Source organism: Hyla sarda, chromosome 3 (assembly GCF_029499605.1).
Source record: "Hyla sarda isolate aHylSar1 chromosome 3, aHylSar1.hap1, whole genome shotgun sequence".
NCBI classification, from domain to species: Eukaryota; Metazoa; Chordata; class Amphibia; order Anura; family Hylidae; genus Hyla; species Hyla sarda.
Window position 1 is genome coordinate 369,791,232 of NC_079191.1, and position 72,089 is coordinate 369,863,320.

The following is a 72,089-nucleotide window of genomic DNA, read 5'->3' on the forward strand; positions in this document are numbered from 1 at the left end:
TGAGGACGGGGGGAGGGGGGTGTAATGATGAGGAGAAGGAGGACGGGGGAGGGGGGTGTAATGATGATGATGATGAGGAGGAGGAGGACGGGAGGTGGACTTTCACTATACACAGTGCCTTCCTCTTACAAACTAGTACACCAGATATCCAGATGTTGCTAAACTACAACTCCCAGCAAGCCCAGACAGCCAATGGCTGCTTTGGCGTGCTGAGAGTTGTAGTTTTGCAATAGCTGAATGGCTGTCCAGGCATACTGGAGGAACACTGGAGCAGTCGCACATAGCAACTAATCAGATTCCAGCTTTCATTTAAAAAAAAGGTCTTTGAAAATGAAAGCTGAAATGTGATTGGTTGCTATGGGCGACTGCTCTATTGTTCCTCTGCAAAAGGTTGGATAAATCTCCCTTATTATTCTTGCCATGAAAAAGTAACAGGAACCTCCTGTAGGAATGGAGACAAGCATTTCATTTACATGGGACTGTATATTGTTGGCATAGGAGTGATGTAATTTACATGGGACTGTATATTGGTGGCATAGGAGTGATGTCATTTACATGGGACTGTATATTGTTGGTATAGGAGTGATGTAATTTACATGGGACTGTATATTGGTGGCATAGGAGTGATGTCATTTACATGGGACTGTATATTGTTGGTATAGGAGTGATGTAATTTACATGGGACTGTATATTGGTGGTATAGGAGTGATGTAATTTACATGGGACTGCACATTGTTGGTATAGGAGTGATGTCATTTACATGGGACTGTATATTGGTGGTATAGGAGTGATGTCATTTACATGGGACTGTATATTGTTGGCATAGGAGTGATGTAATTTACATGGGACTGTATATTGGTGGCATAGGAGTGATGTCATTTACATGGGACTGTATATTGTTGGCATAGGAGTGATGTAATTTACATGGGACTGTATATTGGTGGCATAGGAGTGATGTCATTTACATGGGACTGTATATTGTTGGTATAGGAGTGATGTAATTTACATGGGACTGTATATTGGTGGTATAGGAGTGATGTAATTTACATGGGACTGCACATTGTTGGTATAGGAGTGATGTCATTTACATGGGACTGTATATTGGTGGTATAGGAGTGATGTCATTTACATGGGACTGTATATTGTTGGTATAGGAGTGATGTCATTTACATGGGACTGTATACTGGTGGTATAGGAGTGATGTCATTTACATGGGACTGTATATTGGTGGTATAGGAGTGATGTCATTTACATGGGACTGTATATTGTTGGTATAGGAGTGATGTAATTTACATGGGACTGTATATTGGTGATATAGGAGTGATGTAATTTACACGGGACTGTATATTGGTGGTATAGAATTGATTTCATTTACATGGGACTGTATATTGGTGGTATAGGAGTGATGTCATTTACATGGGACTGTATATTGGTGGTATAGGAGTGATGTCATTTACATGGGACTGTATATTGGTGGTATAGAAGTTATGTAATTTACATGGGACTGTATGTTGGTGGTATAGGAGTGATGCTATTTACATGGGACTGTATATTGGTGGTATAGGAGTGATGTTATTTACATGGGACTGTATATAGTTGGTATAGGAGTGATGTCATTTACATGGGACTGTATATTGGTGGTATAGGAGTGATGTCATTTACATGAGACTGTATATTGGTGGTATAGGAGTGATGTTATTTACATGGGACTGTATATTGGTGGTATAGGAGTGGTGTCATTTACATGGGACTGTATATTGGTGGTATAGGAGTGATGTCATTTACATGGGACTGTACATTGGTGGTATGGGAGTCATGTTATTTACATGGGGCTGTATATTGGTTGTATAGGAGTGATGTTATTTACTTGGGACTGTATGGTGGTGATAGGGGAGGGATGTTATTTACATGGGACTGTATGTTGGTGGTAGAGAAGTGATGTTATTTACATGGGACAGGACTTTGGGGTGTGGGGGGGGAGTTCAGGAGAGCATGAAGAGGAATTACAAATCTAGGGGGAAAGAGGGTGGAACAAAGGAATAGGGAGGAAGATTTATATTATATTCAGTGTACAGCGTATAGCAGGGTTATATTTAGAGGCTACAGTGTGTGGTAGTATTTTACCTGTATTATATTCAGGGGGTACAGTGTGTGGCAATAATATATTTAGAGGGTGCAGTGTGTGGCAGTAATATATTTAGAGGGTGCAGTGTGTGGCAGTATTATTTTTAGGGGGTACAATGGTTAGCAGTATTATATTCAGGGAGCACAGTGGTTGGCAGAAATCTAATGATTACTGTCTTCATACAGAGGATAAGGATCTGCTGACAAATTAAGGAACCAATGATGTCCGGGTGTCAGACTCTGTAGAGAAGATGTAGCTGGAAGAAGTCCTGACGTCTGGACCGGATGAGGAAGAAAAGGAAAGACGTCACTCAGGTCACTGATATTGTGTGTTCTCCTGACTGTCCTATCAGAGTTGTAGTCAGTTGCATGTTCTGCAGTGATGATGGCTGTACTCCAATCTGTGGCTCTCCAGCTGTTGCAAAACTACAACTCCCATAAATCCTGACACAATGGGAGTTGCAGCTTTCCAACATCTGGAGAGCCACTTGAACAAAGGGGATTGGTGGAGGTCCCATCAGTCGGACCCCCACCATAAAAATGGACTGCTTATTTTAAAATGCCCGGGCCTATTTTTGGTCCCAGTCCGTCCCTGTCTGTAAGTCACCTTTTTCTCCTGACTCTGTCCCATCTGTGCTGTAGTCACTGATATCTTTGTGCGGCTGAGGCCGAGTAAGGGGGTCGTCAGGGATTGAGAAAGCAGGTCGTCGGGGGGGGAGGGGGGTATGGGTAGGGGGGGCCAGGACAATTTATCACATTGGGGCCCTGTGGTTTCTAGCTACACCCCTGGATATATTTATACATAGTTATTAGGTCTCCCCTAAGCCTTCTTTTTCTAAATTAAATAACCCTAATACTGATAATCTTTCTGGGAATTGTAGTCCTCCCATTGCCCGTATTACCCTGGTTGCCCATCTTTGAACCCTCTCCAGCTCCACTATATCTTTCTTGTACACTGGTGCCCAGAACAGTACACAGTATTCTATGTTTGGTCTGACTAGTGATTTGTACAGCGGTAGAATTATTTCCTTGTCATGGGCATCTATGCCCGTATTGATGCACCCCATAATTTTATTTGCCTTGGCAGCAGCTGCCGGACACTGGTCACTACAGCTAAATTTACTGCTAACTAAGACTCCCAAGTCCTTTTCCACGTCAGTCGTCCCAAGTGTTCTCCCATTTAATACATAATCCCAGCCAGGATTTTTCTTCCCCATGTGCATAACCTTAAAACCTTATGAGTGTTAAACCTCATCTGCCACTTCCCAGCCCAAACCTCCAACCTTTCCAGATCCATTTGTAACAGTTCACTGTCCTCTATTGTGTTTACCTCAGACCTGGATATGGACGTTGTTTGAAATGCCCCAGAAATGGTCTGTGGTCATTCTGGTCCTCTGCCATCCAGGACTGGGCATTGAGGACGACTCCATTAAAGAGAGGGAGTTTGTGGTGGCCCAGTATGGGATGGTGTGTCCCCGTACTTCTCCCGCCCTGTCAGGCAGAGTGTCATGTCTGTCTTGGTCTGTGTTCAGACATGGCTATTGAATTTAGTTGTGATTTAACAGTGACATGTTCCCCGGTCAGTGAATAGTTAAAGCCTTTGGCTTTCTATCCAATAGCTCTTAGGGTGTGTCTACATAAGATCAGCTCAGTCTAGCTTCTGAGCGGGTGATTACATACTTACATATTGACTTCCTTTCCTTTCATGCTTGACATGCTGCTATGGAGTTTTTGGTGAAACACTCCTTGTTTGAGCTTTTAATCTACTATCTCTGTTTTAGCATGCACCTTGCATTTATCTTTGATATGTTCTGGGCTTTTACCCATGGTTAGATAGCATGCTCTTAGTAGATTTTAATCCGTGTTTGTATAGTCGATTTTAGGATTTGTATGTCCTTTCTGCTATGTATCTGTTCACACTGTGTTTTCTCTTGTATCTGTTTTCTGTGTTACTATAACTAGATATCCCTGTTACCGGTCCATGGGGACTCTGGGAGATTGATCCTGTGTCTACTGGAGGTTTTTCTGAGGAATTGCGATTATTCCTGTCTTGTGTTCAGTGTGAACAGTGTTCTATAATTATTTTCTGTTTTGGGTTCAGTGTGAACAGTGTTCTATAATTATATCCTGTTTTATCTGTGAGCTGTAACTAGGTATCCCTGTTACTGGTCCATGGGGACTATGGGAGATTCATTCCTTTGTTTACTGGAGGTTTAGGGATTGTGATTATTTCGGTTTAGCGATAGATTCCATTTTACCTTTGTGTGGGGGACTCAGAGGGTATTGTTATTCCTAGGAGGTTTTCTAGGGGATTATGCTATATTCCTGTCTGTTCCTGGAGTTTATTTAGACTCATTTGTTTTCCTGTCTTGTGTTCAGTGTGAACAATGTTCTATTATTTGGAGTCTTCGTTGACTCATCCGTTTCCTTGTCTGGTGATTTGAACTCTATATGTTTATTAGTTCTTGATTTCAGATCCTTGGAGTTTTTGTACATGCATTGATCATAGAATACATGATCATGTTTTCCTCTGTGGGTTACCATTGGTCTATAGTGTCCTCTGTGCTGCTCACTGATCTGTGTCCTCTGAACTTAATCTGTTTTGTGTTTGTTATCTGAGTCCAGTTATTATATGTTCTATGTTCCGGTTTTGTTTCTGGCTTGTGACCGACTGTTCATTAGTATGTGTTTTTAGGCCACTGCACTTTAGCTCTGGGAGCGACCGGCACCCAGTTGTCGATCCACCGTTTAGGATGGATGGGCAAGTAGGCAGGGAGAGCGGTTTTAGGGTCAGTTTAGGGCTCACTCTCCCTGTCTCCTGGTCAGTCCCTGACATAGAGTCTCTCCATGTCCCATATTCCCCTCTATGTGTTATCCCCTATGTACATAAGTTGTGTTATAAAGTGTACTGTTTCTTTTAATAGCTGTTACCATGTGGTTGTTACCCAGGAGGCACTAGTGACCAGGTGACCCCCCCAAGTGACCTATGGGCTCCTTGCACAGCCCCCTTATAAAACCATCGGAGGGGCTGCAATCTCTCTCTTAGCTCATTGCTATTCCTGCTGAGGTCCAGTGCAGTCGTCTCAGAGTATGTGTCCAGAGCATTGGAGGCCTCAAGCCTAAAGTCTGCAGCCACAAGTCAGCTCAAAGTAAGCTCAAAGTCATCTTCATGTCAATTGTCAAGTCAGTCATGTCAAGTCTTCTATATAGTCACCGTGGACTGCACTAAAGTGTCTCTACATACTGAAAGTCCCAGCAAGCCTGCGAGGTCCCCGTGTCACTGGTCACCTCCTTGGGATATTGGCTGTACTGCATAGACTGAGTCATGTGTCTACCCTCAGTAAAGCTATCGTTGTCCGTAACTTGGCATCGGTGTCTTCATTGCCCCCATGCTTAGCCTAGGACCAGTGGTATTACCTTCAGGTGGATAAGGCTAAACCACGCCCTGGCATCACGACAAGAAGGGGTTGATAACCATTCCCCTAGGGTTATAACAGCTACCCTGCATTGTACCCCGCTGACACCACAACTTCATGAATAGAGAATGTCGTAACTACTCTATCAGTAAAAATACATCCAATGTCCACAGCTTAAATTAGGCTGGTCTAAAGAAATAATCTAGGACGAAACTGTCTCTCGCTGGTATCAGCCATAATCCAGCAGATTCTTCTCTGTTGCCTAAATTATCCTGCAATAAGGAACACGTCACACAATGGAATTCCAGACATTAGGTTTTATAGAAGAGCAAATAATAGCAATAAAAAGAGAAGTAAAAGATGAATGCAGGAGAATACAAGTTATGTTTTATTGATAAACACAATCACAGTTTCTTTATTAGGTCCCTTCCCCAATAATTTCCCATAGTAGACAAGCCCACTAGGGGTTATAGTATGAAATTGCATAATTAACAATTCCATTATATGTTCTAATTAGAAAACCTGGTGTTTAACAGGTGGAGACTTTCAGTACTAATCTGCAGGACTACAGAGGATAACCCAGAGATAGAGATGCCACCTGGTCGGTATTTTACCGGTACAGCTGGTATTTTGGCCACCCTGCCGGTATTTTTATATTCAAAATACCGGCCATGCAATGGGCGGTATTTATCCAACCAATCCTCCAACTTGTGGATTGTTGCACCATATGCTATACCAGTGTTCCCCAACCAGAGCACCTCCAGCTGTTGCAAAACTACAACTCCCAGCATGTTGAACTATATAGAAGTATATAGAATAGGTCAGTGTTTCCCAACCAGAGCGCCTCCAACTGTTGTAAAACTACAACTCCCAGCATGCCCGGACAGCCGTTGGCTGTCCGGGCATGCTGGGAGTTCCAGTTTTGCAACAGCTGGAGGCACCCCTGGTTGGGAAACACTGACGTGTACTGTATACTACTATATAGTGCAACATGCTGGGAGTTGTAATTTTTGTTTGGGGCAGCTGCTGACGTACAGGCTGTACCAGGGCATGCTGGGAGTTGTAGTTAGTAATTCCCATATTTACTAAAAAAAAAAAAAAAACTATTAAAAAGTCACATCAAAACAAAAAAATGGTACTGTTAAAAACTACAGATCGGGGTGCAAAAAAATGAGCCCTCATAGAGGCCCATCTAAGGAAAAATAAAAACGTTATGGGGGTCAGAATAGGACAAAATTTATCCCCACATATGTGTATCCTGTGATGTTACGCATCTATAATTAATCATGCAAATTAGCGTGGCCGGTATTGTTTTGCAAGAAAGATGGTAACCCTACCAAGGGAAGACCCTCATCTATTTTCAGCTTGCACTCTCGGCCAAATGAACACTACAGTAATTCTCCTGTAATTATAAATACCAGGGCATCACCTATGGGATCAGTAGATCGTACCTAGAAGCATTCCCCCTGGCAAATGTCCTGGGCACCATGGGGGGGGGATTTATTAAAACCTGTCCAGAGGAAAAGTTGCCCAGTTGCCCACAGCAACCAATCAGATCGCTTCTTTCATTTTTAACAAGGCCTCTGAAAAATGAAAGAAGTGATCTGATTGGTTGCTATGGGCAACTCAGCAACTCTTCCTCTGCACAGGTTTTGATATATCTCCCCCTATGTATACACATGAAATCTTCTGAGTTCTGCAGAATTTAAGGGCAGAATATTTGGAATCTGTAATGAATAAATCATGTCCCCTTTACTTTGTTCTCTAGAAATCAGTGAGTGTTACCGGCAGAAAAATGTCCCAAGTGGCTCCAGCCCTTCCTTCCAGGCACTTCCTTCCTTATTCACTGCTGTAGCATATAAAGCTTGGTACAAACGTGTGAGTGACACGAATCTTACAAGCTGGGCTGCCCACTACCACTCTGCTGCCAGCGTCCTGTGCCCACACCACCCTGATGCATCTGTACCACCTCGCCTGCAGTGCCCTCATGCTGGTGCAGCTGGCCCTCCAGGAGGAACTCGTATCGGAGTTTGTTTGCTCAGACAATATCTGTTATTCTGTTTCCTGGATGAGCAGGCGCTTTGCTAAGTCGAGAGCAACCTGCAAAGACAAAAATGGGGACCTAATGACTGTGAAGAACTCAGTGCAGAGAGATGTCATCAATGAGTTCATGACCAAGGTGAAGAAAGAAGACACCAGGGTGTGGATAGGGCTGGAGCATACAGATGACTGTACAGACCTGCTGCAGCCCCTGAGGGGCTTTAGGTGGGTGACAGGTGACAATCACACTGACTATACCAACTGGAGGAATGGTGAGCAGAAGTGTGATGCCTCCCCCCTCTGTGTGACTGTGCATAAAGATGGCACCTGGGAAGAGACCAGTTGTGACTACAAGGCTGATGGCTACCTGTGTGAGATAAGTCATTCTTTATCCTGTTTTCCTCTTGCCTTACCTTATTCCTACACTATCACCTATTACCACTTTGCCCTTGGAATGGGCAACATTAATAGTCCTGGGTTCCCACCTGGCACCAATGTACAGATCTCCACAGACCCAGACATTACCAACCTATCTTGTGTAGATAAAAGTGATGGGACTGTGGCTTGGAGCAGGGAGACCCCCGGTGCCTGGAGCTGTCTGATTGAGAATGGGGGCTGTGAGCAGGACTGTGTAGAAGTATCAGGGACTGCAGAGTGTAAGTGTCCTCCAGAGTCAGAGCTTAAAGCTGACCTCAGGGGCTGCACCAAACCCTGTGACCCCAGTCCCTGCAGCCAACAATGTGTCCCAGATCCGAGTCCACTAGGGTTCTTCTGTATGTGTTCTGAAGGCTATACACTAGCAGCTGATGGCAAAACATGTGAAGATATTGATGACTGTGCAGCCAACCCCAATATCTGTGAGCACCACTGCACTAACACAATTGGAGGCTTTGTCTGTGAATGTAAACTAGGATTTGAAATGGTAAATAAGTGTGACCCTGAATATAACTGTGTGACAGAATGTCAGGATATCGACGAGTGTCAACTTACTTTATGTGAACATAAATGTGAAAATTATCCAGGAGGGCACAGATGTGTCTGTGATGAAGGATTTGTCATTGATCAGAATAACGTGACGAAATGCAAACAAATCTGCAACAAATCTGTCTGCCAGGCTGAATGTTCTGTCTGCACGGCTAACTGTTCACAGGCACACAAGTATTGCAGGTGCCCCCAAGGCTACATATTACACCAAAATGATGATGGTAAAGATGTCTGTATCGACATAGATGAGTGTGCTGATTCTCCTTGTGATGGGTTATCATGTATCAATACGCATGGCTCTTACACCTGTACCTACCTGGAGGGCCACACGACACAAGCAACAGAAGCACCTCCAGATATACCTATGGAAACACCACCGACCAGCAGACCAGCAGATCTCTACAGTCAACAGACTACTATAATGTGGGGTATCTGCTTTGGAATACTATCTATGTTCGTTGTCCTGATAGCAATGTTGTGTCACAGGATAAAAAGGCACTACATATACCAACATGATCTGGATTATAACTATAAAAACACTGAAAAGGATGTAGTACTTAAGAAAATAATGATGGAACCCCAGTGGCAGCTTTAGGTTTTATAATCCAAGGCCTATCCAAGGTACAGTAAACAGCAAAGACTGTAGTACAGAGGCCGCATACTGAATGTGACTATGATCCCCCAGTGGACACTGTGTTAGTCATGGACGTAATGGAGACAAACTCATACACACTACCAGTAGGAGGTACTGAGGATGGAGGACTAAAATTACATTATTTTTGGTAGTAGTTATTATATGGCAATTGTCGTAAAATATTTTATTGTATATAGGAGGTGAATGATTGGATAAAGCTCTGTTCAAAGTGCAGGTTGTACCCTAAACCTATACACATCCATGTATTATTTTAGCAATAGTCTATGTATGTTAATGCTTTTTCACTTGTGAAGGTTTTCTATTTTATATTGCCATGGCAGTCCCCCTTACCAAGTGATTGCTAGATCCATTTGCATGTTAACTGGGACTTTTGCAATATTTCCTCAGCATCTGATCACAAACAGCCGCTATTAGAGGTGATACTGCAAAACTGACAGGCAATACAATGGGGGATCTAGCTGACATTTTAATGGGCACTGCAGAAACACCTCTGTAAGAAAAACAAATGGACTATTTATTGTTCTAACTTCTTAGACACTAATATATGGGCACTTTTAAAGTTAGTAGAAATGTGTTAAAATCAAGTCCGAGTTTACCTTGCATTTTGTGTTTACATTTAGGGTTGGGTCACACATGTATTTGACACTGTGGATGCTCCCTGCTAGCTCTGTCAGCTTGTGACTGCCGGTGGGAAATCCACTGCTACGAGCAGACACACAGAGCTACAGCGAGCAGGGAGCTCGCTCTGCCGTCTCTCTGTGACTGCTGGCACCGCCACGCCACAGCAGTGTCAAATATGCTGTGTGTGACAAATACGCGTCAAATTCGCTGTGTGTGACCCTACCTTTGTCGTACATGTTTTTATACAATTGAAAAGGATAAAAGCGTCTTTGTTAAATGGATGGTGAATACAGATTCTGCTGTTTGCCATATGGTAGGATCTGTTTTCCATAGTAGGTCTACCACTATGCTATAGTATACAGCATATACGTTTTTATCCCTTTCAAAAGAATTAAAATGTGCACATTTAATGGAGATTTATTAACACTTGTGCAGAGGAAAAGTTGACTAGTTGTCTATAGCAACCAATCAGATCGCTTCTTTTATTTGCCAGAAACCTTTTTAGAAAAGGAAAACGCAATCATATGGTTATTATGGGTTAGTGGTAACTTTTCCTCTAAACATTTTTTTATGAATCTGCCCCACATTAAACTGAAACACAAGGGAAAGTAAAGGAAAAGGAAAGTTATGGAAAGTCTAGCAATGGATCCGCCCCCTATCACCATGATAAACTTGGTTTGAGCATTTGTTTAAAGGGGTACTCCGTTCCTAGACATCTTATCCCCTAGCCAAAGGGGATAAGATGGGGATAAGATGTCCGATCGGGGGTCTCGCCACTGGGACCCCCGCAGTCTCCCTGCAGCACCCGGCGTTCATTTAAAACTCTGGCTGCGGAACCGGAGGCTTGTGACTTCACGCCATGACATCAGCGCCGAAGTTCACTCCGTGCACCGGATGACTGCGGTGCTGCAGCAGAGATCAAGGGGGTTCCCAGCGGCAGGACCCCCGCGATCAGACATCTAATCCCCTATACTTTGCATAGGGGATAACATGTCTAGGGGTGGAGTACCCCTTTAAATCTTATTGGGCCTCACTTATCAAAACTGTTTAATAGGGTGCAAGTCATGTCAACATTCGGGTACAATTACAATAGTAAATCTGGGCCATTGTGTTTGATGCATGTATATAATTATTCAACTGCTTTTATCAGGCTTAGTAGAATTATTTTATACTCCTATATAACTGTTTAGGGTGCATTCACACCATGTTCTTGTTGTTTGTTTAAAACTGATGCCATACAGTATAATCTGTTTCCCATTGACTTACATTGTATTAAAAAAACAAAAAAACGTAATGTATCAGTACCCAATAGCGCAGTTGGCAACTTCATCAAGCTCAAATAAACGGACTGTAATGGAAACAGTGAAATCGAGGCACAAACTCAGTGTGAACCCAGCCTTATTGAACATTATATAACACAGGACACATGGTTTGCTGCTAGAAGAACAGATTAGCTGATCTGGGCAAAAGGTGATGACTTCACAGGCTGCTGACTGTATAGACTATATAATGTAGTTATTTGTATAGTGAGATGTCATTTATCATTTATCAGAATTACATTATTTTACATTTAGTTTTAGAATAAATCATTGCAGCTGTACCTTCTGAGAATTCTGTTATTATTCATGACTAGGGGCACTATGGGCTCTAATAGTGATAGAACCTCATTGTAAATGCTACTTATACACTGCTCAAAAAAATAAAGGGAACACTAAGATAACACATCCTAGATCTGAATGAATGAACTAATCATATGAAATAGTTTCACCTTTACATAGTTGAATGTGCTGACAACAAAATCATACAAAAATTATCAATGGAAATCAAATTTATCAACCCATGGAGGTCTGGATATGGAGTCACACTCAAAATCAAAGTGGAAACCCACACTACAGGCTGATCCAACTTTGATGTAATGTCCTTAAAACAAGTCAAAATGAGGCTCAGTAGTGAGTGTGGCCTCCACGTGCCCGTAGGACCTCCCTACAATGCCTGGGCATGCTCCTGATGAGGTGTCCAACTCCTGGACAGTGTGTGGTGCAATGTGGCGTTGGTGGATGGAGCGAGACATGATGTCCCAGATGTGCTCAATCGGATTCAGGTCTGGGGAACGGGCAGGCCAGTCCATAGCATCAATGCCTTCCTCTTGCAGGAACTGCTGACACACTCCAGCAACATGAAGTCTAGCATTGCCTTGCATTAGGAGGAACCCAGGGCCAACCGCACCAGCATATGGTCCCACAAGGGGTCTGCGGATCTCATCTCGGTACCTAATGGCAGTCAGGCTATCTCTGGCAAGCACATGGAGGGCTGTGCGGTCCCCCAAGGAAATGCCACCCCATACCATTACTGACCCACCACCAAACCGGTCATGCTGGAGGATGTTGCAGGTAGCAGAATGTTTTCCATGGTGTTTCCAGGCTGTCACGTCTGTCACATGTGCTCAGTGGGAACCTGCTTTTATCTGTGAAGAGCACAGGGCGCCAGTGGCAAATTTGCCAATCTTGGTGTTCTCTGGCAAATGCCAAACATCCTGCACGGTGTTGGGCTGTAAGCACAACCACCACCTGTGGACACCAGGCCCTCATACCCCCCCTCATGGAGTCTGTTTCTGACCATTTGAGTAGACACATGCACATTTGTGGCCTGCTGGAGGTCATTTTGTAGGGCTCTGGCAGTGCTCCTCCTGCTCCTCCTTGCACAAAAGCGAAGGTAGTGGTCCTGTTGCTGGGTTGTTGCTCTTTTACGGCCTCCTCTACGTCTCTTGATGTACTGGCCTGTCTCCTGGTAGCGCCTCCATGCTCTGGACACTACGCTGACAGCCACAACAAACTTTCTTGCCACAGGTTGCATTGATGTGCCATCCTGGATGAGCTGCACTACCTGAGCCACTTGTGTGGTTTGTAGACTCCATCTCATGCTACCACTAGAGTGAAAGCACCAACAACATTCAAAAATGACCAAAATATCAGCCAGGAAGCATAGGAACTGAGAAGTGGTCTGTGGTCACCACCTGCAGAATCACTCCTGTCTTGCTAATTGCCTATAATTTCCACCTGTTTCTGTTCCATTTACACAACAGCATGTGACATTGATTGTCAATCAGTGTTGTTTCCTGAGTGGACAGTGTGATTTCACAGAAGTGTGACTGACTTGGAGTTACATTGTGTTGTTTAAAGGGTGCTCCACTGGAAAACATTACTTTTTAAATCAACTGGTGGCAGAAAGTCACACAGATTTGTAAATTACTTCTATTAAAATATCTTAATCCTTCCAGTACTTATCAGCTGCTAAATGCTCAACAGGAAGTTCTTTTCTTTTTGATTCTCCTTTCTGTCTGAACACAGTGCTCTCTGCTGACACCTCTGTCCATTTTAGGAACTATTCAGTACGAAGAGGTTTGCTATGGGGATTTGCTCCTACTTTGGACAGTTCCTAAAATGGACAGAGGAGTCAGCAGAGAGCACTGTGGTTAGACAGAAAGGTAATTCAAAAAGAAAAGAACTTCCTGTGGAGCATATAGCAGCTGATAAGTACTGGAAGGATTAATATTTTTTAATAGAAGTAATTTACAAATCTGTTTAACTTTTTGCCACCAGTTGATTTAAAAATATTTTTTTCCAGTGGTGTACCCTTTTATGTGTTCCCTTTATTTTTTGAGCAGTGTATAACCCTTATTGCTATGTCTCTGTTATTTGCTGCTATTGAAAGCAATAAATAAAGTGCCCCTTTGGTGCATTAAGTATGTAACACAATGGGCTCATGTGTCAGTAGTGTAGGCTTTTTGTAATACTTTGTTACAGGCTATTGTTATGAATGTCTGGTTAAAGCATGCTGTTATTGCAGCCTTACTACTTAGCAATACCCACCATATATGTTTGGTCCACTCCATATGAGGTGGTTGCCAACTATGTATTCGGGCTGACACCCTCTGGCAGCAGCCAGGACTGGAGATAACTTCAAGCCTATCCATTTTACTTCCTAGATGCTAGGGTCATTAGTGACTATAGCATGTAGGCAGCCATACTAGGTCATACTTTGAGACCATATTACCTAGAAAAGTTAGACTTACATAGGGAGCTCGTTATAATAACCCCATCTATTTACTGGAAAGTGCTAATAAATTCTCAATACAAGAAAACATTAGAAGGTTGACTACAGGAATGCTTTCTTACCAGAGGTGGCAAGAGACAGCCGAAAGTGAATTTATGCAGATAAATGGGCTTAAGGGGACATCACATGTGCAGATTTTGCAGCAGATTTTCCGTAGCTGATTTTGCTACACATTTAGTTCACTTGGTAGCAAAATCTGCACCAAAATGCACAGCAATATATGCTTGTGCTGACGAACCTTTACTCCATATTACCATCTGCCATTACCTGATAAAATATGAAAAATTGCAATTTAATAATAGTACAATACCCTTTACAGACAGTACAATATAGTGAAGTGATCCTTCTTCAGACAATATGAAAATACTTGTACTGCATAGTTGGCAACATTTGAATTTTTTTTTCCCAGGGACACTTTGGCTTTGACAATGGGAGGTGTGGCTTATTTTTGTTGAAGTTTATTGTGGGTTGGGTTTTTGGGGATTGTGGCCTGTGACACAGTGTTTATTTTTTTTTCGTTGAAAGTGATCCAAAGTTGCAACATGATACACAGCAAAAAACTAATGGCACACAGAAAAAAACACTATAAGAAGAGACACTTCCTCCCATTCAGACCATTTTATGCCCCTTTCAGATCCCTCTTGTCTCCTACTCCAGACAACTCAATCCTCATTCAGAACCCTCTGTCTCCTCCTACAGACACCTCTGCCCCATTCAGATCCCTCTGTTCTCCCATTCTGACCCCTCTGTCTCCTCCTCCAGACACCTCTGCCCTCATTTAGACCCCAGTGTCCCCACATTCAGACCCTTATGTCCTCTACCTTCACACTCCTCTGTCCCTCATTCAGACCCACCTGTACTCTTCCTTCAGACCCCTCTGTCCCCCATTCATACTCTGTCCCCCATGTCCTCTCCTTTTTCTCCAGACCTCTTTGTCCCCCTTTGGACTCCTCTGACAAGCAGTGTGACGATGTTGCTACATGTGGGCCTACCAACTCTGTTTCCGCTAGTCTGCACCCAGACACCTGGTAGGCTGCTGTGGCTCTCACACAGGGTCTTGGTGGATGAAAGGGCAGAGGAGCACTTCCAGGAGTTAGTTCAAAGATGAAGGGTTTCACAATAGCAGTGGTAAAAAGCTCTTCTGTCTCAAACACAACAAAAACTATTTACATTTTGTATCATTGTAATTGAACTGACGTGCAGAGTAAAGTTAGCATGTCATTTTGCCACAAGGTAAACAACATTTCATCACAAAACTTTTTTTTTCCAGTACACCATAAGGTATACTAATAAGGTAACAAACAAAAAGTCAAGTAAAAAGCTAATACATATGAGTGAGCCAAAACCGTAGAAGCCATGCAAACAATGATGTTTGGCAAACATTAAAACTTTGCCAGGCTCGGGTGAAGCCTGGCAACAGTGTTATTATAGAGAAGGGATGAGGAACACATGGTGATTTGCTGCCTGAATTCATAGTATGAAGAATTATGAACATTGAGATGAATCTAGGGTAGCCTAGAATACAGCTGTCATCAAGATCACATGACTGTTAAATAGCCACCAATTGCTTACATACAGCTCCTAGGCCAATAAGAAGACGACATAAGGGTGGGTCTAAAAGGAGTGATAAAACCCTATGCACCATGTTGTGGCAGCCATCTTGGACAGACAAGTGGAGCAGTGAGCACACACAGAGCTCACTGTAGAACTACAGAGCCCAGCAATAGAAACTATAAACTACAACACAAAGCAATTTGATCAAAGCATTGTGCAGTAACCTGGGCTGACATGCATTGGTATGTCAAGGGATTCTGGTGCACTACAGATTTCAGCAGTGTGATTGCACTAAGGAGCCCAAAGGAAGGTATAATACTACAACATAAAGCAGCAGGATAAAGCATTGTGCAGTAAGCTGACCTCCCTCTTACCTGTATTTTCTAGGTTTTAGCAGAAGCAGAGCATTTCTAGCTGTGAGAGTGAAAGGTGACTAGCAGTTTCTCCACTACTTGACTAGTTGGTGACTTTAAAAACAAAACAAAAAAATCACCTCAGAATCTTTTTCAAGAAAAAAAAAGTATGGTTAAGCAATGGCTGGACAAGGATGGGTAAAGATAAGACCACTTCTGCCAGTAAGCATGTTGGTAGCAGTACCACCTAGGCCCAGTACAGGTAGCAGTATCAGACAGGTGCCTGGTGGTAGCAGCAGCAGCAGCAAGCAAAACTTGTCCATGTTTTCCAGGGGTTGTGTGGTATCAGAGGATAATATGGTCATTGTGGACTAGTTGGTTTGTTCTTGGTCATCTCAGGAGTAGTGTTGCTCACGAATATGCGCAATGCAAATTTTATTCGCGAATATGGCATATTCACGAATTTACGAATATTCGCGAATATAGCACTATATATTCGTAATTACGAATATTCGTGTTTTTTTTCCCCCAGTACACATCACAGTGATCACCCCTCTCTGCTTCCAGCTTGTGTGGTGTAAAGAAGGCTCTAATACTACTGTGTGAGACTGGCGTATTTTGCACATATGTTAATTTTCGCATATGCTTATTTTCGCATATGCAAATTTTCGCATAGGCGAAAATAAAACATGAATATTTCGAATACGCGAATTTTGCGAATATATGACGAATTTTCGCGAATTCGAATATGGCCTATGCTCAACACTACTCAGAAGAAAGAAGAGTCTGAAACTGCATAAGGGTTTCCTCCTACCATTCTCCCAGCCCTCTGGCAGTGAGCACATGGTAGGTTTCATACTGGTGTGGTTCTCTGTGGCGGCCATTGCTTCTGTGATGCTTTGTCTGTGGGATGGAGTGGCCCAGAGCCAGGGGCTTTGTCGGGCAGTAGTGGGGCTGCCTGGCCACTGTGTCGCTCCCCCCATCGGGTATGGGGTCTCGGAGGCAGTGGTCGCAGTGTCAGGTTAGGGACCCACTCTAACGAGGTGGCCTTGACATGGCGAGTGGACTTGTACTTTTTGATCAAAATGTATACTAACAGCCTGTTAGTTTTTGAAATTATGCTGAGAAGTAAGTAGATCAAATTACAAATGGTGGATGTGCGGCTGTCTTTCTCTTTTTGTGTTGCTCTGATGATATGTCGTTGAGCCAGGGATTCCTTATCATCTACAGTTACAAGGTGCGGGGCAAGTAGCCTTTCTAAATGATCTGTTGCATCTTCTCTGTCTTTGCTAAGCAGAAGGATAGTTTTATCCATGAAGAGAGTTGTGTGAGGACAGTCAACCTTTAAAGTGTGTTGCAGAGGTGTAAGGTATCATGGTGGATATGCTGAGGGGGAGCAAGCAGCCCATGATTAGGGCTGGATTAAAGTACAGGCTAATGAAGCTACAGCTCCAGGCTCTGTCCTGAATAGGCTACTTCATTGTTTAATCAGCAGTGCAGGAGCTCACAGTAACACAGGACAGGACACGGGGGTCCTGTCCTGTGTCACTGTGTGGCTGTGTTGTATGCAATCTACTTCTTCACTTACCTGCACAGTAAGCCTTCTCTTGTTCTCTGTACCTCTAGTGTCTGTGCAGTGCTGGCTCCCCCTGATGCCCGGACTTTGAGCACAGTGACTAGTAAAGTGTGCCTGAAATGTCTCCTTGGATTCCCTGGCTTCATGGAGCTTGAGAAGGTGACAAAAAGTTATAAATGTAAAAACTACAACAGTTACCTGGTAATAGGAATGTACCAGGTGGTGTTGAGATTTGAATGTCTTTGGGGGTGTGGGGCTATGAATATATTTTGGGTCTGGGGATATGAATGTATGTGGGGTATGGATTTATTTGTGTTGCTGTAGAGACTGGGGTAACTGTAGAAGTAAGGGGTCAAAGGTGTTTCAACAGCAACCACTGAAGTCATCATGAAGGTTTGGGCCAGATGGCAAAATAAAGAAAAAATAGATGGAACGACTGCAAACATCCAGAGAAGACGTCACCTGCGAGTTATTGGATTCCAGTGGTGCTGTCACCTCTGCTGACCTGTCTTTTATAGAAAATAATTGTAGTACGCAGGAGATGGTGGGGATTTGTATGTAAGCTTTGTGTTCAAGGGCTGCTTTTTTGTCCCAGTCTGGCCTTGTGTGGTAGGCCTCTGGGGTAGGGGTAGTGTAGTCAGGGTTTTGCTTCAGTATATCAGGGGTTAAGGTTAACCCTATTGCTTGTGACGCCAGGCTGAGGGCTAGTTTGCTGAGGTAATTCTCCGGCCTATCGCCGCCCTTCCCAGTAACGATAGGTGCATGCATAAAATGACTGAAGGTCCACAAGGTAATTGAACTTGGATAAACTTTACTTAAAGACTTGTGGTACATCCAATGAACAGTAACTGTCTCATTAATACAGTCTCCATACACTTCAGTGACTGACAGTTATTGCGGACCTTGACTTTTGATATAAGTCTCTGAATTTAGGGTTAATTGCGAAGATCTGTCCGGATTTAGGGGTTAGATACGGTCCGGTGATCTTGCAGAGTGCTTAGGGATCGATTACACTCACGGTTTTGAAATGATCAGCCATCGCCGCAAGGCTCGGGCCTAACTCACTGATGACAGCAGCGCAGATCCTTCCCTGTCAACAGCCCACGAGGAAAGAGAGTGAGCAATGGCCGCCGCTCCCTTATGTGGGCAGGGCCATTTTGGATTGGTCCAAGTCAGCTGTCACTCACCGTTACATAGCCTGATGGGTAAACACCTGACTTCCTCCAAAGGTCCTTGAACTACAAACCATAGAGTCTTTGGAACGCATCACGTGACCCGCAGGTCCTGCGACGCTAACTAGATAATTACACTTACTATACAAATATATACACATTAAATTTAAATAATTTTAATTACAAAAGGGGTCACAAGGGGCTAAATAAGGATGAGGACCCCACCTACACCTAGGGACTCTGACTTTGGGGACCTCACCACAAGGCAGCGGAGGCAATCCGGTGCCGGGACACCACAAACCCCCTTACTTAAAATAAGTTGACCCCGACGCCTGTCCCCTAAGGCAGAGGAACTAGAACAGACTTAAGCAGGATCTCTAACTAGACAGAATCTATATTCTGACAAACTTTTATACACATTAGGTACTTTCAAACCTACTAGACATTTTCTAAGCATTTTAAACATTTTGTAGACTAGTAATCCTACTAGACATCTAAGAAAGCTTCTAAGCCATTTATGATGTTATCTAAGAAATTATGAAGCTATCTAAATAATTATGAAGCTATCTAGACCTTTAGTTTCTAGCTTCTAAAACATTTTTATTAAGCTTACTATACATTTTAAAGCTTACTAGACAATTAGGCAGCTATCTAACATGTAGTTTCTAGACATTTTATTAGCTTTCTACACATCTTTATGAGGCTAACTAAACATTAGCACAGCTCTCTATACCTTTAGTTTCAAGCTGACTAAACAATTTTATTATCTCACACATTTTATTTGCCAACAATGAGTTTCCTGTTAGTACACATAAGGTATATTGGCTAGCCCGAGCTAGGTCACAATAAGATTGGCTGCTAGGGTCTATCGGCTACACGCTACTTACTCCTAGAGCACATAACCTACCTAGGTTACTTTAAGAATTAGGTGTTTCATTTGTTAGCTCTCAAGGGCACCTACTGGCCAGGTAGAGCATCTCACACACGCAAAGAAGGAGAAGAAGAAGTGTACCTAACAGTGGCAGGAATTGAATTTCAATAGGCTACAATCCCTAAAGTGTTTTCTTAAGTGAGATATTTACTTTGGTGTATGTACTAGAGAAACTTGAGGTAGTACATTTAAGTCAGTTAGTTAAGGTACTATGTGTACAAGTACTATTTTAAGGGCAATCTTCCCTATTATTTTTGTTGAGACAGGTGCTAGCGATGGTCGACAGTAATAATACTGCCCTTCGGTGGAGCCGAGGTCTCACCTATTTAGCAACTACTAGACACCTTTAGCATTCTATACATTTGTATGTACAAGAATCATTTACGTTTTTAGTGTTGAGTGTACACGCGCAACACACCGTCATTTTTCGTGTACAACTGACTCACTTTTTATGTACATAGACATTAGACTATCTTTCTATGTACAACTCTTACCTATTTTTTATGTACACAGACACGAGGATACCTTAATGTGTGCAAGAACCATATACATATCTACTACACAATTTACACAATTATCAACACTCCAACATGGTTCAGGTGCTTTCACCTGATAAGTGCAACATTTAGCATAAGAGTTCTTATGAAGCTGCTGGTATATACATAAAAAGATGTGTAAGGATCAGCAGTCCACCTACACTAGGAGTCCAATTAAAGGGAAATATACAAAGTTGCATGTAAGGATCAGCAGTCCACCTACACTAAGAGTTCATGGAAGGGAAAGGTAAACACGGCCTAAACCACAACTCAGCCGGGTACAGTCCTTAATGAATCTCCTACAGGCTAGGAGTCTCTTGACTTAATAGTCAGGCACAAGCTTAGTGGTTACGTTGCTGAACTTTGAACTGGAACAATCTTAGCACAGTCCTGCTAGGCACAATTCTTGAACTTGGTTGCTGCAAAATAAAAGTGGTTAACACAAGAAACAATCTGACATTACTTTAAAGTCTCTTCAGATAATATTCCTTTTTACTCTTGTTGTGCCTCTCTTGGTTCCTCTGTACCTCCCAACATCAGGGGCAGGTGTAGAATTGACATAGCTTTGCCACACCACATTGGTGAGGATGGAGTGGTGGATGGCAGCATTAGAAGGGGACACAGGCTTTCTAGCCGGGATCAAAGTGGGGCAATAGGGCTTGAGTACCATCTCCAAACTAGGATGGACCCATGACTCTTTCGTCGGTACCCTGGAAGCAGGCAAACTCTCCATGTCAGAAGAGGGCCTTGGTACATACGTTGGCACCTGTGCAGGAGGCAAACTCTCATTGCTCCGAGAGGGCCTAGGTCCGTTCTTTGGTGCCCGCAATTTGGGGTTACTTTCCTGAACTTGAGCAGGACTTGACTCTCGACGGTATGTAGAAGATGAAGAACTTGACTCTTTGCTGTACATAGAAGATGATGAACTTGACTCTTTGCTGTATATAGAAGATGATGAACTTGGCTGTTGAGGCTCCTCCTCCTTGGGTACGCTGGTGGAGGCTTTAGGAGCAGACCTTTGCGGCCTCAAGTTGAAGGGATCGGACTCCCAATCCGTTGACGGAAAATACTTGAAGGGAAGCTGTGTTGGGGCTGTTGGCCTGGTGACCGCTGCAGCCTACTCTCCACGAAGACTCTGGACAGGGGTGTACTCCACAATTTCACCCACCTCCAAGGTGTAGAACTTCTTATGGAGATATGGCCTTTGCACTGCTCGCCGGTTTATGAGGATGGTCTGCCCAGTGTGGCAGTTAAGGAGTGTCCCATAACCTCTGACCTTGTCGAACTTGGCCACAGTTGCTCGTCTTCTTTCTAATGGCTCCTCCCCTTCTCGGGGGTGATTCCATTTACAAATGTACAATGCCTCCATTTCTTTGGTGTTTTTTTTGCCACCGTACTTTCTCTTCATGCACGTGTTTGGGGGCATAGAGTTCTTTGTGTCGGGCCTTTAGCTTTTCCATCAATTCAGCAAACTCGGCTTCTTGACGGGCCCTTTCTTTTTCTGCAGTTGGGATTTGTGGGAGTGGCTTCCCAGGTAATGGTTGAAGTACTCTGTGCATGTACTCGATCAGCTCCGGCTCATCTCCGAACACCCATTGCGGCAATTTTGGTGAGCACGGTCGTGCACTTGGCAAGCTTGATCGAGGTATGACCTCAGGTCTGGAGGAGGAAGAATAGGCCGCTTCTGGAGGGGTACTCACTGCAGACTCCTCCAATGGGATCTTGGCCCACGAGCTCCAAGTTCTGTGGTGAGGGGACAGTCTCACCGGCGATGCACCTCCAGGTGTCCCTGCATTCTCCGCTGGAGGTGTCTCTGGCCAATCGTCATCATCATCAGGCAGTGGGGGAAGATTGCAGGCCCCCTCTTCGTCTAATGACAACCGCTGCAGACGGTCAGCAAGTTCTTGGAAAAATCGGGCTGCGACTGCCCCAACTTTCCGCTTTTCCGGCGCCATTTTACTAACTTCACCACATGGGACGCTGCCAGGGCCAGCCTTAAGGGTGTGCGAGCTGTGCTGCCGCACAGGGCGCCATAGCAACAGGGGCGCCGGGCGGCCGACACAGCTCCCACGAAGTATATATAATTTGTATTGCCCGACGCCCGGGATTTAGCCCTGCTTCGTGCAAGCAACGCTAAATGCTGGTGTAATGAAGAAAACTGTGCCCTGTAGCCGAATGTGACCCTCCGCACAGGGACACAGTTTTCTGCTTTGCAGGCCGCTCCCTCTCATTACATTCCCACTACCCTCCCTCAACTGTGTCCCTATGCGGAGGGTCACATTCCGCTTCAGGGCACAGTTTTCTACATTACACAGGGAGGTTTCACTTACCCCGACCTCCTCCGCGTCTCCGGTTGGCTGGTGGCCCGATTCTGAAGAGGGACGTCGCACATGTGACGTACCTCCGCAGACCCGCACAGGAGGCCAGTGATATCACTCATCAGTCCACCGCCAGAGAGAAGAGAAGCGCAGGTCAGGTAAGGTTGTCTATGTGTGGGTGTCTGTGTGTGTGTGTGTGCATGTGTGGTTGTCTATGTGTGTGTGCGCACACATGTGTGGTTGTCTGTCTGTGTGTGTGTGTGCATGTGTGGTTGCCTGTGTGTGTGTGAGTCGGTGGGGAGAGGGGGGATGGGGGGACGACAATGCTACCAAATTTGGGGGAACCTGCTACTACCTAATGTGGGGAAACTGCTTCTTCCCCTAATGTGGGAGCTATACTGCACCTAATGTTGGGAACTATACTGCACCTAATGTGGGGAGCTATACTGCACCTAATGTGAGGAGCTATACTGCACCTGATGTGGGGAACTATACTGCCAACCTAATGTGGGGGAGCTACACTGCACCTAATGCGGGGAGCTATACTGCACCTAATGTGGGGAACTATACTGCACCTAATGTGGGGAACTATACTGCACCTAATGTGGGGGAACTATACTGCACCTAATGTAGGGAGCCATACTGCCAACCTAATGTGGGGGAGCTATACTGCACCTAATGTGGGGAGCTATACTGCACCTAATGTGGGGGAACATTATACTGCACCTAATGTGGGGGAGCTATACTGCACCTAATGTGGGGGAACTATACTGCACCTAATGTAGGGAGCTATACTGCCAACCTAATGTGGGGGAGCTATACTGCACCTTATGTGGGGAGCTATACTGCACCTAATGTGGGGGAACTATACTGCACCTAATGTGGGGAACTATACTGCAACTAATGTGGGGGGACATTATACTGCACCTAATGTGGGGGAGCTATACTGCACCTAATGTGGGGGAGCTATACTGCCAATCTAATGTGGGGGAGCTATACTGCACCTAATGTGGGGAGCTATACTGCACCTAATGTGGGGAACTATACTGCACCTAATGTGGGGGAACTATACTGCACCTAATGTGGGGGAACTATACTGCACCTAATGTGGGGGAACATTATACTGCACCTAATGTGGGGGAGCAATACTGCAAACCTAATGTGGGGGAGCTATACTGCACCTAATGTGGGGAGCTATACTGCACCTAATGTGGGGAACTATACTGCACCTAATGTGGGGAACTATACTGCACCTAATGTGGGGGAACATTGTACTGCACCTAATGTGGGGGAGCTATACTGCACCTAATGTGGGGAGCTATACTGCACCTAATGTGAGGAACTATACTGCACCTAATGTGGGGAACTATACTGCACCTAACGTGGGGAGCTATACTGCACCTAATGTGGGGGAACTATACTGCATCTGATTAAGGGGGGCATGGGACTGATTAAGGGGGCAGGGGAATGATTAAATATAAAAAAAAAATATTTGTTACAAAGATTTTTTTGCTCTTTGTGTATGTTTATGGGGTAATTGGGGGGGGGGGGGCGCCACAAGGTTAGCTCGCACAGGGTGCCTGAACACCTAAGGCCGGCCCTGGACGCTGCTCTCCACCATGTCTGTACTCTCTGGCTCTTTGTGCAGACTGAAGAGGTCGCTGTGCGTGGCGTCTTTTGTAGTGGGCTTCCCCAAAATGGCAGCCGGCAGGAAGGACGTTCTTGGTGCAGTCCCGACTTCCGATCCCTCCAGAGACGACTCCTGTATCTCCAAGTTCCCTTTCGGTTGTGACACAGTAACTTGGCACCTAATGTGAGGAACTATACTGCACCTAATGTGGGGAACTATACTGCACCTAATGTGGGGGAACTATACTGCACCTAATGTAGGGAGCCATACTGCCAACCTAATGTGGGGGAGCTATACTGCACCTAATGTGGGGAGCTATACTGCACCTAATGTGGGGGAACATTATACTGCACTTAATGTGGGGGAGCTATACTGCACCTAATGTGGGGGAACTATACTGCACCTAATGTAGGGAGCTATACTGCCAACCTAATGTGGGGGAGCTATACTGCACCTTATGTGGGGAGCTATACTGCACCTAATGTGGGGGAACTATACTGCACCTAATGTGGGGAACTATACTGCACCTAATGTGGGGAACTATACTGCACCTAATGTGGGGGGACATTATACTGCACCTAATGTGGGGGAGCTATACTGCACCTAATGTGGGGGAGCTATACTGCCAATCTAATGTGGGGGAGCTATACTGCACCTAATGTGGGGAGCTATACTGCACCTAATGTGGGGAACTATACTGCACCTAATGTGGGGAACTATACTGCACCTAATGTGGGGGGACATTATACTGCACCTAATGTGGGGGAGCTATACTGTACCTAATGTGGGGGAGCTATACTGCCAATCTAATGTGGGGGAGCTATACTGCACCTAATGTGGGGAGCTATACTGCACCTAATGTGGGGAACTATACTGCACCTAATGTGGGGGAACTATACTGCACCTAATGTGGGGGGACATTATACTGCACCTAATGTGGGGGAGCTATACTGAACCTAATGTGGGGGAGCTATACTGCCAATCTAATGTGGGGGAGCTATACTGCACCTAATGTGGGGAGCTATACTGCACCTAATGTGGGGAACTATACTGCACCTAATGTGGGGGAACTATACTGCACCTAATGTGGGGGAACTATACTGCACCTAATGTGGGGGAGCTATACTGCACCTAATGTGGGGGAGCTATACTGCACCTAATGTGGGGGAGCAATACTGCAAACCTAATGTGGGGGAGCTATACTGCACCTAATGTGGGGAGCTATACTGCACCTAATGTGGGAAACTATACTGCACCTAATGTGGGGGAACCTTGTACTGCACCCAATGTGGGGGAGCTATACTGCACCTAATGTGGGGAGCTATACTGCACCTAATGTGAGGAACTATACTGCACCTAATGTGGGGAACTATACTGCACCTAACGTGGGGAGCTATACTGCACCTAATGTGGGGGAACTATACTGCATCTGATTAAGGGGGACATGGGACTGATTAAGGGGGCAGGGGAATGATTAAATATAAAAAAAAATATTTGTTACAAAGATTTTTTTGCTCTTTGTGTATGTTTATGGGGTAATAGGGGGGGGGGGGGGGGGTGCCACAAGGTTAGCTCGCACAGGGTGCCTGAACACCTAAGGCCGGCCCTGGACGCTGCTCTCCACCATGTCTGTACTCTCCGGCTCTTTGTGCAGACTGAAGAGGTCGCTGTGCGTGGCGTCTTTTGTAGTGGGCTTCCCCAAAATGGCAGCCGGCAGGAAGGACGTTCTTGGTGCAGTCCCGACTTCCGGTCCCTCCAGAGACGACTCCTGTATCTCCAAGTTCCCTTTCGGTTGTGACACAGTAACTTGGCAGCTACGCCCAGGGGCGGGGCGTGGCGCAGCACGGGCTTTCTTCGCGTGCTTTTCCGGCAGCAATTTGGCTCCGCCTGTGCCGACCGGACCAGAGGATCACAGCATGAACTCTGGCATTGCGCAGTTTACACATCTTAGTTGTAGATGAATTTTTGCCTCCCCCCTTACATTTCTCGTGGCCCCCTTGTATGGTGCACCACAAGCACTGCTCCCATACACAGCAACGCAGTTTACAGCACATGAATAAAATTTGTTTTCTGGGTGGGAGTACACTTTCACTAGTGGCGACTGTAGTAGGCACACACCCGAATCCTGTTCATGCGACGCCAAAAAGGCTTTGTGGTAGGCCTCTGGGGTAGGGTTAGTGTAGTCAGGGTTTTGCTTCAGTATATCAGGGGTTAAGGTTAACCCTATTGTTCGTGACGCCAGGCTGAGGGCTAGTATGCTGAGATAATTCTCCGGCCTATCGCCGCCCTTCCCAGTAACGATAGGTGCATGCATAAAATGACTGAAGGTCCACAAGGTAGTTGAACTTGAACTTGGATAAACTTTACTTAAAGACATGTGGTACATCCAATGAACAGTAACAATCTCATTAATACAGTCTCCATACACCTCAGTGACTGACAGTTGTTGCGGACCTTGACTTTTGATATAAGTCTCTGAATTTAGGGTTAATTGCGAAGATCCGCCCGGATTTAGGGGTTAGATACGGTCCGGTGATCTTGCAGAGTACTTAGGGATTGATTACACTCATGGTTTTGAAACGATCATCCGTCGCCGCAAGGCTCAGGCCTAACTCACTGATGACAGCAGCGCAGATCCTTCCCTGTCAACAGCCCACGAGGAAAGAGAGTGAGCAATGGCTGCCGCTCCCTTATATGGGCAGGGGCAGGGCCGTTTTGGATTGGTCCAAGTCAGCTGTCACTCACCGTTACATAGCCTGATGGGTAAACACCTGACTTCCTCCAAAGGTCCTTGAACTACAAACCATAGAGTCTTTGGAACGCATCACGTGACCCGCAGGTCCTGCGACGCTAACTAGGTAAGTACACTTACTATACAAATATATACATTTTAAATTTAAATAATTTTAATTACAAAAGGGGTGACAAGGGGCTAAATAAGGATGAGGACCCCACCTACACCTAGGGACTCTGACTTTGGGGACCTCATCACAAGGCAGCGGAGGCAATCCGGTGCCGGGACACCACACTTGCGTGTGTGGAACTGGTTTGGTTGCAAGATATTGTCTCACACCAAGTTTTAGTTGTACCATAATAATCACTGTGGTGTGAGTAGGTGGACCCCGTGTATGGCTGCAGCATTCCTTACAGACGCAGTGACAGGCATCATTGTAGCTGTGCTGCTCTGAGTCCTCTCTACATTGTGCCAGTTGCCTCCTCTAGTGTGCAGGACAGGCTCCTCATCCAAGGGTATTCCCTGACACCACATGCTTTGAGCCTGATGCGCCAAGTGCAGGCCACAGCACAGTTACCAGGAGGCAAAAGCAGGTCTGGGCATTTCTAATAGGACACTGTCCAAAATGGCTCTGTGTAGGGGCAGATACTACTTTAAGGAAACAAGATAGGGGCTGGCTGCTGAGATTCCAATGTGAGTAAGCTCGTAGGAGATATGTTGCTACTGCATGATGGAAGAGACTAAGGGGGCAGTGTTGCTGTGACTACATAGGGCTGAACACCTGCTGTGACTTTCTTCAATTTATTCAGGGGTCTGAGATCTGAATTTATAAATTTTATATATTTCCATAAAAAGGACCACCAAAATCTTTAGCACCAGGCCAATGACACTGTTAATCTGGCCCTGGGGACAATGAATTGGAGTTTGATTGAAGACAATGTAGTTTTTGAAGGATGTAGGAATCAGGTGAAGGAAACGTGTTCAGAACTGGAGGGTAGTGGTGGTACTGTCACCAAAGAAGAGCGGAGTGGAGGAAGGGGCAGAACATCTGTCAAATATACCAGACGTAGGTCTGCTGGCATATGGTGGTGTACTTATTCGTTTTTTTTTTTTTGTTTGTTTGTTTTTGCTGTGTGAAAATTATTTTCTACCTTACCAAATGCAGAAAACGTGGCACAGTGCCATCTCTGTAAACATAAAGCAGGGCATAGAAAATACAACTCTACATAAGCACATGGAGTGGCATCACAAGGCCTGGCTACAATTATCATTTGTCCACCAATGCCTACTGTCCCCTGGCTACAACTAACACTAGTCCACCACCCCTGCTGTTTGCTGGATACTACAACTACCACCAGTTTACCATCCTTGCTGCTGCTGCTACTACTAGAGCAGGTCATATGCAGCCAAATGTACCCAGAATTTATGGTGATGTGGCACAACAATGGTTCACAAATGGTGCAATTATGCAAATGAATGCTAACCTTTACATTAGTGTTTTCCAAACAGTGTGCCCCCAGCTGTTGAAAAACTTCAACTCCCAGTGTGGCAGCCACTAGGAGTTGGACAGACTGTGGTATGGTACATGACTTGGGGTGGTTGGATGTATCACTTTGTGACGCCAGGGCACCGTTAACCTACATGGTCCAAGGAAAGAAGTACACTGATGCCAGATATGGAACTGAACGCTGAAATAGAACTGAATAGCTCCTCCCCCCTACACTATAAATGGCTTAGCAATCAGGGTCACATGGGTACTCTGCATCATACCTCCTTACAAATATCCTGTACATTTCTTAAAGATACAGTGCAAAACAATATAAATTAGCAGGCAAAGATTACATTGAATATTACAGCTTCACCTGAGCAACAAGGCCTAGCACAGACACTTGAAGCAGTTTGAAGGTGACTTTAAATCATATTTGTCCATTCAAAAGTGGGGACAAACTGATTGTAGTGCTCCTATTGCTGTTTTTGGCTCCTAAGAGGCCCCTCCATGGTTCTCAGTTATTTCTAATTCTCAGAATTTCAGAGGGCAAGACCAGAGCTGGGCTGTTTTCTAGTAGTACACACAAGCACTTCCATTCTTAATTCTCTGGCCAATCACAGAAGAGCACATACTTCTCATTGCTATGACATGACATAATGATAGTAAAAGTGCACCGAGCAAGCTAGCACAGTGTTGGGCTGAATATCTACACAGTACAGTATTATAGATTGCATGTGGAAGGAGAAAGGGTTACTGCTGCATTGGCTTTGCAAGGTACTCAAATGCAAGGTACTATGTGAGTATAAGTGAGAAGGCTAAAATCCTTTAGCTTGTGTTTGTGGGAGGGGCAGTGGTGCCTTTAAGAACTCACGGTTGCGCAGGTACGGTACACCGTGGGTTTCTCACACTATCGACAGCTGACCAGAAGTTCGTAGTCAGCTGACAGCAACTTGGAAGCGTGGCGTTGGCTAGGGTGGTGAGTAGCTATGACCGGGGTTCTCAGCCCCGGCAACAATCATCTGTTACGGGTCCCGTGGCGTGGGGCTGAGGGGGCTGAGAACTACCGGTAGGCACATGTTCTTGATACTTGCGGACAGTGGTCTTGTTTCGGGACACAGTGGTACTCAGCGTGAGGCATATACAGCAGTCGGAGCTGGGCTGTGGCATCTTCAGGCCACAACTGGCCATTAGCGCACGAGGGTATGAATATTGCATGAAACAATAGGGGGTATTTTGTATGTTGTCACACTATGAGGGGTTGCCATTGCAATTTATTAGGTTAGGCATATCTGGACTAGTGCCCAGGTGGTATTGTGTGTATAGTTTGTTCACGACACATGACCCATGTGGTCATATATGCATTATGTAAATTTTTTATGTCTTACAGATTACGCTGGGCCTTTTGTTTTGGATTAGTCTGTTGTTTGGTAGGTAATTCATTTTTGATCATGCACCGGAATTGCGCATGATGCCAGTCTATAGCACTTACCACTGGGTGGTGCAGTACTGTCAATAATGTAGCGGAAGTATCTGGCTTAGTAGATAAGCTTGGCAGACCTATCAAATATCTGGGTAAGTCCAAGATATGTAATAACTGCAACTACGCTGTTTGCAACTACAATCAGTGTGGGTTGCTGCACGTATATGCAGTCTGTTTCAGGTCTCATCCAATTTCAGCCTGTCCTCAAAAATGTAGTAGAACGTGACTAGCCGTGGTGGATTTGTTTCTGCAGGATCATCCTGATCATCAGTTTATGAAATTTTTGGTGAACGGCTTTTTGTAAGGCTTTCACATTGGTTTTGGTGCATTACCGGGGGGGGGGGGGGGGGGGGATTTAAAATCAGCATTTTTAAACCCTGTAGCTGTTGATACGTTGATCCAGGCTGAGATTGACAAGGGTTTCATTGTAGGCCCCCTTTGATGTGTCCCCTTTCGATGTATGGCGAGTCAGACCTCTCCACCTAGTCGGGAGTGAATTCAGCAATAAACTGAGACAAATCTATGACTTGTCCGCACCTTATTCCACATCTACACCCAGTCTGAATTCCCTCATCCCTGCGGAGGAGATTGCATTAAAATACGCTTCTATTGACAAATCTATTGCCATAATTCTGAGCATGGGGGGAGGAGCTTGGCTATCTAAGGCAGATAAATCTCATGTCTTCAAGCTTCTTCCCATAATGCCTGAGTTATGGAAATATCATGGGATCGATTATAGGTTCGATTGCTCACATGTGATACATTATGTGGATGATTTCTTGTTGATTGAGTGTTGTTAAGTAGTAATCCTAGAGATCTTAAGGTGTTGTTGGCAGCATTTGAGCAGTTGGCTGTCCCTGTTTGCAGCAAAAAGGTAGAAGGCCCAATAAGTCCTTGACATTCTTGGGTATAGTGCTAGATACGCATGCCATGGAAGCCAGGCTTCCAGTAGACAAGTTGTCCCGCATTGACTATACATAATTTGTTGCTGTCTCCACATGTTAGTAAGGTTGAGCTACAGTCCATTTTAGAAATGCTAAATATTGCAAAGAGGGTTATTCCTCAGGGTCGGACTTTCATTTCCAGACTACTTGATCTCATGTCATCTGTTCCAAGACAGGACAGTGTGGCGCATTTGGATAGACATGCGATAGCAGACCTTGCCATATGGGATATGGTTTTGTCAGACTGGAATGGAGTGTCGTTTTTTATACCCGGGGTCGATAATCGGTCTTCACTGATTTTCTCAAATGCAGCGTCCACTCTGGGGTTTGCGGCTATATGGAAGAATCATTAGTTGGCTGATGTTTGGCCCCCCGAAAGTGTTGGCTGTTTTTTCTAGTAATTCAGCTCTATTCGAGTTGTAACCGATAGTGGCGGCAGCAAGTGTGTGGGGGCATGCATGGCATAAGAAGACAGTCCTCTTTGTTTCGGATAATAAGGCCACAGTTGATATCTTGCTCAAGGGTTGATTCATATCCTCAGTGATTATGTCCTTAGCTAGGAGATTAGTCTGGTTATCCTTGTGTCACAACTTTCACTACACATGCGCACATATTGACGGTGTTAGAAATGTTGCTGCTGATGCGATATTCAGGCTTAACTTCTCGCTCTTTTTCCAGGTGATGCCAAAAGCTGATCCTGCAGGGTTTCTGGTTCCTCCTTTCCAGGCATTAATCTTGGATTGAAGACACATCTGTCAGTTGCTAGACACCTCATATATAGCTCCCTGTCTCAGAACACACAAAAGGTTTATAACACTGCATGGAACACCTTTTCTAAATTCTGCAATAAGTACCCGGATGAGAATCCTTACACTATTCCCTTCATTTTAGCTTTCATAGGGTTTTGCCACTCTTCCCTACAATTGGCCTACAACACCATAAAAATATAATGTGAATTCAAGTAGAAGAAACAGACATGGTCGCACATCTACATATTGTATTTTGATCTAATTGCTTCTCAGCATAAATTCAAAAACTAACAGGTTGTTAGTATACATTTTGATCAAAAGGTACAAGCCCACTCTCCACGTCAAGGCCACCTAATTAGAGTGGGTCTCTAACATCCCTAGCATAAAATGGCGTAGCACTGGGCAGCGACCACCGCCGCTGCAACACTCTTGCCCACAGGGGGAACGACCCACTGGCAGAGCGGCCCCAATGCCACTCAAACCAGTCCATGGTTCGTACCTCCCCACAGACATGGTGCCACGGCAGCAACGGACGCCACACAGAACCACACCAGTGGGAACAGGGTGTAAAAGCTCACTTACCATGTGCTCCCAGTCAGACTGGGAGGCTGCTAGGAAAGAAAAGGCCCTTGTGTAGCTACCTGCTACTCATATAGGGTTGGGATGAGGGGGTGGGGCAGAGTGCAGACACAAGTTAAAACAAAAAAAGGAGGGGATAGAAAACACAATGTGAATTCAAGTAGAAGAAACAGACATGGTCGCACATCTACAATCTTGTATTTTGATCTAATTGCTTCTCAGCATAAATTCAAAAACTAACAGGTTGTTAGTATACATTTTGATCAAAAGGTACAAGTCCACTCGCCACGTCAAGGCCACCTAATTAGAGTGGGTCCCAGGGGGAACGACCCACTGGCAGAGCGGCCCCAATGCCACTCAAAGCAGTCCATGGGTCGCACCTCCCCACAGACACGGTGCCACGGCAGCAACGGAAGACACACAGCACCACACCAGTGTGAACAGGGTGTGGTGCTGTGTGGCGTCCATTGCTGCCATTCATTACCGGGTCAGGAAGTATTGGCGACAGATTTTCCCACTTCACACAGGTGGTGCCCAGTTAAAGTTTTACATACATTATCTGCCGCTTGCCAGGACATTAGTCAAGATAGCCCATTGCTTATGTTCCATGGTTCGGTTCTTACCACTACACTTTTCGTTAAATATTTATGTGTTCTGATTAAATCTTTAGGTGGGGACCCTACTGTTATTTCCGGGCATTCTTTAAAAATTGGTGCGTCTGCTTTGGCATCGCAACATGGCATTCCTGGTCATGTCATCACAAAACTAGGAAGATGGAAATCTAGTTCCTACATGACATATATCCCAAACCCTAAGGCCGAGATGTGTGATGCTTTTCATTCGCTGGTTAATCTGTTTCAATAAAGCATATTGCCCTCTATTTTTCTTCAGGTATACTCCTACGTGGCACTATATGGCACAACTCTAACTGTCTAGGGGGTTAGGGGAGGTTTTGGCTTAGTATGGTATTTTTGGTTTAGAAATAGGTAAGTTAGGTATGCTATTCATGTCAGCACTGACCAAAAATGAAAGAAAGAGCTGTAGCAGCACAGCAAGAAAGGGGTTACACTAAGCATTGAACTGCTGGTGGAGATAATGATGATAAGCCTTCAAACTAAAAGGAGGGGAGGGGTTAAACCGCTGGGCTGTGGACATTAGAGCAGTAGGTACACTTGTATTTACACAAGGGACAACTGCCCTTATTGAGAGGTAAGCCTGGATTTACCTTTCAAGGACAGTGCAGATCCTCTGGAGAGCAGACACCGCTTGCAGGTATACACCCTTCCTCTTTACCCTGCACAGAGCACATGCTAAGCCCTGCCACCACTTCCCATGTTTTGTCTTGCTATGTCTGTTACTAGAGACATAATTCCCCACAACAACAGGTAGGAATTAACAATAAAAATAAACCAGGGTAAGGAGTTATTTTTGGTAAATGTAGTGGATTACAGATATGTTAGGAATCACACTGGCAAGCCCAGCAAGTACTTGGAGAAGGCCTCAAGGCATGCTGCAAATGGCTCGCACAACAACAGGAGATCATAATTGGGATCTCAGCCACAGGAAAATTCACAGGTATAGTACCTCTTCTGATCTCTGCCATAGTTTGGAAACCCAACCTGGGATCCTTTGCACAGACCATGGATGCAGAGTTGTGTCGAGTGGATTTTTTAGGCCCACCCCTCACTAACGCACATATTTCCTTGAATGAAAGAGGAAACATTGAGCGTAACCACCCAATCAGATTTCATATTGTACACTGCAGTAGAGAAATGACACGTGGAATGGGATTGGTTGCTATAATTAAGGATGACTATATCTCATACAGCATTCTTGCAGCATTTTCTCACTGTATTGTCATCTCCTATTAAGTATCTGTAATATTAACCACATTCTTAAGTTTCCTGTATGTCTTTTTCTGCTTTATTTTCTGCCGACAGCCAAACTCCTAATTGTCCCTATGTGAATCCCGCTCCTCAACCACACAGAATGGATTCTAGTATTCTTCCTCAGCAAAATATATTCCTTGTGTTTGTTCATACACAGATCTTGTTATGGAGCAGTTACGCCCTTACAGGAATTCTCTTGGCCTATGAACATAGCAGAGAATATGTCTGAAGCTGGAATACTCCGTGTACCGCCCTATGGTGCTCAGTACATCACCATTTTAATTACATAGTCATGCCTCCTGGCGGGGATGTAAAGCTGAATATCTATGGACAACCGACAGGCAGGATTTTCAACAGACAAATTTAAAAGAAATCATAAATATTATAACGTTTTATAATGTCTAGAGCCTAGAATACTGACAGGAACCAATAAAAGTAGAATTCACTGTAAACTATAAAATAATAGTTACACAGTCTATAAGGCTATAAAAAGACACGTCCATCCAGTCCATCCAGGTTCAGAGGAAGGGAAAAAAAATCCCATGAGATAGAAGCCTATTTTCATCGTCTTAGGGAGAAAAAAAATTCCTTTCTGACTCCAAATCTGGCAATGAGAATAAATCCCTGGATAAATGACCCTTCTCCAGAATCTAGTGACTTTACTCTCCAGAAATGTATCCAGGCCCCTTTTTCTCTCTTTTATTGCATTCACCATGACCACTTCCTCTGGCAGAGAGTTACATAGTCTATAATGATGGGAATTACAATAATCTAGATGCTCCTCCAACATTTCAGACTGGAAAAAAAACTCCCTTTTTTTATGGATTGCCCAGGAATTTCCAAAAAGTTGGCAAGCATGCCTCGTAGGGAGAATATGTCCGTAAGGCTAATTTTCCACTTGTGTTTATTTTGCACAACTGCCCAAAAACTGTTGGAAAATCGCAGCGACCAAATGTTAGCTAAAAGTGAGGAGTGATTTATTAAACACCAAACCCACTTGACGTTTTTTTTTTTCTTTGGCATCTTTGAAGTTTTTCTGCAGTATTGGGCTCAGTAGCAGTTTTTTAAAATCGCAGTATGGTGCTTTTTTTTTGCACAAAATCTTGTTGTTTCTCTCCTGTAAACATGTGCCATAAAAAAACGCCATGCCATGTGGTATTAGCATTGACATTTTTCCTTTTTTCCCCCCCATGACTGCTTATGATAAAAACACAGGGGAAAAAACACCAATGAAAAAACCTGAAGGCTAAAACGCACTATTTTTAAACCATTTCCACAAAAACTACATCTTGGGATTGTTAAAGGATACAAAAAATACAAGTCAAAACTTAGCCTCATAAGCAATCGTACAGAACATGGTACTTTATAGGATTTATTCAAAAGCTAACAAAAATAATATAATTCGGCTATAGGACCGCGGGGCACTGCGCCGTCACCATTGACTGCTATGCAGTACTCGCGGAATTCCACGCAAAGAATGAACATGTTTTTTCTTTGAGTGGAACAATTTTAGTGGCAAAATTGTTCGCTGCTAAAATTCTGCAGTGTGAACGGGTCTCATGGGAGACCCATTCACATGATGATAATGTTCACAGTGCGGTATTCCACTCATGGAATTCCACGGGAATTCCGCAGTGTGAACATACCCTTACAGCTCCGTACAGTTTGTAGGTTATTTGCTTAAAGAAGATGTCCAGCGGAGAAATAATTATCCCCAATCCGCTGGGCCCTGCCGCAATCTGTCGTATGCGGCCTTGGCTCGGTCCCTGCTCTGCTCTGCTAATGCACATTTCATACCCAGCGCATCAGCTGATCAAAACACGCCCCCCTCCATTCATCTCTATAGGAGAGGCAGAGCCACACATGAAGGTTGTGTCTCCACCTCTCCCATAGAGATGAATGGAGAGGACATGTCTCAACCAGCTGATGCGCTGGGTGCAAAACGTCCTTTCTTTGAGCAGAGTCAGGGCCGAGTCGGGGCCCCATAGGGAAATCGTGGGGGTTCCCAGCCGGCCTGCGAATAGGGAAATATATTTTTCCCTGATGTCTTCTTTAAAATCTTGAGGATTTACTGTAGGTATATTGAGGTAATGTGTTTCTTTGGGAGTGATCCAAAATACAGCATGCTTGCTTAAGGTGTACCTAAACTTTTATTTAAGTTAGCGACATGTCAGAAGTTGTGTTTGGTGGGGGTCAGGCCACTGAGACCCTGAACTATCGCTGACACAAATGGGGAGAAGAGCTCGGCTGTGAGTGTGGAGTACTGACAGGATTCAAGTCTCATAGATATCCATTAGAGACTGTCATGGTGACTTAAATGGGCACTGTCATTAAAACAAATTTTTGATATTGCACTCCTTATGGTGAATAAAAAAAATCTTTCTGATGTACTTTGTTTAAAATGAATAAAGTTTTCTCTGTTTTATTTATGTTTTAAAAAGCTGCCACTAGATGTCTCCCTTGTCACGATTCGGCAGGCTGGAGGTGGATCCTCTGTGCCAGAGAGGGATAGGCGTGGACCGTGCTAGTGGACCGGTTCTAAGCTGCTACTGGTTTTCACCAGAGCCCGCCGCAAAGCGGGATGGTCTTGCAGCGGCGGTAGCAACCAGGTCGTATCCACTAGCAACGGCTCAACCTCTCTGACTGCTGAAGATAGGCGCGGTACAAGGGAGTAGACAAGAGCAAGGTCGGACGTAGCAGAAGGTCGGGGCAGGCAGCAAGAATCGTAGTCAATATGGCAATAGCAGGAGGTCAAGTACACAGTATGGACAAACACAGTAAACGCTTTCTCTAGGCACTAAGGCAACAAGATCCGGCAAGGGAGTGCAGGGGAAGTGAGGTATAAGTAGGGAGTGCACAGGTGGAAACTAATCAGGAAGATTGGGCCAGGCACCATCATTGGTGCACTGGCCCTTTAAATCTCAGAGAGCTGGCGCGCGCGCCCTAGAGAGCGGAGCCGCGCGCGCCAGAGCATGACAGCCGGGGACCGGGACAGGTAAGTGACTTGGGATGCGATTCGCGAGCGGGCGCGTCCCGCTATGCGAATCGCATCCCCGCCAGCAATGTCAGGGCAGCGCTCCCGGTCAGCGGGTCTGACCGGGGCGCTGCTGGGAGAGAAATGCCGCGAGCGCTTCGGGGAGGAGCAGGGACCCGGAGCGCTCAGCGTAACAGTACCCCCCCCCCCTTAGGTCTCCCCCTCTTTTTGTCGGGATGTCGCTCCACCTGGGACGAGGACATTGGGAGCGATTGTAGAGTCTCCTTCTGGGGGACAGTGAAGTCCTGGGCAGACCGGTCAGAAGGAGTGGGAATGGGGAGGGAGGGCAGAGGGTGAGGCTTGGCACAGTCCTGATAGGCCTTGGGGAGACCAGGCACAGGAGGGGACACTGAGGCCCGACAGACGGGGCTGGGAGCAGACGTGAGGCATTTCTTGCGGCAAGCAGGACCCCAATTCTCGATCTCCCCGGTGGTCCAGTCAAGGGTGGGAGAATGGTGCTGGAGCCATGGCAGACCGAGAAGGACTTCAGATGTGCAGCCGGGCAGAACCAAGAATTCAATCTTTTCGAGATGTGGTCCAATGCTCATAAGCAGAGGCACTGTGCGAAAACGCACAGTGCAGTTCAACTTGACTCCGCTGACTGAAGCAATGTAGAGCGGCTTGATGAGACGGATCACCGGGATGCAGTACCTATCAAGCAAAGAGGCCAGAATAAAATTTCCAGAGGAACCAGAGTCCAAGACGGCCACGGCAGAGAAGGAGGAGTCGGCAGAAGGAGAAATCCGTACGGGCACAGTGAGACATGGAGAGGCAGACTCCGTACCCAGAGACGCCAGACCCACATGAGCAGGTTGCGTGCGTGCATTTTCCAGACGAGGAGGACGAATCGGGCAATTCACCAAGAAATGTTCGGTACTAGCGCAGTACAGACATAGATTCTTATCCCTACGGCGAGACCTCTCTTCAATAGTCAGGCGAGACCGATCTACTTGCATAGGCTCCTCGGCGGGAGGCACAGGGGTAGATTGCAAGGGATACCGTGAGAGAGGTGCCCAGGGATTAAGGTCTTTTTCCTGGCGGAGTTCCTGGTGTCTTTCCGAAAAACGCATGTCAATGCGGGTGGCCAAATGGATAAGTTCATGCAGATTGGCAGGAATCTCTCGTGCGGCCAGCACATCTTTGATGTTACTGGATAGGCCTTTTTTAAAGGTCGCGCAGAGAGCCTCGTTGTTCCAAGATAATTTGGAAGCGAGAGTACGAAATCGGATGGCGTACTCGCCTACTGAAGAATTACCCTGGACCAGGTTCAGCAGGGCAGTCTCGGCAGAAGAAGCTCGGGCTGGTTCCTCGAAGACACTGCGAACCTCAGAGAAGAAGGAGTGTACAGTGGCGGTGACAGGGTCATCGCAGTCCCAGAGCGGTGTGGCCCAAGCCAAAGCCTTTCCAGACAGGAGACTAACCACGAAAGCCACCTTCGACCTTTCAGTAGGAAATTGGTCCGACAACATCTCCAAATGTAGGGAACATTGTGACAGGAAACCTCGGCAGAGTCTAGAGTCCCCATCAAATTTGTCCGGCAGGGACAAGCGGAGGCTAGGAGCGGCCACTCGCTGCGGAAGAGGTGCAGGAGCCGGCGGAGGAGATGGTTGTTGCTGCTGTAGCTGTGACTGAAATTGCTGTAGCTGTGACTGAAGCTGCTGTAGCTGCGACTGAAGTTGCTGTGTCATGGTGGTCAAGTACGACAGCTGGTGATCTTGTTGGGCGATCTGTCGGGCTTGCTGGGCGACCAGCGTAGTGAGGTCAGAGACAACTGGCAGGGGAACCTCAGCGGGATCCATGGCCGGATCTACTGTCACGATTCGGCAGGCTGGAGGTGGATCCTCTGTGCCAGAGAGGGATAGGCGTGGACCGTGCTAGTGGACCGGTTCCAAGCTGCTACTGGTTTTCACCAGAGCCCGCCGCAAAGCGGGATGGTCTTGCAGCGGCGGTAGCAACCAGGTCGTATCCACTAGCAACGGCTCAACCTCTCTGACTGCTGAAGATAGGCGCGGTACAAGGGAGTAGACAAGAGCAAGGTCGGACGTAGCAGAAGGTCGGGGCAGGCAGCAAGAATCGTAGTCAATATGGCAATAGCAGGAGGTCAAGTACACAGTATGGACAAACACAGTAAACGCTTTCTCTAGGCACTAAGGCAACAAGATCCGGCAAGGGAGTGCAGGGGAAGTGAGGTATAAGTAGGGAGTGCACAGGTGGAAACTAATCAGGAAGATTGGGCCAGGCACCATCATTGGTGCACTGGCCCTTTAAATCTCAGAGAGCTGGCGCGCGCGCGCCCTAGAGAGCGGAGCCGCGCGCGCCAGAGCATGACAGCCGGGGACCGGGACAGGTAAGTGACTTGGGATGCGATTCGCGAGCGGGCGCGTCCCGCTATGCGAATCGCATCCCCGCCAGCAATGTCAGGGCAGCGCTCCCGGTCAGCGGGTCTGACCGGGGCGCTGCTGGGAGAGAAATGCTGCGAGCGCTTCGGGGAGGAGCAGGGACCCGGAGCGCTCAGCGTAACATCCCTACCTGTCCAGAGCACATTTCCCTCATCTTTTGCACACATTTTAGACTCCTGCTGGCCTGGCAGAAGTCCAAAATCAGGAAATGCAGTCTGGAGGGCTGAGGGGTGTGTGTGCAGCCTTAGCTAATCATAGCTCATCTCACACTGAACTGCTCTAGACTGTGGGTAGCAGAATGAGGGAGGAAGTTCTCTCCTGTATGGCTTCAAGTGATGTCACGTTTGATGGGTAACGCCCCTTCCCAGTCTGTGAGACTGAGCAGAAAATACAGAGCAATATTAAGGTAGAAATCAAAAAAAATTATAAAAAATAAAGGCAGGGGGTGGTTTATCTTGATAGGGGCAATTTAACAAGATCATGACAGGTACTCTTTAAGTGCTCTTGGTTTTCCAAGGTAAGCTGAACAGAAAAGAAAGGATAAAGCTGACAGTTTTGGTCCCTCCATTCTAATGACCGCAGGGAGTCTCAGCAGATGGACCCCCACTGATCCCAAATGTCAGAACTTGAATTAAAGTTTAGGTACCGTTTAAGACCTGTTAAATCCCCCATAGTTTCTGTAGTTTACCATCATCTGGCATTCATAACACAGATTAAGATAAAATGTAAGATTCTGAAAGTCTGCCACCTGATGGCGCTGTCCTTCTGATTTGTCATTTTAAAAGTTATGTTTGGAAACAAGCCAGACCAAAGTTCCAAACTATCAAATGTCCGACTATCAAAATGTTGCTTTAATACATTTTAGCCATTAACTAAACAGAATCTAAAGTAGTGTTTTCCAACCAGGATGCCTCCAGCTGTTGCAAAACTACAACTCCAAGCATGCCCAGCAGCCAACAGCTGTCTGGGCATGCTGGGAGTTGTAGTTTTGCAGCAGCTGGAGGCATCCTATTGGAAAACACTTATCTAAAGGCATGGATAGAATTAATGGGGCCAAAGCAAAGAATGACCCCCCACTTACCCTCCTTGTAGACAGTAAAAATCAAAGGAGACATATCAAGTTTTAGATCGGGGTGGGTACGACCCCTAGTGATCTCCTGTACAGGGCCCCAGCTCTCCTCGGGTGCGTCGCGTCATGACCCCCGCACGAAGCGATGGCCGACACGCCCCCTCGGTCGGCTATCTTCGACTCTCCCATAGAGAGATATGGAGGAGTCGGCAGTGTACAGGGGATCTAAAACTTATCCCATTTTTCAGCGTGATACTTCTCCTTTAATTCTTGAAGAAAAGGACCTGAAATCACCTCTTTAAATAATAAGCAATTTATTTCCCATCCATAAGAATATGTCATCGATGAAGAGTCTATATATATATATATATATATATATATATATATATATATGTAAAAATGTGTATAAAAAACATTATTCATTTCCATAGATGTGCACACAGGTGGCAAGGCCATGGACTGCTATGTATGCTTTACTAATGCTGGCTCTGAGAACTGAGCCAAAATCGAACTAATATAACCGGGAGCATCAACACAAGCACAGCCACCATTGTAGGACAACAGCGGTGCATCACTAAGGGAGAACATATAACAAATGCATCCATTATGCTCCATTAAACACAGTACTAACTTGTATGTGAGGAGCTCCCCCCAGCAGCTGCAAGCAGAATAAATAAATTAATTTTAAAGGGGTACTCCCGTGAAATTATTATTTTTTTTTAAATCAACTGGTGCCAGAAAGTTAAACAGATTTGTAAATTCTGTTTAGAGAGGAATTTGTAAATTCCTCTCTAATTTGCAGATCTTCGAGCTGCTGGGCAGAGGTTCCTCAGTCCCCCTCCATAGACTTGTATTTTTGTCTTGCAGACCCAGGACAAAACTGAGCGGATTTTCCGAGAAGAGGGGGAGGGGACGGGGAAACATTTGATAACATGAGAAAGAAGCATTTTTGTCTAATAAGATGTGTTATAAAGTTTCTTATATTTGCTTATACTATTGATCTATGGAAAATCTGTTCTAATGGCAGTGTCTATTTATGGCGGTACTCCCCTGGAAAACATTTTTTTTTAAATCAACTTGTGCCAGAAAGTTTAACAGATTTGTAAATTACTTCTATTTAAAAATCTTAATCCTTCCAGTACGTATCAGCTGCTATATGGTTAACAGGAAGTTCTTTTCTTTTTGAATTTATTTTCTGTCTGACCACAGTGCTCTCTGCTGACACCTCTGTCCATTTTAGGAACTGTCCAGAGCAAAAGAGGTTTGCTATGGGAATTTGTTCCTACTCTGGACAGTTCCTGACATGGACAGAGGTGTCAGCAGAGAGAAAGGAAATTCAAAAAGAAAAGAACTTCCTGTAGAGCATACAGCAGCTGATATGTACTAGAAGGGTTAAGATTTTGAAATAGAAGTAATTTACAAATCTGTTAAACTTTCTGGCACCAGTTGATTTAAAAAAAAAATGTTTTCCAGGGGAGTACTGCCATAAATAGACACTGCCATTTGAACAGATTTTCCATAGATCAATAGTATAAGCAAATATAAGACATTTTGTAACACATCTTATTAGACAAAAATGCTTCTTTCTCATGTCATCAAATGTTTCCCCGTCCCCTCCCCCTCTTCTCTGAAAATAAGCTCAGTTTTGTCCTGTGTCTGCAAGACAAAAAATACAAGTCTATGGAGGGGGACGGAGGAAGCTCCGCCCAGCAGCTCGAAGAACTGCAAATTAGAGAGGAAGCCTGCGGAGCAGAAATCTGCTGAAAAATACCATATGGTAGTTATTTAATTATCAAAAATGTATACGCACACTCAATGGCTGCTTCTGCTTAGCAGTGCTTATGCTTATATGGCTACAATTACCCCATATGCCAATGTTATATAGATGCCCCCGTAATAGTAAAATTAACCCCGCTGGTAATGGTTTCGTTATGGATTGCCAGCCGTAGTACCATGCGCCAGGTAATAGCCTATGTATGTGCTGTGTAGAATTTTATTCTATATAGTTATAAAAGTGTTATCCCCAATAAGCACAGGGCTGTCGTCACGTGTCTAAAATAAAGGGGAAGTCTGTAAAGCTGGAGACTTTCTGACTGCGACCCATTCCCTGTGATGGGAAAACCCAGAACTTGACATAATAATAACTTCCAGGTTGAGCACTGTGGGATGTCAGCATTGAAGTCTGTAGAAAATCATATAGGAGCAATTTGATGACCCTTTACTTGCCTGAGATGACCCTTTAGGCCACAGTCATTTTAGATCTTGCAGTGTGGTGGGTTTGTTGTCTTTCTTTATTATTTAGTTTTTGCCAAAACCAGGATAAAATCAATATGTAAAATAAACATAAAACAAAACTCTATTCCCATCTCCTTGTTTGATTTGGTATATACATATAATGGAAACCAGTTGTGCCACACTGCACTGCAAGTGCGAGTATGAATGTGGCTTTAGATACTAATTCCTACTTTCTATGCTTAATTAAAGGAGTACTATAGTGTAGTACAGTCTTTCCCAACCAGTGTGCCTCCAGCTGTTGCAAAACTACAACTCCCAGCATGCCCGGACAGCCGAAGGCTGTCCGGGCATGCTGGGAGTTGTAGTTTTGCAACAGCTGGAGGCACACTAGTTGGGAATGACTAGTGTAGGAGATACACAAGTACAGCATTCGGATATCTCTGCTCCCTCCCCTATAGAGATGAATAAAGGGGGCTTGCCAAAACCTGCTATGCATGCGAGGAGTCGGGGGACCTCAGTGGATTATCCCAGCCATAGAAGGGATTGGGGAGTGTTTCCCAAGCTAAACCCTCCTTTTTTCTTTTCTTTTATTTATTTTTTTGGGAAGGGGGGGGGGGATTTGGGTTGGGGTAGCTGGGAGTCAATAGGGAAATTCGTAACACCATACCTACATGCATTTTTAGATGTGCTTTCTTTCCCAATTTTGTTGCATTCCTTGAAGGGGTACTCTGGTGGAAAACTTTCTTTTTTTTTTTTTTTTATCAACTGGTGCCAGAAAGTTAAAGGGGTATTCCAGGATTTTTTTTTTATTTGACTATGCTACAGGGGCTGTAAAGTTAGTGTAATTCATAATATAGTGTCTGTACCTGTGTCTGACGGTTTTCTCACAATTCTTATGTGATTTTCACCCCAATATTTATTTTTTAACAGCATACAAAATGACTGTTGTCTCAGATTTTTCCCAGCTTGCAATGCGGCCGAGACCTGACTCACTAGTCAGCTGATGACAGGGATCCTGTCTGCTTCAATGCGTGGAGCGATCGCTTGGTGGGAGAGAGATCAATCTGCAACTAATGCAACAGCTTTAGGCACCCTGATTGAAAACCACAGGTCTTTTGTTTCAATGGGTGGGGTGGCTGATGTGTGGGAGGGAAGAAAATGGAATTGTGGGATTTGTAGGCAAAAAAAAAAGAAAAGTCAAACAGGAAATACAAGTTCGCAAAAAGCTAGCCACAGTGTTATGGTAATCTCATGACATAGCCATTTATCCCCAAGACAAGGGCAGATCCTTCCTAATCGTGTCCATTACTGTCTACCAGGGATGTACTAAAATCACCTTATGGTGGATAACCCCTTTAAACACATTTGTAAATTACTTCTATTAAAAAATCTGTATCCTTCCAGTACTTTTTAGCAGCTGTATGCTACAGAGGAAATTATTTTCTTTTTGAATTTCCTTTTTTATTTTGTCCACAGTGCTCTCTGCTGACACCTGATGCCCGTATCAAGTATTGTCCAGAGCAGGAGAAAATCCTCATAGCAAACCTATGCTGCTCTGGACAGTTCCTGACACAGACAGAGGCGTCAGCAGAGAGCACTGTTGACAAAAAAGAAATTCAAAAAGCAAAGAATTTCCTCTGTAGCTTACAGCTACCAACAAGTACTGGAAGGATAAATATTTTTTTAATAGAAGCAATTTACAAATCTGTTAAACTTTCTGGCACAAGTTCATTTAAAAAAAAAAAAAAAGTTTTCCACCGGAACCCCTTTAACCCCTTAACGGCAATGGACGTAAATATACTTCATGGTGCCGTGGTACTTAACGCACCATGACGTACATTTACGCCTGCTCAATTTTCCCACATAAATAATATTTGTTTCGTTGCGCCGTACATTTTGTGGTAAAAGAAGTGATGTAATTACAAAGTATAATTGGTGACGCAAAAAACAAGCCCTCATACTAGTCTGTGGATGGAAATATAAAAGAGTTATGACTTTTAGAAGGCGAGGAGGAAAAAATGAAAATGCAAAAATAAAATTGGTCAGGTCCTCAAGGTCAAAATAGGATGGTTAATAGGATGAAAAAAAATCCAGAAAAGAAAATACCCATGTGTTTGGCACCCTCTACCCACCCCGTCAAATTCTTCAATAGAAACCTTTGAATCACATGATAAAATAATCACATGACTTGTCATGAGAAAAGTGCAGTGGAAAAAAGCCACACACAAATACATGGACTAATATCACTGCATCATGGAGGACAAAAAAGAGGGGGACAAATTGTGTACCCTTTTTTCAGCCTAAAAAAAACCATTGGCAAACAAAATTTGTGTCTAACAAAAATTTTGTTTTGTTGGTTGTTTTGTTTTGTTTTGCCTGAAAAAAACTTCCCCCTTAAAAAAGTTCAAGAAGCTGTTTTTAGTGTTCTTATTTTCCCAATATAGTGTTTACATGCATTTTTCTTTTTTTTTAACTTTTTTCCTGTGTTTTTACAAGTCATGTTACTTTCTTATCATGTGATTCAAGGATTTCTAATAAATGAGGGGAAGAAAAACTGATTTGGAAAATGTCCATATTTATGTACACGTGTTCCTTCTGGTACTTTTTATCAACTTACAGAGAGGTCTATGGGAAGAAAAACGCGGCAAATTTTGGGTAAAAAAACTAAAAACAAAACCAAAGCATGCAGGGATTTTGAAAAATTGACACTGAGCTGAAAGAAAACCACTAAAAAGTGAAAAAAGCTCCAAAGAAATCATATTAAAAAAAAATCGAGCTGACATTTGGCCGTGGAATTTTTGCCTAAAAATTAAAAAGCCACGCGGTAAATATGTTTTTTTCTTTTCTTTTGTGCTTTTATTAAAAAAAATGTCACGTTTAATTCTGCCCTCAGGGTGCTTTCACATAGAAAAACTACCCAAAATAATTTTTTTTTTTTTTTTTTTTTGTGTAAGTGGCAGTTTTGCAAGCTATGTTTTTATGCTTAGAAGTGTTTTCCTCCAATAGACCTCTCTCTATAGGTTGGGGAAAAAATGTATGTGTAAATGTAAGTGTGGGTTTTTCTGGCATTCTCCCACTCTTCAATTGAGATCTTTAAATAACATGATCAAAGAATCACAAAAACTGCTTAAAGGGGTAGTCCAGTGGTGAAAAACTTATCCCCTATCCTAAGGAAAGGGGATAAGTTTGAGATCGCGGGGGGTCCGACCACTGGAGCCCCCTGCGATCTCTCTGTACGGGGCCCCGGCTCTCCGGCCACATAGTGGGTGTCGACCTCCGCACGAAGCGGTGGCCGACACCCCCCTCAATACATCTCTATGGCAGAGCCGGAGATTGCCGAAGGCAGCGCTTCCGCTCTGCCATAGAGTTGTATTGAGGGGGCGTGTCGGCCGCCGCTTCGTGCGGAGGTCGACACGCCCCCTTCCCGAGGGCTGTCGGGGCTCCGTACAGGAGATCGCAGGGGGCCCCAGCGGTCGGAACCCCGCGATCTCAAACTTATCCCCTATCCTTAGGATAGGGGATAAGTTGTTCACCACTGGGTTCACCACTGGACTACTCCTTTAATGGAGAGTGGGAATTTTCTTTTTTTTTTTTTGTGGTGTTTTTTCAGCCAAAAAATAAATAAATCCCAATAAAATGCTGTACAAAAGGTCTGTCAGAGGAAATCCTTAGGCTATGTTCACACGGCGGAACTTCCGTACGGAATCCAGGGAAAAGATTAAACTCGGAAATTCCGCTGCAGCAGAATCCCATTCGTTCCAATGGGATTCTGCTGCACTGTGCGCACAGCGGAATTTCCACGGCAGAAACATCTGCCGTGGAAATTCTGATTCCCATTCCTTCTAGAGACGAGGCATTTCCGTGCAAAATATTTTCGGATGAACATTCTGCCGTGTAAACATAGCCTTAGGCTTTTCGACCAATATTTTGAGCAGTTTGCGGATAAAAAAAAAAAAAAAGCGTCCAGAGCAACATCTGTTTTTATCTATTTACTGCTGTGTTGTTTTTTGTGTAAACATGGCCGTATATTGGCTGTGCTGTTCCATATCACACAGTTCTATAGCTGTGTTAAATATGAGATTTTGGGTATGTTCACACTGAAGGTTTGGAGAGGAATTTCTGCGAGTAATTCCGCTCGCTTATTCCTCTCCAATTCATTCAGCAGTGAAAAACCCCATAGTATGTAATTCAATTTCTGCTCCTCAGTTCACACTGAGGAATTTCCGCTAGCGGAATTCTGTCACTGAATTCCGTTCCGCATGAAGAATGAACATGTTCTTTCTTCATGCAGAATTCACGTCCTAACCCCATAGAACTCAATGTAAAAAATGTTTCCGTCCACCACACTTTCGAGCGGAATTTGCGCGGATTTCATGTGGAATTCCCGCTGAATTCGTGCAAAAAAATAAATAAATAATGCATCCTATGCCGCGCTGAATTCCGCACTGATTTCTATGCGGAATGCCATGCACATTCCGCATAGAAATCAGTGCGGAATTCAGCGTGGCATAGGATGCATTATTTATTTATTTTTTTGCACGAATTCAGCGGGAATTCCACATGAAATCCGCGCAAATTCCGCTCGAAAGTGTGGCGGACTGAAAAAAATTTACATTGAGTTCTATGGGGTTAGGACGTGAATTTCGCGCAAATATTCCGCACAAATATTAATCAGTGTGAACATACCCTTAGTCTGACTACCAATCATCTTTCTGGTGCAGTTCTATCTATCTATCTATCTATCTATCTATCTATCTATATATATATATATATATATATATATCCCAATGGCTTTTATATCAGAATATATAGGTGTAAAAATGTTATAAAACTGATCCTAAATAATATGCCCAATCCAGAAAGCTATAGGGCATAAACTTCTGCTATAACTCATGCTCCTCCATGAAGTCTCTGCCCCAGACTGCAATACCCACCAGTGAAAGGGTAGAGTGCCAGTTCCCAAAGAGTGTGCCTCCAGCTTTTGCAAAACTACAACTCCCAGCATGCCCGGACAGCCAACGGCTGTCCGGGCATGTTGGGAGTTGTAGTTTTGCAACAGCTGAAGGCACAATGGATGGGAAAAAAAGGGACACACATTTCGGGCTTGCTGCTGCCTGGGCATGATGGGAGTTGTAGTTTTTCAACAGCTGGAGGCACACTGGTTGGGAAACACGGTTAGACGGGAGATTTATTAAAACTCGTGCAAAGGATGGCTTCTTCATTTTGCAGAGGCCTTGTTAAATATGAAAGAAGCGATCCAATTGGTTGCTATGGGCAACTGGGCAACTTTTCATCTGGACAGATTTTGAAAATTCTCCTCCTCTGGGCATACAGCTTTTGACACAAGATGAATCAAAACCTGTCTAAAGGAAGAGTGGTGCAGTATCCCATAGCAACCAATCAGATTGCTTCTTTCATATTTCAGCCTTTTTAAAAAATTAAAGAAGGGATCTGATTGGTTGCTGTGGGCAACTGTACCACTTTTTCTCTGCACAGGTTTTGACCAACTGGTGCCACAAAGTTAAACAGATTTGTAAATTACTTCTATTCAAAAATCGTAATCTTTCCAGTACTTATCAGCTATTGTATACTAAAGAGGAAGTTGTATTTCTTTCTGGAGTTCTTTTGTCTGACCACAGTGCTCTCTGCTGACACCTCTGTCCATGTCAGGAACTGTCCAGAGCAAGAACAAATTCCCATAGCAAACCTCGACTACTCCGAACAGTTCCTGACACGGACAGAGGAGTCAGCAGAGAGCACTGTGGTCAGATAGAAAAGAACTATACAACTTCCTGTGGAGCATACAGCAGCTGATAAGTACTGGAAGGATTAAGATTTTTAAATAGAAGTAATTTACAAATCTGTTTTACTTTTTTGGCACCAGTTGATTAAAAAAAAATGTGTTTTCCACAGGAGTACCCCTTTAAGGAAAGTTTGTAACACCATACATTTATGGCATTTTTACATGTGGCAATTTTTTACCCCCACTAGTGGCATGCTCGGGGTATGGCATGTTTTTTTTTTTTCCCAAATGTTGTTGCATTTATTTCTCCCTTAGGATAAAAAAAATTCCAGAGAAAAAAATACCAATGTGTTAGTGTTAAGACATGCAGCTGCCCAGACATAATGGGAAATTGAAGTTGGGAAACAGAGGAGTAGACATTCTGGGATTGCAGCTGTCTGGGCATAATGGGAGTTGTAGTTTTCCAACAGCTGGAGGCACACTGGTTAGGAGACACCGGGGTAGACATATTCGACATGCTAGGAATTGTAGTTTTGCAACAGCTGGAGGCACAATGATTAGGAGACACAGGGTAGACATTCTGGGCATGCTGTAGTTTTGCAACAGCTGGAGGCACAATGGTTAATATTCCCAATCCAGAAAGCTATAGGGCAGTGGTCTTCAACCTGCGGACCTCCAGATGTTGCAAAACTACAACTCCCAGCATGCTCGGACAGACGTTGGCTGTCCGGGCATGCTGGGAGTTGTAGTTTTGCAACATCTGGAGGTCCGCAGGTTGGAGACCACTGCTATAGGGCATAAACTTTCGCTAAACTTCTGCTATAACAGTTTCCAGTGGTGCGGTCACTGCTCTCATCTCCTCCATGAAGTCTCTGCCCCAGACTGCAGTACCCACCAATGAAAGGGTAGAGTGCCAGTTCCCAAACAGTGTGCCTCCAGCTATTGCAAAACTACAACTCCCAGCATGCCAACGGCTGTCTGGGAATGTTGGGAGTTGTAGTTTTGCAACAGCTGAAGGCACAATGGATGGGAAAAAAAAAGGGACAGACATTCTGGGCTTGCAGCTGTCTGGGCATGATTGGAGTTGTAGTTTTTCCAACAGCTGGAGGCACACTGGTTAGGAGTCACCGGGGTAGACATATCCAACATGCTAGGAATTGTAGTTTTGCCACAGCTGGAGGCACAATGATTAGGAGACACAGGGTAGACATTCTGGGCATGCTATTGTCTGGGCATGATGGGAATAGTAATTTTGCAACAGCTGGAGGCACAGTGGTTGGCAAACACAGGGGTAGACTTTCTGGGCATGTAGCTTTAGCTTTGCATCATAGTTCATATTGACTGATAACATGGAAAGTTCTGCAATGTTTCTTCTGTAGGGTGTGGAGGCATGAAGCAAGCTGTGTGCACTTTAGAAAAAAACTTACTGAACTTCTGGTTGTCAGATGTGGATAGTGGAGCAGGACTCCTCCCAGATGATGGGGGTGATGATTAGTAAGTGCCTCCCCCTCCCCCTGTCCTATTCTACACTTTCACTGATGATGATTTAAAGGCAGCTCCCTAGAATGTAAATGAACTGTGTCCAGGTCATTGCCTACAAGTTGTGCAGATCCTCCTCATCATCCTCCTCCTCATCATCATCCCAGGCGGCTCCAGCCCTTCCTTCCAGGCACTTCCTTCCTTCCTCTCTTCTCCTGGGCTGTAGGGAGGGCTGGGAGCATATAAACTTGGGCACAAACTTAGAGACATGACACAGAGCTCAGAGGGTTGTGGACCTTTTAGGACTTCCGAGCCGGGACACTTGCACTTTCCCCGCATTCTCCTCTTCTTCCAAGTGTGCGCTGGCTCCCTGGTGTCCTGGAGGTGATGCTGCTGCTGCACATTCTCTGGACTGCGCTGCTCTCCATGCACTTGGTGCATCTGGCTTTACTGGATGAAGTCCCCTCGGAGTTTGTCTGCTTAGACTCCACTTGTTTCTCTATCTCCTGGGATTCCCAGCGTTACTCCAAGGCCAAGAAGTCCTGCAAAGTGAAGAAGGGACAACTGCTGACTGTGAAGAACTCGGTGAAGGGCGATGCCATCTCTATGTTCATGGCCAGGGCGCACAAAGAAGATGCCAGGGTGTGGATAGGGCTGGAGCACCCACCTAGAAGCAAATGCACAGACCTGCTGCAGCCCCTGAGAGGCTTTAGGTGGGTGACAGGTGACAATCACACTGACTATACCAACTGGAGGAATGGTGAGCAGAAGTGTGATGCCTCCCCCCTCTGTGTGACTGTGCATAAAGATGGCACCTGGGAAGAGACCAGTTGTGACTACAAGGCTGATGGCTACCTGTGTGAGATAAGTCATTCCTTACCCTGTTCTCCTCTTACTTTACCTCCCAGCTACACCATCACCTATTATCACCCTGCCCTTGGAATGGGCACCATTGGTGACCCTGTGGTCCCACCTGGCACCATTGCAGAGATCTCCACCTTCCCTATCACTACCAACCTATCTTGTGTAGATAAAAGTGATGGGACTGTGGCTTGGAGCAGGGAGACCCCCGGTCCCTGGAGCTGTCTGATTGAGAATGGGGGCTGTGAGCAGGACTGTGTAGAAGTATCAGGGACTGCAGAGTGTAAGTGTCCTTCAGAGTCAGAGCTTAAAGCTGACCTCAGGGGCTGCACCAAACCCTGTGACCCCAGTCCCTGCAGCCAGCACTGTGTCCCAGATCCGAGTCCACCAGGGTTCTTCTGTATGTGTTCTGAAGGCTATACACTAGCAGCTGATGGCAAAACATGTGAAGATATTGATGACTGTGCAGCCAACCCCAATATCTGTGAGCACCACTGCACTAACACAATTGGGGGCTTTGTCTGTGGCTGTAAACCTGGTTTCGAGATGGTGGAGGCGACCTGTGACCCTGGAGATACCTGTGGGTCAGTCTGCCTGGACATTGAAGAATGTCTCCATCCCCTCACCCTCTGCGAACATGGCTGTGAGAATTTCCCAGGGGGCTACAGATGTGTTTGTGATGAAGGGTTTGTCATTGATGAGAAAAATCCCCAAAAATGCAAAAGATTCTGCAACACCTCATTCTGTGAGGCTGAATGTGACATCTATGAGAGCTGCAAATGCCCAGAAGGCTACATAGTGGATCAGAATGATGATGGGGACAATATCTGCAGTGATTTGGATGAGTGTGAGTCTTCCATATGTGACTGGCTTTGTATTAATACATTTGGCTCCTACTCATGTACTTGCCCTGAGGGTTACACTGCCCTGGATGATACATGTATCCCACCACCTGAGGGATCAGGTGACACAGAACCCCCATCATCTACACCCCCTCCTACCTCATCACCCACCTCCAGACCCCCAGACATCCACAGTGTGCAGCCCGCCATGTTATTGGGAATATGTATAGGAATTATATCCATGTTAACAGTCTTGTTGGCCATCCTCTGTCACATGTTGAGGAAGCACTACATAGAGGAGCATGCCCTGGACTATAAGTGTAAGAATGCGGAGAAGGATGTGGTACTCCAACAAGTAATGACAGAGCCACAACACAAACTTTAATAGGGACATTTATGTGGACCATCCTCAGATCAAGAAGAAGCCAAGTGACCAGTTTGGGACTGGGACTTGTAGTCACACTGGAGTCACAGGCTACAGACTGAACCAGGACCCATGGTCAAATTTGTGCTTTGAGTTCTGTAGATACCATAGAGCAGTGGTCTTCAACCTGCGGACTTGCAAAACTACGACTCCCAGCATGCCCGGACAGCCGTTGGCTGTCCGGGCATGTTGGGAGTCGTAGTTTTGCAACATCTGGAGGTCCGCAGGCTGTAGACCACTGCCATAGAGGTTATCTATACATGTGTAATATATGTAATAGTGTAAATATATGAAGTGAATACAGATAAGAAGCAGAGGTTTATGGTACACAGGGTGATTCCCTACAGCAATCACACTTTATCTTCTTTCTTCTCTTTCACACTGTGTTTTTCTATGTTGTCTACCTTTTTTCTCTTTCACTTTTAGTCTTTCTTTTTTCCCTTTCTCTATCCCTTGTTTTATTCTTTCTTTTTGTTTCTCTTTTTTCTATATTTTTATTTTATGCTCTCTTATCTCTCTTACATTTTCATTCTGATTTATTCTCTTCCCACATTCTATTTTTAATTATTTTTCTACTTACTTATATATTTTTTCTCTATTTTTCTAATTTTTTTTTATCTCACTTCTTTGTTCTATTTTTCTACCTACTTATATATTCTCTCTCTATTTTTCTATTTTTTTATCTCACTTCTTTATTCTATTTTTCATTATTTTTCTACTTATATATTTATATCTCACTTCTTTATTCTTTCTCACTGTCTCTTTTATTTCTTTTTTCCCTATACCTCTTTTTCCTTTTGATACTCTTTTTTCTCTGTCTTATCCCTTTTATTCCTTCTCTCTTTTCTAATTCTCTATTTTTGTTGTTTATCATATCCCTCTATCTTTTTTTTTTTACACTCTGCCCTCTCTCTTTTATACACTCTCTCTTTTATACTCTGCTCTCTTTCGTTCATTTTTTTCTCCCATTCTTTCTTTTCCATACAAATGAATGCAACTTACAAAACAATGTACTTACAGGACAATGGTGGTGGTAGTCTGATATGTGATCAGCATATTCCCAATACCTTCCCAAGAGCTGTAACAATTGTAACCAATAATATTTCAATTATCCCAGTTATTTACTAATATTGTACAAAGCTGCAATCCACAGAAACTCCCAGCAGACCCCCCTGACATGACATTTTCTTGCCTGGTGCTAGAGACACAATGTCATTGTTTTACTTTATTTAAAGGGGTACTCCGGTGGAAAACATTTTTATTTATTTTTTAAATCAACTGGTTCCAGAAAGTTAAACAGATTTGTAAATTACTCATATTAAAAAAACGTAATCCTTCCAGTACTTATCAGCTGCTGTGTGCTCCACAGGAAGTTGAGTTGTCAGTGCTCTCTGCTGACACCTCTGTCCATGTCAGGAACTGTCCAGAGTAGGAACAAATCCCCACAGCAAACTGGACAGTTCCTGACAGGGACAGAGGTGTCAGCAGAGAGCACCGTGGTCAGACAGAAGAGAACAACTCCACTTCCTCTTTCGTATACAGCAGCTGATAAGTACTGGAAGGATTAAGATTTTTATATAGAAGTAATGTACAAATCTGTTTAACTTTCTGGAACCAGTTGATTTAAAAAAAAATGTCTTCCACAGGAGTGCCCCTTTAAAGGGGTTCTCTGATTTTACTTATAAATAAGGTAGAGGAGTAAAGCGTTGTTTACATGGGGCGATTTGTTTTGGATTTCTTACCAGAAAATCCATCCTGTGTGAACATAACTTTATTAAGTTATTGTCATATACTGACTTAAAATGTAGGGATGTTCAATTACCTATATCAGTGTTTCCCAACCAGGGTGCCTCCAGCTGTTGCAAAACTACAACTCCCAGCATGCCCGGACAGCCAACGGCTGTCCGGGCATGGTGGGAGTTGTAGTTTTGCAACAGCTGGAGGCACCCTGGTTGGGAAACACTTACCTATATGATGTGGTCATACTCCTTTGTTATATATGTATATATATATATATATATATATATATATATATATATATATATATTTTAGCATTATTTGGGTCTCCAGGAGCAGATCTCAGGCTAGTTGACAGCTGGAACACTGCTGGTACAGTGAGGTATGTGGACATAGAGTTCTGTGTAGTCATATCATGTCCAGGGACATGTGGGATGTAAGGGGATCTTATTTCTGAGACCGGATTACCAAACTACGTATACTACAAAGCGATTGGATACTACATGCTCAAGAGAACCCCCTTTCAGGACATATATGCACCTTAATGTTTTTTTTAGTTGTAGCACATTTGAAATAACAGATACATTTATTCCACAAGTAAATATTGATATCCAATGCTGTTTACTTGTACAGCCACTAAGCCCCAGAGTAGAGATGAGCGAACTTACAGTAAATTCGATTCGTCACGAACTTCTCGGCTCGGCAGTTGATGACTTATCCTGCATAAATTAGTTCAGCTTTCCGGTGCTCCGGTGGGCTGGAAAAGGTGGATACAGTCCTAAGAAAGGGTCTCCTAGGACTGTATCCACCTTTTCCAGCCCACCGGAGCACCTGAAAGCTGAACTAATTTATGCAGGATAAGTCATCAACTGCCGAGCCGAGAAGTTCGTGACGAATCGAATTTACTGTAAGTTCGCTCATCTCTACCCCCGAGGTGACAGCTCAGCACAGTTTATTCTCTGCATTTCAGTGAAGTATTTGGTTCTCCTTTCACAGCACAGACTATGGCAATAACCCATCACTGCCTGCTGGATACATACATATGAGGATTTCTATGAATTCTTCCTGGGAGGCTATCTGTGCTGCAAACCAGAATGATGGACTGGCATGTAATACTTCTACTATCTTAGGAATATTTATTATGAAGACCTTGTACAGCTATGTACAGTATGTGTGGGTGTGTAAAGTTATTTGTGCATTGAAAAAAAATATTGTGAATTTTTCAACTCCAATAAAGAGTGTGTGAATTGTTATATACTCAGTGTTGGAGAGTTATGTAATCTATCCCGGGGCGGACACTCTCAACGGGGGGGCCTCTGTGCAAAAACAGTGTACGACCCCCCTGGTTTACAACTTCTAATCTGGTATACAGTATCCACCCCCGAGTTTACTCAATTTAAAGGGGTACTCCAATGAAAATGTTTATTTTATTTATTTACTTTTTAAAATCAACTAAAAAATCTTAATCCTTCCAGTACTTACAGTATTAGCAGCTGTATACTGCAGAGAAAATGCTTTTCTTTTGGGGTTTCTTTTCTGTCACGACCACAGTGCTCTCTGCTGACACCTCTGTCCATGTCATGAACTGTCCAGAGCAGGAGAAAATCCCCCTATGCTGCTCTGGACAGTTCCTAAAATGAACAGAGGTGTCAGCAGAGAGCACTGTGGTTGTGAGAGAAAAGAAATCCCAAAAGAAAAGAATTTCCTTTGTAGTATACAGCCACTACTAAGTACTGGACACTCGCAAAAACAGTGCAAAAACAGTGTATGAGCCCCCTGGTTTCCAACTTCTAATCTGGTATACAGTATCCACCCCCGAGTTTGCTCAACTTAAAGGGGTACTCCATTGAACATTTTTTTTTTCTTTAAATCAAGGTATGCCAGAAAGTTAAACAGATTTGTAAATTACTTCTATTAAAAATTCTTAATCCTTCCAGTACATATTAGCTGCTGTATACTACAAAGGAAATAATTTTCTTTTGGGATTTCTGTTATGACCACAGTTATCTCTACTGACACCTCTGTTTGTTTAGGAACAGAGGTGTCAGCAGAGAGCATTGGGGTCAGACAGAAAAGAAATCCAATAAGAAAAGAATTTCCTCTGTAGTATACAGCTGCTAATAAGTACTGGAAGGATTAAGATTTTTTAATAGAAGTACAAATCTGTTTAACTTTCTGGCATCAGTTGATTTAAAAAAAAAAAAAAAAACACCAGAGTACCCCTTTAAGGGTATGTTCGCACAGCCGGAATCTTCTGCAGTTTTCTGCAGGTTTGGCTTTGGGAGATTTTTCAGCAGCGGAAAATCTGCACCAGACCCCATTGAAGTCAATGAAATACGTTGCACTCACAGAAGATCCACCCGTGTAAATGTACCTTAAAGGAGGACTCTGAAACAAATTAACTTATGCCCTATACACAGGATAGGGGATAAGTAGCTGACCGCTGGGCCCCCCCACAATCTCCAGGATGGGACCCCGGCGCTCTCAGTGAGCAGCATGTGTTCTCTACCAGTAGATGGCACACGCTCCATTCATTTCTATGGGAGTGCTGATGATCCCGATAGCTGTATTCGGGTCATTTTGGAGCTTCCATAGAAATGAATGGGGCAGCATGCGCTCCTCATTGAGCGCCGAGTCCATCCCTGGGGGGGGGGGGGGGGGGCAGCGGTCTTGACTGACACCCAGCTGTGATGTCACATCAGTTTTGTGATAGAGACACATTTGTCACAGCATAGTACCTTCCTGAAACCCATTTGTTATGTCACAGTGGGTTATCTCTCTTTGAATGAGTTTTTCGGTATTTAAAACAAAAACAAACAAAACATATGTTGTAGGAAAACAGCACCACCCCTGCCCTTAGGTTGTGCATGGTATTACAACTCAGTTCCATTCACTTCAATGAAACTAAGCTGCAATACCACACACAAACTGAGGATAACAGTGGTGCTGTTTCTGTATATATGTATTTCTAATCCCGGATAACCCCTTTAACCCACTTGTGGTGTCACAGAAGATTACAGCTGTCTAAACCTAGGTAGAAATATATATTTGAGCTCACCTTACAGAAACAAAGTTGTGATGTCACAGTAACCAGGCAGCTAAAACCGACTTGTGATGTCACAGCAGCAAGTTGGACTGGAACCACTTTTAATATCAGCAAGAGTTTTACCTGTCCAAAACCAGCTTCTGACCCCATATCAAACTGATGTTACTTATATCGGGACAAATACCATTAATAGAGGGCCCCTGAAGGGCCCTTGATCTTAAAGGGGTTATCCAGGAAAAAACTTTTTTTTATATATCAACTGGCTCCAGAAAGTTAAACAGATTTGTAAATTACTTCTATTAAAAAATCTTAATCCTTTAAGTACTTATGAGCTGCTGAAGTTGAGTTGTTCTTTTCTGTCTAAGTGCTCTCTGATGACACGTGTCTTGGGAACCGCCCAGTTTAGAAGCAAATCCCCATAGCAAACCTCTTCTACTGTGCAGTTCCCGAGACAAGCAGAGATGTCAGCAGAGAGCACTGTTGCCAGACAGAAAACAACAACTCAACTTCAGCAGCTGATAATTAATGAAAGGATTAAGATTTTTTAATAGAAGTAATTTACAAATCTGTTTAACTTTCTGGAGCCAGTCGATGTATAAAAAAAAGTTTTTTCCTAGATAACCCCTTTAAACTGCAAACTTGATGGTAAAGTTGCAGCCATGGACCCCGTTATGGCTCCCCCAGAAAATAGATCCCTTACATGCGATCAAATAAAGCAATGTTTCCCATATTGTGTGCCTGGATCTGTTGCAAAACTACAACTCCCAGCATGCCCGGACAGCCGTAGGCTGTCCGTGCATGCTGGGAGTTGTAGTTTTTCAACAGCTGGAGGCACCCTAGTTGGGAAACACTGTTATAGAGAGAAGGATTCAATATTATCTTTTGGCTCCTTGCCTGCCGCATGGAATGTACAATATAAATATCCTGGAAAACTATTGTGTTCTATAACACTTAATATTAGCATCATTTCCACTAGAATGCATGTATTTAGATCCCACCACTGAACAGTTTATAAATGTATTTTTTTAATTTTTAATTTTAGCATAACATTACTAGTATTACAGTCTGGCAGATACAAACATTTATAGAGAGAGCAAAAAATATATATATATATATATCTATATCTATCTATCTATCTATCTATATCTATATATATATATATATATATATATATATATATATATATATATATAGCATTTACTGTAGCTCACAGAGGATTGTCTATACTGGATAGAAGTAACAAACTTGTTGAAGATGTGAGAAGTGTTCAGTGTGTATAAGATTTCACAGTTGTGGTGCCTTCAGCTGTTGCAAAACTACAACTCCCAGCATGCCCTGACATTTTGAACTTGCAGTGAGTTGTAGTTTTGCAACAGCTGGAGGCACACTGGTTGGGCAGGACTGTCTTAGTGCTTGGGTGCTGCCAAATACACTCTTGTTAGTATTAATAATAGATGTATGCAGATACTGCAAGGTGATTTAAAGGGGTATTCCAGGAAAAAAAAATTTTTTATATCAACTGGCTCCAGAAAGTTAAACAGACTTGTAAATTACTTCTATTAAAAAATCTTAATCCTTTCAATACTTATCAGCTGCTGAAGTTGAGTTGTTGTTTTCTGTCTGGCAACAGTGCTCTCTGCTGACATCTCTGCTTGTCTCGGGAACTGCACAGAGTAGAAGAGGTTTTCTATGGGGATTTGCTTCTAAACTGGGCGGTTCCCGAGACACATGTCATCAGAGAGCACTTAGACAGAAAAGAACAACTCAACTTCAGCAGCTCATAAGTACTGAAAGGATTACGATTTTTTAATAGAAGTAATTTACAAATCTGTTTAACTTTCTGGAGCCAGTTGATATATACATTTTTTTTCCCTGGATAACCCCCTTTAAAGGAGTACTGCAGTCTTAGACACTTATCCCCTATCCGCAGGATAGGAGATTGCGGGGGTCCAACCACGTACAGGGACCCGGCATTACCGCGGCTAATGCACGTGTCATCGACCTCACTGAGCCCGCTTCATTCAGCTCTATGCGAGAGGTGGGGAAGCACAAACACTGCATCTCCACCTCTCCGATAGAGATACATGGAGGGGGCATGTCGGCCATGGCGTCATGCTGCGGCCAACAAGCCTCCTGCACAGGAGAGCCGCAGCAGAGCCGGGGCCCTGTACAGGAGATCACGGTCCCAGTGTTCGAAACCCCCACGATCAGACCCTTATCTTAAGTGTCTAGAGCTGCAGATCTCTTCTTCATCTGGAAAAATCATATCTCATTAATCTGAATATTTATCACACGTGTGACCATCTTCTAAGTGAGGTGATTCTATCATTGTTGCTATTAGTATCAGAAAGGAAACCTCTTGAGTTTATTAGGCTGTGTTCACATGGAGGTATTTCCGAGCAGAATTCTGCAGGAATATTCCGCTTGAAAATTCCGATGCAGCAGAGTCCCATTGATTTCCATGGGATTCTCCTGCACTGTGCTCACAGAGGAATTTCCATGGCAGACGTTTCTGCTGCTGAAATCTCTAATCTACTGTATAATAGACTCGTCTACTCTTTCTGAAGATTCCGCTAGGAAATGCATTGCTGTCTATGAGATGGCGCATTTCCAAGCAGTCCTAGCGCCCACCAGAACCTTTAAATGTGCAGAATGTCTGCCTTTTTTTTCCGGGAAGAAATTCTGCACATTTTCGGCCATGTGAACATGACCTTACAGTCACAACAAGTGAATGCATCAATGGCCAAATCGAAATCTGAAGCATCGGTCGGCCATTTTTTGTCTAGTAAGAGAAGTTCAGCTTTGCAAGTGTTCCTAGGTTAGTATGATACTCAGAGGTCCCAAAGGATTGTATCCAAGTGTCACACCAGACCTCTGTAGGGAACAACAGCACCTGCAAAGCCAAGATCATTTTTGTAGACCAGTGTTTCCAAACTGGAGTGCCTCCGGCGGTTGCAAAACTACAACTACCAGCATGCTGGGACTAGTAGTTTTGCAACAGCTGGAGACACCCTGGTTGAGAAACATCGACAAGTTGCCGGCCGAAGCTTGAGGTTCGGATTAGGTGATTTATAATGTAAATTCCCTCATCTCTGGGGACAACCTTTGGTTTCAGTGTGAACTGTATGTGGTTAATTTCCACTGTGATGGTGCTATAGGGGATATATCTATATGACTGGCCCCATGGAGGCTCACATAACAGCAGGACAAGGGGGCCATGACTAAGATGCAGCAGCCAGGGGCGTAACTATAGGGGGTGCAGAGGTACAAGTCACACTGGGACCCTGGTGCCTAAAGGGAGCCCCAAGGCACATCTGCCCCATAAGAGACCAGTATTTTTAATTTTACATGGGGCCCTGTTCTAGGTATTGCTTTGGAGCACAAAAGCCTCAAGTTACCCCTCTGGCAGCAGCCTCTGCCTTATGCTACCTCAAATGTATGGCAGATCATGTGACTCATGGACATCCACTACTCTTGGGTTCTTTTTGGGCATTTCGAATTTTTATCGTGAATATCGCAAATTCGCTAATGTTGCGAATATATTCGCTACATATTCAAAATTACGAATATTCACTTTTTTCCGCATATTCGCATATTCCTTCGTTTCACTTGTGGGTCAATTAGAATGATGCAAATACATTTGTCAGAGGTTATCAACAACACCCCTAGCAACCAATAGTAAAGTTGCCCATCCCCTCACTGTTTTCTTCCTCTAATATGCGAATATTCGCATATGCGAACATAATGAATACGCAAAATTCGCGAATATAGGACGAATATTCATCTATATATTCGCGAAATGTCGCGAATTCGAATATGGGCAATGCCGCTCATCACTATTTATTAGTTTCTCTCCACTGTGGTTATTTGAGTAGTGGACTCGCTTCAGATATCCATATATTTCCTAATAGGGTTGTCATGGTGGGGCAACCACATTAAATATGCCCAATTTGCTATTTTAAGGATGCTCTTTATATTCACACAACCTGTATACTGTTAGATAAATGATATTTTAATACAGAACCATGTGGACATGTACAGTATGTATGGACCTGTCCCTGACCCTATATAGCCCATTTAAGGTTTAGGCAAATATATGGAACAGTGGAACAGCTCTATATTGCCACCTAGGGGTAAAGAGGCTTAAACATTTTTACTTAAGTGCACAGCATTGAATATAATACACACACACACACATATATATATATATATATAGCAAATAAGAAAAAAATCGGCAGCACTCCAGAGTAAGATGCAAAAAGGTGATGGATTTATTAGCCTATTATTAGCTCTGCTATGCCGTCAGGCTAATAAATCCATCACCTTTTTGCATCTTACTCTGGAGTGCTGCCGAATTTTTTCTTATTTGCTGTCTATTTTTGACCCGTCACCTGGGACAACAGACCGCTGGCACCCATTTCCATCCTCCGTGTTTGGTTGTGTTGCTCCACCTCTACTTTTTGATTATATATATATATATATATATATATATATATATATATAAATCTGATTGAATGAATATATATATATATATATATATATATATATATATATATTCAATCAGATTTTTTGTTGAAGATTCTGTTCTAACTTTCTTTTGAGCACTTTTTATCCCAGGCTGTCATCTATATTGATGAGTTCTGCTGAAAGCCATTTAGGAGGAGAAACAGCATCCTCCCTCACAGATGTAGCCAGCATTTCCTTTTTTCAGAACTAAACCTTGTAACCTCATGAATTAGGATGAAGGCTCTCGCCTGTCCAACACTTCACCAATGGACAAATAAACATTGGTCTCTGGTAACGGATCCTACTTCATACTCTACAGACATAGACTCAGCATGTTTCTGCATAGTCCAGGGTATGGGAGAGAGGGCGGGGGTGGGGGGGGGGGGGTGGGGGGGGGGGGGGTTGGTCAAACTAGAACTGACAGTCAGTAAACTCAAAGGGAGGAATTGGAATGACTCCCACTTAACCCAATGACATCTACTCTGTCTGACAATCAGTGACTACCTAGACTGCTATTTTTCAACCAGTGAGCCTCCAGTTTTTGTGAAACTACAAATCCCAGCATGCCCAGACAGTCTTTGGCTCACTCCCCTCCTGCAGTGATTGGATAAAGAGATTAGTTGGACTTTCCTGGGAATGCCCCCTGGGGGTACTTGAGTCTCATTTGCATATTAACAAAAGCATTATATCTCACCAGTGGAGATGACTATCGAAATAAATATAGGGTATGCCTGGAATCATGAGTCGCCCCGTCTAGCCATAGGCTTATACACCCCTGCTCTTCTCTTGACAGGTCCACTTTGATGTCAATTATAGCTCTTCTTCTGTCACAAAGTATCCTATCTGGTTCCCTTCACACTTGCTATAATTATAACTCGGGGTACTGACCCTCAATAAGTGATAAGTGAAATGAAGACTTATTTTTTAGGGAATGCTCCAGGGGGGAAAAAAAAGTGTGCAAATTCATTCTCCTCCAGAAGGAAGAAACTGTCTCATGCTAGGTAAAGCATACTGGTTTGGCTAGTAGGACATTGTTGTTTTTATTCTAGAGAAAAGTGAATTTACATCCAACATTATAACTGGAGCAGCTGGAAAAAATTGCAGGCAGAAGTTATTACATATTATTAGAGACAAAAGTCTTCTTGACCGCAAACCACTAATTCGGTCCATGTGGTGTGCTTCATGCACATTCCCAAACAGCCAAGTCACTATTCATACACACTATTTAGAATGTACATACAGTGGGGCAAAAAAAGTATTTAGTCAGCCACCAATTGTGCAAGTTCTCCCACTTAAGAAGATGAGAGAGGCCTGTCATTTTCATCATAGGTATACCTCAACTATGAGAGACAGAATGAGAAAAAAAATTCATAAAATCACATAAAATCCATAAAATTATTTGCAAATTATGATGGAAAATAAGTATTTGGTCAATAATAAAAGTTAATATCAATACTTTGTTATATACCCTTTGAGGTAAAAACATTTTCTGTAAGTCTTCACAAGGATTTCACACACTGTTGCTGGTATTTTGGCCCATTTCTCCATGCAGATCTCCTCTAGGGCAGTGATGTTGTTACGCCTAGCGCTCCGGGTCCCCGCTCCTCCCCGGAGCGCTCACGGCGTCCTTCTCCCTGCAGCTCCCCGGTCAGCGCTGACCGGGAGCGCTGCTCTGCCATGGCCGTTGGGGATGCGATTCGCACAGCGGGACGCGCCCGCTTGCGAGTCGCATCCCAGGTCACTTACCCGTTCCCGTCTCCTGCGGTCATGTGCTGGCGCGCGCGGCTCCGCTCTCTAGGGCGCGCGCGCGCCAGCTCCCTGAGACTTAAAGGGCCAGTGCACCAATGATTGGTGCCTGGCCCAATTAGCTTAATTGGTTCCCACCTGTTCCCTGCTTATATCTAGTCTCCTCCCTTGCACTCCCTTGCCGGATCTTGTTGCCTTAGTGCCAGTGAAAGCGTTCTTTGTGTGTTTATACCCTGTGTACCAGAACTATTGCTATCTCCCCTGACTACGAACCTTGCCGCCTGCCCCCGACCTTCTGCTACGTCCGACTTTGCTTCTGCCTACTCCCTTGTACCTCGCCTATCTTCAGCAGCCAGAGAGGTGCCGTTGCTAGTGGATACGACCTGGTCACTAACGCCGCAGCAAGACCATCCCGCTTTGCGGCGGGCTCTGGTGAAAACCAGTAGTGTCTTAGAACCGGTCCACTAGCACGGTCCTCGCCATCCCTCTCTGGCACAGAGGATCCACCTCCTGCCAGCCGGCATCGTGACAGTAGATCCGGCCATGGATCCCGCTGAAGTTCCTCTGCCTGTTGTCGCCGACCTCCCCACACTGGTCGCCCAGCAAGCCCGACAGATTGCCCAACAAGATCACCAGCTGTCGTACTTGACCACCATGACTCAGCAACTCCAGTCGCAGCTACAGCAGATTCAGTCTCAGCTACAGCAGCAGCAACCATCTCCTCCGCCAGCTCCTGCACCTCTTCCGCAGCGAGTGGCCACTCCTAGCCTCCGCCTGTCTTTGCCGGACAAATTTAATGGGGACTCTAAGTTTTGCCGTGGCTTCCTTTCCCAATGTTCCCTGCATCTGGAGATGATGTCGGATCAGTTTCCTACTGAAAGGTCTAAGGTGGCTTTCGTAGTCAGCCTTCTGTCTGGAAAAGCCCTGTCATGGGCCACACCGCTCTGGGACCGCAATGACCCCGTCACTGCCTCTGTACACTCCTTCTTCTCGGAAATTCGAAGTGTCTTTGAGGAACCTGCCCGAGCCTCTTCTGCTGAGACTGCCCTGCTGAACCTGGTCCAGGGTAATTCCTCCGTTGGCGAGTACGCCATACAATTCCGTACTCTTGCTTCTGAACTATCCTGGAATAATGAGGCTCTCTGCGCGACCTTTAAAAAAGGCCTATCCAGCAACATTAAGGATGTTCTGGCCGCACGAGAGACTCCTGCTAACCTGCATGAACTCATTCATCTAGCCACTCGCATTGACATGCGTTTTTCTGAGAGGCATCAAGAGCTCCGCCAGGAAAAGGACTTAGACCTCTGGACACCTCTCCCACAGTCTCCACTGCAATCTGCGCCTAGGCCTCCCGCCGAGGAGGCCATGCAAGTGGATCGGTCTCGCCTGACCCTGGAAGAGAGGAATCGCCGTAAGGAAGAGAATCTTTGTTTGTACTGTGCCAGTACTGAACATTTTCTGGTGGATTGCCCAATCCGTCCTCCACGTCTGGGAAACGCACGCTCGCACTCAGCTCTCGTGGGTGTGGCGTCTCTTGATGCCAAGTCGGCTTCTCCACGTCTCACGGTACCTGTTCGGATTTCCACTTCAGCCAGCTCTCCCCTCTCAGCCGTGGCCTGCCTGGACTCTGGAGCTTCTGGGAATTTTATTCGGGACTCCTTTGTGAATAAATTCCGGATTGCGGTGACCCGTCTTGTCAAGCCACTCCACATTTCCGCGGTCAACGGAGCCAGGGTGGACTGTACCATACGTTTCCGCACGGAGCCCCTTCTTATGAGCATCGGATCTCACCACGAGAGGATTGAACTTTTGGTCCTCCCCAATTGCACCTCGGAAATTCTCCTTGGACTTCCCTGGCTTCAACTTCATTCCCCAACCCTGGATTGGTCCACTGGGGAGATCAAGAGTTGGGGGTCCTCTTGTTCCAAGAACTGTCTAAAACCGGTTCCCAGTAACCCTTGCCGTAACTCTGTGGTTCCTCCTGTATCTGGTCCCCCTAAGGTCATTAAGGACTCTGCCTGCCACAGGAAATGCCCCTCCCCCCCTCCCAGTTCCATCAGGCAAGCTTCTGTGTCCCCTCATGGCCCTCGTCCTGGTGTCACACTGCCCCGTGCCAGGTCCCGCCCTCTGCCCTCTCTCCCCATTCCTACTCCTGCGGTTCTGCCTGCCGTTGAGGAATCCCTCCATCCTTTCCCGGTGTCCTCATCCCAGGGGAGGCAGTTACCCGATAAAGAGAAGGGGAGACCTAAGGGGGGGGGTACTGTTACGCCTAGCGCTCCGGGTCCCCGCTCCTCCCCGGAGCGCTCACGGCGTCCTTCTCCCTGCAGCTCCCCGGTCAGCGCTGACCGGGAGCGCTGCTCTGCCATGGCCGTTGGGGATGCGATTCGCACAGCGGGACGCGCCCGCTTGCGAGTCGCATCCCAGGTCACTTACCCGTTCCCGTCTCCTGCGGTCATGTGCTGGCGCGCGCGGCTCCGCTCTCTAGGGCGCGCGCGCGCCAGCTCCCTGAGACTTAAAGGGCCAGTGCACCAATGATTGGTGCCTGGCCCAATTAGCTTAATTGGTTCCCACCTGTTCCCTGCTTATATCTAGTCTCCTCCCTTGCACTCCCTTGCCGGATCTTGTTGCCTTAGTGCCAGTGAAAGCGTTCTTTGTGTGTTTATACCCTGTGTACCAGAACTATTGCTATCTCCCCTGACTACGAACCTTGCCGCCTGCCCCCGACCTTCTGCTACGTCCGACTTTGCTTCTGCCTACTCCCTTGTACCTCGCCTATCTTCAGCAGCCAGAGAGGTGCCGTTGCTAGTGGATACGACCTGGTCACTACCGCCGCAGCAAGACCATCCCGCTTTGCGGCGGGCTCTGGTGAAAACCAGTAGTGTCTTAGAACCGGTCCACTAGCACGGTCCTCGCCATCCCTCTCTGGCACAGAGGATCCACCTCCTGCCAGCCGGCATCGTGACAGATGTTTTGGGGCTGTCGCTGGGCAACACGGACTTTCAACTCCCTCTTAATGTTTTCTATGGGGTTGAGATCTGGAGACTGGCTAGGCAACTCCAGGACCTTGAAATGCTTCTTATGAAGCCACTCCTTTGTTGCCCGGGTGGTGTGTTTGGGATCATTGTCATGCTGAATAGACTCAGCCTTATCTCATCTTCAATGCCCATGCTGACGGAAGGAGGTTTTCACTCAAAATCTCACGATACATGGCCCCATTCATTCTTTCCTTTACACGGATCAGTCGTCCTGGCCCCTTTGCAGAAATACAGCCCCAAAGCATGATGTTTCCACCCCATGCTTCACATTAGGTACGGTGTTCTTTGGATGTAACTCAGCATTCTTTCTCCTCCATGCAAGATGAGTTGAGTTTTTACTAAAAAGTTCTACTTTGGTTTCATCTGACCATATGACATTTTCCCAATCCTCTTCTGGATCATCCAAATGCTCTCTAGCAAACTTCAGATGGGCCCGGACTTGTACTGGCTTAACCAGGGGGACACGTCTGGCACTGCATGATTTGAGTCCCTGGAGGCGTAGTGCGTTACTGATGGTAGCCTTTGTTACTCTGGTTACTTTAGCTCTCTGCAGGTCATTCACTAGGTCCTCCCTCCCCATGTGGTTCTGGGATTTTTGCTCACCGTTCTTGTGATTATTTTGACACCACGGGGTGAGATCATGCGTGAAGCCCCAGATCAAGGGAGATTATCAGTGGTCTTGTATGTCTTCCATAGTGGAGTGTGGAGTTTGGAGTGTGACTGTTTGAGGTTGTGGACAGGTGTCTTTTATACTGATAATAAGTTCAAACAGGTGCCATTTATACAGGTAACGAGTGGAGGACAGAGGAGGCTCTTAAAGAAGAAGTTACAGGTCTGCGAGAGCCAGAAATCTTGCTTGTTTGTAGGTGACCAAATTCTTATTTTCTATCATAAATTTAAAAATCAGGCAATGTGATTTTATGGATTTTATTTTCTCATTATGTCTTTCATAGTTGAAGTATACCTTTCTTTTAAGTGGGAGAACTTGCTCAATTGGTGGCTGACTAAATACTTTTTTGCCCCACCATAGTGACAGTGAGCTGATATCCTACTATAGTGTTAGACCAGCCAAAGAAATGATTCACTTTTGAATATTCCCCAAGAGCATTGTATCACAACCAGGGTGCCTCCAGCTGTTACCAAACTACAACTCTCTATCAGCTGCATGTCCTGAATATCTACCCCTATGTTTCTCATTATGCCTTCAGCTGTTGCAAAACTACAACTCCCAGCATGCCCCGACAGCCATTGGCTGTCGGGGCATGCTGGAAGTTGTAGTTTTGTTACAGCTGGCATTACACTGGTTGGGAAACACTGAATTAGACACTGGCCCTCATTTACTATTCTAAACCTGACTTCTTTTGTCGGGTTTTTTGGGCGCATCTTTGTCTGCGCCATGTCGCAGACATCGTGCGCCAGTCTGCGACACGATGCAACATTTTTTCCCGATGGACCCGATGTGGATTCTCCCAAACCCGAAAAAGGGTTCTGAGCTTTCCCACGTATTTATAAAGGTTTCCAACCCGAATTTGTTAAATTGTTGTGGATTTTTTCCCAAAACCTACAAAACCCAGTGCGACAAACAGGATGCAACATAATAATAAATACCAGGGGAAAAATGCAGTCGGGTAAGAAAGCAACATAGACTTACAACCCGATTTTCTAAGTAAATGAGGGCCACTATCTATTTTCAGACTCCATGCTATGAGGAAACCAACATGGTTTTATGGTTTTACATACTTCTATTTGATTTTTTTGACGTTTACAATTGTTATTGATCCCTATTTTTCTTCATGTCACTGTCCCTGTCTCTAAATCGTTCTGTGACCCAGATCCCCTCGGTACAAGCAGCAGGCTGTTCAGAGAGCTTCCAGCCCTGGTTTTCAGATGAGGGAAAGAGCCAAGTTCATTGCGTGTCTTGATGTCTGAATACCCTGAGAAACAAGCCGAAAAGGCATGTAAACCAATATAGGAGACCATGGAAACCATTCCAACGCCTTTGTCCACACTTTTTAATTACATGCAATTCTTTACTGTCGGATCTAATCCAAACTGGGACCTGCTGCACGCCATGTTGTCCTCACCACCCCTTACAGTAGCACACACCCCTAGCATGTCCCACAACACTGTACACAGATTGTATCAACTCATATTGGTTTCTGTCCTAAGTAAGAAAAAAATTAATCTTCCAATGCGAAACATATAGATTTATCAAAACCTGTCCAGATGAAAGGTGGCTGAGTTGCCCATAGCAACCAATCAGATCGCTTCTTTCATTTTTCAGAGGCCTTTTCAAAAATGAAAGAAGCGATCTGATTGGTTGCTATGGGCAACTCAGTAACTTTTCCTCTGGACAGGTTTTGATAAATCTTCCCCATAGACTTCCACTAAGATTAACTGCCCCTACTGCCCAAGTCATATAGCCAATGAAAGCATACACACCCACCTGACTACTCTTTCTACATGCACGTAGCCGATACATACTGTAACATCACCAGCATGGACGGCCCGTACCACTTGTGCACATGCGCCACTTCCCTGATAAGTGCATTGGTGGTAAGCACTGGCCATTCTGGTGATGTCACAGCATGTATCAGAGCCATTGGCATCCCACACTATTAGCCATTACAAGCAATTTAGTGAGTAATTATTGATAGGGTGCAGTGTTGTCACCTAAATACTAATGGGGGCACAGTGGGGAGCCCAAATACAGAAGGGGGCACAGTGTGGGGCCTAACTACAGATGAGGTCACTATGTGGGGGATACTTACAGAAAGGGACACAGTTTAGGTCCTAACTACAGATGGGGGCACTGTGTGGGGCCTAACTACTGTGTGGCAACACTAGGTGGGCAATAATATAGTTTCTTTAGGGGAGATTCATCAAGACCTGTGCTGAGGAAAAGTTGACCAGTTGCCCAAAGCAACCAATCAGATCGCTTCTTTCATTTTTCAGAGCCCTTATTGCTTATTAAAACGCTATCTTTAGTATCCCCCTGACGTTTTGCTGGAAAGAATCGGCTTTATCAAGGTGCAGGACACTAATTGCTTAGTGTCCTGCACCTTGAGAAAGCCGGTTCTTTCCGGCGAAACATTGGGGGGGGGGGGGATACTAAAGATAGCGTATTAATAAGCAATCTAGTGTTGGAACAAGGAGAGAATCATAGGAACCCAATGAAGGGACCCATTATTACATAGCCCATAGAAATAGGGATATGGAATGATGATGCTATGAAAATACCTCCAAACTATTAGAGGTCCAGAAGGACCTAAAACCAACACCAAGGTTGTGTTTTTAATACACATTTTGTATTATTTGCACCTTCTTTGGGAATTTTCGAAAGCAAAATAATTTTTAAGGGGTAACCCCATTAAAGGGCTTAGTCCTGGAGGGGTCGCTATACCCTGAAGGCATTTGTAAAAATAAATCTGTATACCCTGTGTACTCTATGGGAGAATTAAATACATAATTATAAATTCTACAACAAAGAAGTTGTCATGGTGGTCTGGGCCGGTTTGAGATGAAAAGGTAGAATGCACAATCCTGCTCAGAAAAGACATCACCTGTGAGTAACTAAATATAACTGCACTGTAATCAGTTATACAGTCTGGGTGTCTGTAGGAGACTGGTATATACCGCTTTATGGTCACTGTATGGGGGGGGGAAATATTGGTATTTGTATGGTGTTTTTTTTATTAAGTAACAGTATGGTAATAATGCAAGTTCATGATGTGGTGTTATTATTTAGTGTAAAACATATCTTGACATGCTGTCATGGTGGGGCTGAAGAGCAGGCCCCAATAATAATTTCCTCTGCTAAACCCAAGGTACTCCAGGCAGATACTGAGGTGATTGGTTGAGTATCAGACTTTGGCTTAGTTCACACTTTCCTATACAGTAGAAAAAAAACTGTACTGATGCATACTGACCAAATAGAGGCCAAAAAATACAACTTTTCATCTCTTTTTGGGTAAATAGAGAGTGTAATGAGCGGCAGGGGCCATATTCGAATTTGTGATATTTCGCGAATATATGGATGAATATTCATCCTATGTTCGTGAAATTCGCCTATTCGCTATGTTTGTTCCCTTTTTTTTTCCATGCAAAAATTCTTAATAAAATTTGCATAGTATAGTATTCGCATATATCTTTCACCTAAAAGAAGGGAATATTTTATATTCGTGAATATTTGTATATTCGCATATATGAAATATTCACGCTCCACACCATCTCACACAGTAAATAATATTGGAGCCTTGTTTGGATCACACGCTGGAAGCAGGGAGGGATGATCACTTTTTTTTCACACAGTACACATCATTGTTGTGATGTGTACTGTGAAGGAAAAAAAACGAATATTCGTCATTATGAATATATATTGCTATATTCTAAACATTCGCAAAATCGCGAAGTGCCGATATTCACTGTAAAAATTTGTACTTTGAATATTCGCACTCAACACTATACTGTACATGGCAAACCTAATGTTAAGATGCAGTGTGCACAGAACATAACATGAAAGCATCTCTGTGGAAACGACTGCTTTGTGTATTTGCTGTCATATTGACCTTGCCTTTGGGTGGGAAGGATGCTCGCTGCGTTCACCTCAGGAAATGACCCCTCCTAAACCAAGACACTGAAACATAAAGGTTGTGATGGTATCTCTTTCACATTTGGGTGGGGTAATTGTTTTAAGAACAATTCTACTAAGTATGCTTTTTATAAAACCAAATAATACGTTGCATAAACCTCCCTTATCGGTCTATTTTTAGGCACTGAGTTTTAGACTGAGTAAGGTTTAGGTATGCCTTATGGCTGCTCATTGAACTGGGTAAAGCAGATTCACAATAATTAATAAATAATATCCATTACAGGATACCGTATATACTCGAGTATAAGCCGACCCGAATATAAGCCGAGGCCCCTAATTTCACCCCAAAATCCCACGAAATGTTATTGACTCGAGTATAAGCCTAGGGTGGGAAATACATCATCCCCCCCTGTCATCATCCAGACCCCTGTCATTAACAACCTCATCATCATTACCCTGTCATCATCCCCCCTTCATCATCACCGCCTGTCATCATCCCCTTGTCATCATCCCACACCCCCCCTTCATCATCCCCTTGTCATCATCCCACACCCCCCTTCATCATCCCCTTGTCATCATCCCACACCCCCCCTTCATCATCCCCTTGTCATCATCCCACAACCCCCCTTCATCATCCCCTTGACATCATCACTACATGCCATCATCCCACACCCCCTTCATCATCCCCTTGTCATCATCCCCACATGTCATCAGCCCCCCCCTTCATCATCATCACCGCTTGTCAATGTCTGATACAGTGGTCTTCAACCTGCGGACCTCCAGGTGTTTCAAAACTACAACTCCCAGCAAGCCCGGGCAGCCATCGGCTGTCCGGGCTTGCTGGGAGTTGTTAATTTGAAACCTCTGGAGGTCCGCAGGTTGAAGACCACTGCGGCCTTCGACATCATCCAGCCCCCCCACCCTCTCACCCCCTTTAGTTTTGTACTCACCTCCGCTCGGCGGGACGTTAGGGTGCGCTGGTCCGGTGCTGCAGGACTGTCCGGTGGGGAGGACGTCCAGTGGGATAGTGGTTCCGGGCTGTCCATCTTCACCGGGGGGCCTCTTCTCCGCGCTTCGGGCCCGGAATAGAGGCGTTGCCTTAACGACGACGCAGAGGGACGTTGCTAATGAACGTCCCTGTGCGTCGTCGTCAAGGCAACGTGACTATTCCGGGGCCGGGCCTGAAGCGCGGAGAAGAGCCCCCCCCCCCCCCGGTGAAGATGGACAGCCCGGAACCACTATCCCACCGGACAACCTCCCCACCGGACAGTCCTGCAGCACCGGACCAGCGCACCCTAACGTCCCGGCGAGCGGAGGTGTGTAAAAAACTAAAGGGGATGGGGGTGGGGGGTCTGGATGATGTTGAAGGCCGCAGTGGTCTTCAACCTGCGGACCTCCAGAGGTTTCAAAACTACAACTGTAGTTTTGAAACATCTGGAGGTCCGCAGGTTGAAG

At 44.7% G+C, this 72,089-nt stretch overlaps 2 protein-coding genes across 3 annotated transcripts; both read left to right on the forward strand.

Annotated features, from left to right (window-relative positions):
* The first annotated feature begins 2,347 nt into the window (after positions 1 to 2,347).
* Positions 2,348 to 11,429, forward strand: LOC130360829 (thrombomodulin-like). 2 transcript variants are annotated; one of them, XM_056563385.1, is made up of 2 exons: positions 2,348 to 2,439; positions 7,309 to 11,429. In XM_056563385.1, the coding sequence occupies exon 2, from the start codon at positions 7,495 to 7,497 to the stop codon at positions 9,157 to 9,159; it is 1,665 nt and encodes a 554-aa protein (XP_056419360.1). In that variant the 5' UTR covers positions 2,348 to 2,439; positions 7,309 to 7,494; the 3' UTR covers positions 9,160 to 11,429. The 2 variants fall into 2 exon arrangements, with proteins under 2 accessions (XP_056419360.1, XP_056419361.1); XM_056563386.1 differs by lacking the exon at positions 2,348 to 2,439 and adding an exon at positions 7,150 to 7,189.
* A 38,132-nt stretch (positions 11,430 to 49,561) lies between these two features.
* On the forward strand, positions 49,562 to 52,583 carry LOC130362778 (thrombomodulin-like). The gene has a single exon (XM_056567786.1). It carries the CDS (start codon positions 50,234 to 50,236, stop codon positions 51,932 to 51,934), a length of 1,701 nt encoding a protein of 566 aa, XP_056423761.1. The 5' UTR covers positions 49,562 to 50,233; the 3' UTR covers positions 51,935 to 52,583.
* Positions 52,584 to 72,089: the final 19,506 nt, after the last annotated feature.

Excerpts from the sequence above, each read along its gene's own strand:
- LOC130362778 (XM_056567786.1), top strand. The coding sequence starts at position 50,234 with ATGCTGCTGCTGCACATTCTCTGGACTGCGCTGCTCTCCATGCACTTG.
- LOC130360829 (XM_056563385.1), top strand. The coding sequence starts at position 7,495 with ATGCATCTGTACCACCTCGCCTGCAGTGCCCTCATGCTGGTGCAGCTG.